The following is a 72,089-nucleotide window of genomic DNA, read 5'->3' as shown; positions in this document are numbered from 1 at the left end:
ACAAAGTTTGACACATTTGGTAGAGAATTCAATTCACGTTAACCTCCTAAGACCCAAACTCTTCCACGGAATGCATTTTTAATTTCTCTTTGATATTTGGGCTGATTGGGACCTGATGAATGTAAAAACAAAGAATTACTAAAAAAAAATTTTTATCTAATTTTTGTGTCTGAGAAAAATGAGTGCCACTTATGAGGATATTCATTTAAAATTTCGATAGAACAGTAGCAGTATAATGTCCTCGTAAGTCGATATCAGGCCCTTGTAGAACAAAATTGAGTATTTTGATCTAAATAACCCAAAATGTGACGCCTGGTCTGAAAACATATTACATCTCAGAGGAAGTTCAATTCTTTATTTCAGGCTACTTCAACATTGGGTTCTCACAGTTCAGTCTGGGTCACTGAAGAGAAGCAATTTAGCTTTTTGCACAGTCCGTACTGACTTTTGGGTACCTGCATTCTTCCATACCTGACTTCCCGTTTCAAATAAAGGAGTCATACTGGATTCTTTGCGATACAGAGCTTTTAACAAACTTACTCTCACACTTATCCTGTAAATCTGACTAAGGTTTAAAGTTGTATATCTCAACTTATGTCCATAACTACAAATGAGAGTAATTAAACTTTGAGCTTAGGTTAATGTTTGTAAAGTTTTTGTTGCTGTAATCAGTGTTAGCTAGATCAAAAGACATCATATGTATATTTTAATTACCTGACTTTGTATTTAGTAATGAGTCTACTGTTTGAAATGCACATGCTTTACAAAAAAAGAATACCACACTATAAATGTACTTTGTCTTGCAGTGAAGATATTTGGAATATTTGGTATTTAATTTCATCGGTAACCTGTCTGATAGGAAAATAAGGTAGTAACACAAAGTTGATGATGTCCTCTTAATTTGCTTCAGTTTGTAGATAGGCAGGTGAGTTGTGTCTGAGCCAGACTTAATGAAAATCTGACTCTATTACTTAAACTGCAGGTAACTATAGCAACAGTACCTCTACTTAAAATGAAACCATATGGTGTATAGGTTAAATTCGTAGCTGATCATTTGAATGTATCTTCTACATTTGCCCTTGTTAAACGGACACAGTAAGAGCTACAAACCACTCTGTGCTCTTATTCAGAACATGATCTCTTCACAGAAGCATTTCTTTAGTGGAAAAGTATTTGTGATAATGGAATACAAATGTTCTACATCTTTTTAAAAACGTCACATAATATCCCCTATTGCTATGCATGCTTTTCCTCATTCTACTATTAGTTATTTTTTAAATCTTTTGCTTTAAGCCTATGTTTGATGATGATTTTACGTTGTCTTCACGTTGATCCTTTACTTGCTTATTCACATTTGGTTAATTTATATAAATCTTTTTAAGCCTTCATCACTAAAGAGTGTGTCATATAAAATATAACAAATAAGTAAGAGTAATATGCAAGAAAACAACTACCACTAAGTTATCCATTAACTACTGTGAGGAGGCTATTCACTTCACTAAAGACAACAGCCATTAACCCACAAAGAAGCATATTACATGTTAACAGATGTGTTCTTGTGAAGATTATCCTTTTTTGTATGTTTGACAGTGTGGGTGGAAGAGGGGTTGTGTTGAAGCTTCAAATAAAGCTAACAAATGACAAAACAAGCACAGGCAATCATGGTTCAGGCCCCTGATACAGTGCTGCACAGACATGTCCTCCAGCTACAGCCTTATGATGCATCTCCCTGGCTGTTTTCTGTTAACTCGGCTCTTTCAAGGCTATCCATTCTACCGTGCTCGCTGATGTCACTGCAAAGTCTTCTGAGTGAGCCACCCCCGCCCCCACCTACCTTTACAATCTGTCAGCTGTGTACTGCAGGTATACTGTGTTCTTTGTGTTTGTATGTGTGAAGCTAGGGAAGAAGAGCTGTCTAATATGCATTCTAAAAAAAATCCACTTTTTGTTGTTGTTGGTATTTTTCACCTAAAAAAGACAATGCCTTCCATTGTCTCGCGTTCATGATTTTGTCTTGATTGCATGTGAGAAGTACATTGCAAATGCTGACCAACCACTATCCCTTTCACGGTGATTCCTTTTTATTGCCCATTCACTAACCTCTGGCAATGAAGACTGCACTATGGCAAGATGGTGTGTATCCTAGCCTATTCAGTGGCTGTCAGGTCACTTTATCATTGTGATACTATGGTCAGGAGTAGTCTGGTGGACACTAAAAGCTTTCGTTCTGACCATCAAGCCAAACTCTCAGATAAAAAGGCAGAGATTTTATAGACAAAAAAGAAAGCTATACCATACCAAATAGGGTACGGAGTAAGGATTTTTTACCCATATTATCGTCATCCATCACTGACAGCCTTTTTTCCTGCATTCAGCTTTAATCTAAACATTCACTGTTGTAACTAGTAGGATGTCTGTGTCCATGTATTTTTATATTTAGTCAATCAGCATAGACAGCACAAGGTTAAAGTTGTTCAGCAACTGAACTCCCTCTTGGCTGAAGTAGTGTTTTAATTAAGAGAAAAACATAATAGCTCACGAGACAATACCCCTGCAGATCTCAGATTACTGCACCGGAAAACTCATCCATAATCTTTTATTTCTTTTATGTCTCACGCAGGTCACATGGTGCCATAATCTCAGAGACACTTAAGGGAAAGTAAACAACTCTCTTGAGATGAAGAGGAAGTGGTTAAAAACTGTCAAAACCACGTATAATCCCATTATTTTCTTTAGTGTATTTTTTCTTCTAGATTTTTCCCTTCTGTTTTGGACATGTGTGTATTTGTGTCTGGTTCAGTTGTTAGTTCAATCATTAGTTCTGAAGCATTTCAAGTTTCAAAGAAAAGAGGTTTAAAAATACAGACATAATTAAAAAGAAAGTTTACTGTTTACATAAAGATTTTACATAATAAATCTGTTTATTCCTTACTAAGTCTTAAAATAATACACCCTTAGAAAAACAACCACGCCATTAATTATTTCATAAAAAGTAAGCCAGAATACAAAAGCAGTGTGTGAAAAACGAAATATACCCTCTGACTCAGTAGCTTTTAGAACCACTTTTAGCAGCCATAACCTAAAGTAATCATTTTCTGAGAGACTGTCTGTCTCTCACATCATTGTGGAGGAATTTTGGCTCATTCTTCTTTACAATCCTACTTCAGTTTTGATTCAGACTGTCAGAGAGAAGTTCTCACCTTTGACTCAGAAAATGGTAAACTCAATGACTGCAATGTGCACATGTCCTGTGGCTGCAAAACTGACATCATCTCTATAAGGAGACATTTGTACTGCTATATTGTTTTTGGTATTTGCCAAACAATGTGTTGAGCATTATGGCAAGACATCTGCACTTTGGTTTCGTCTATCCAAACACTGTTCCATTGTTGTGTGACATCCAGACATCTTGTGGTTGGTTCTAATACAATTTATGAAACCTAAACCATGATGCCACGCCTATTCTAGAAAGAACTGGCTTTCTACTGGTAACTTTTCCAAACAAGAGTGTCTAATTATATTTTGTGAATTTGAGCATTTAACATTGTAACTGAAATGCAGCTCTTTGGCTTTCAGCAGTTTCCCTGAACATTGCATGGTTTGACCTTAGGGTGAATTTGCTGGGATGTCTACTCCAGCAAAGACTGGCAAATATCTGAAATATATTATGAATATCTCCAAAAGTTGATTCTGCTCATCTCGACGTAGCGTTTTCAGTGGGAAAATTGTTTCATCACTCATCCAACTGAGTTCCTCAGCCTCAGCTGACTGCGGGTTTCCCCAATCTTATAAACAGCCCACTGAAGGAACAAAGGGCTGGGGGGTCAGTTCCTTAATCATAGTTATGCAAATTCTCATGACTATTGATCAACAACCACTGATCAAAGCCCACTGATCAATTGCCATGGTACCAGTGGCGTGTCTAGAAAATTTTTGTTGGGGGGGGGGGCAGGTAGGGGCACAGATTTGGAGAAGGGTGGCAGATGTAATTGGCAGATAATGTTAAAAACAATTCTACCAACCGTTAACCATAATTCAATAACCCTGTAAACCTAATAACCGAATGCGCTTTTAACTCTTATTAGAATGAGATTTTAACCACTACGGTGCAAAGTTTTTAGATACTGCGTTGATAAAGTACAAGAGATACAATCAGTCAGTGTTTATTTAGCAGTCAAGGACATTAATATTTGCATAGTACTTTTACTGACATGTAGTGTACATATGTTTTGGGCAAAAACATTTTTGAATATTAAAATATGAACATTTTTAACATACAATTGGCAAATTAGCCAATGCCAATGCAAAACCAATGCCTGTTAAAAAAGAAGATAATCTTCTCACAAACTGGTGTTTGATTTTGAAACAGGAAAAAAGTGGGGAAACAAATGAAAAGACTAACATTTGAATAAAACCTGAAAGCAAGTACAGCCCGTTCTCACTCCTGAGGCGTAACATGTCAACGTTTTGTCATGTCCCGCAGCGTTCCTGAGGAACGCGAAAGGAGACCTTCGGCGTTCTTATGGTACGCGACGGGTTATGGCTGGAATCCAGTGCAATGACGCTCCCGCGGTAATGGACGTTCCAGCCCTGTATTCCAGCCCTAAACCTAACCTTATCCCTAGCCCTAACCATAACCATCTTAACCAGGACTATAATGATGTTAAATAGCGTGTTTCTAAGCGATTTGAAGAAAAAGAGCGAACATGTGTAGATGGAGTCCAGACGGTTCTCATATTTCCTCTTTTTTCCGAGGTCGTCATTTAGGAACGTGGTGGGTAGCCAAAAACGTAATATGTTTACGATTTGTCACCTAGCGTAAAATGTTACGCTTTGGGAGTGAGAACGTGTTGGCAAGTAAATACTTTATATGCTGCCTTATGGTAAACTTTGGTAATATTGATGTATAAAGAACAACACTGGCTGATGATGAAATACAGTCAGCTGGCATGGTGAGATAACTTTTAAAAGCATCAGTATAGGCCCTGAGGCCCTGATGGTAAAAAAAAACTACATTTCCGCGAAAATGACATCACTTCCGGTTTCGGGCAGGTAATGGCGGACATGCAAAAGTTCGCGCTGACTTCTATTCCAACGTAGGAAGTGTTATGAACAGCTGATCGGATCGGCAAAGCGTGTTTCTGGAATATTATGTTTTTGTTGCTGCAAGTGCTTTTTATGCAGTTTTTGCAAAGCTATGTGTGGAAGGAAACTGTGACCTAGGACAAGCTGATGGCATAACATGTAAGTACAATTCCTCCGGTTTCATATGCAAAAAAAATGATTGCATTAGCTTACGTGGTTGCAGAGCTACCGGGATTTAAAAATAGTTACGCAAAACAGAGCGTGCTCGCTCCGATCGGCTCTAAAGGGTTAATGCCCTACCTGGCCCCCCGTTACAAAAAAAAAAAGTCATCAGCCCACCATGCAAATGTACAATGGCTAGTCCAGCTATGTTAACTTGTTAATCTTTTGCAGAAAAAATGTTTTCTGCGGTTGGTGCTTGGCTCTCCTACCTTTGCTAACATGATGCTCATAGTGCAGAAGCTGGTGCTGCATTCACTTACCTCGGATATCTGAGCTTCACTGTGAAACCATAATCGTACATTTGATATTTCATTAAATTATATTGTTTTAGCTTCGGGGTGGCACCTGGGGTGGCCAGTCTGGTTGGGCCACCCCGCTGGACACGCCACTGCATGGTACACATCAAAGCTGATGTATACCGTAAACCTTCGCATATGGATCAGTATTTAAGGTTTGACTCGCATCATCCACTGGAGCGTAAACTGGGTGTCATCAGGACGCTACGATACAGAGCGAACACCATCCCCACTGACACAGCGGCCAGGGAGGCAGAAGAACAGCACATCGAGAAGGCCCTGAGTAAATGTGGTTATCCCAGCTGGACTTTTGTCAAAGCTGGGAAGGCGCTAAAAGAAAGCTCCAGCCAATCCAGGAGAGAAGGACAACCGCTGACTAAGCGAAAACCTGTAGCGGTCCCGTATGTGTCAGGAGTATCGGAGCAGCTCAGACGCATTTTTTCTAAACACAGTGTCTCTGTGGCTTTTAAACTCCAAAACACGCTGCGCCAAAACAATTGGTCCACCCCAAGGATCGGGTCCCCTGGCACAAACAGAGTAACATAGTGTACGCACTTAACAGCATACACCGCTGTTAAGTGCCAGGAGGACTGCCAGGATTTATACATCGGAGAAACCAAACAACCTCTGGTGAAGCGGATGGCACAACACAGAAGAGCTACTTCGTCAGGCCAGGACTCAGCAGTCTATTTACGCCTACAGGCCAGTGGACACTCTTTCAATGATGAGGATGTACACATCCTGAACAGGGAGGAACACTGGCTGCAGTCTAAGGAGCTTCAAGGAGTCTTAAAGCAACTTAAAGAAGTCCAGACCCTTTTTTTCCCAAGCTCCTTAGACTACGATGACCTGGATGACTGAGAACCTTCACAGACAGCTGATTACAGGTTTCCCCAACCTTATAAACAGTACATTTGCACAATAACTGAAACCAGCCCACTGAAAGAACAATGGGCTGTGAGGTCGGTTCCTTGATCATTAATATGTAAATTGTCATACGTCTTTCCCATTGAAACCACTACATCCAGATGAATAGAATCAACCTTATTGTAATTATATGACCCTTCACAAACTGATAGTCAGCAAAACCTGAGTCTTGAAGATTTCCTTGGCATTTTGTTAAGACAAACCTATATGCTCCAGACCAGCAAACTGCCCAAACTTTGGATTTTATTGAGGTGATCATACTCGGTAATTATCATGTTTTTGTAGTTCAACTGGGGTTGTATTTACCTAAATTTAACACCAGCTAAGGACCAGATGATTTTTTAAAAGTATGCCCTGATATGCAAAATTCTAGCATTCATAGATAGATGCCTTATTTATTTTTTTTATTTTTTCAAAGACAACAGATATCCAGGATGCACTTAGATTTGTTCTTGTTCCACTATTTGCCTTTTCCAGTGATTTTTCTTCCTTCCACAGATAGAACTGTCACATTATACCTACAGCACTGGGATAAAATGTTAGTTAAGGTCATCTAATGAGTCGCTGGAGTCTCCCAGTGCATTTAAGATGGGAGCTATTGTAGCATTAATGAACAGATGGCAAATTGATTATTATGAAACTTTCGGAGTGCTTTGACCTACACTAAGGAGTCTTTTACTTACTGCATGGCAGGTTGTATTAAATTACCCTTTTCACTACAACGTGTTTTATTTACATAATTAATATTTAAGAAAAGCTGTTCATGTTTAGAAAAAAATGGAATACAGGCAGAACAATAATGATAAAATAATGTGGAACATGAACCTTTTTACATACAAAAAGAAAAAAGATTCACCTCACTGTATGCAGCTCTCATTATGCATTGTCCCAGCAGTTTGGAATTTATGTTCTAACATTGATAAAATTATGAGATTTCAGTTGTATTCCCTGAATGGAAGCAACAACTTGATCAAAGGAAAACACGATGCTAGGGGTGTGTGGCAAGTCCTGAGAGGGTACTGACATAAATTATTTGGCAGACATCTGACAAAGTAGTTTGAGTAAGTTTTAGGTTTGATTGTTGATTTAATTTATGGGTGTCATGGTGGTGCAGTGGTTAACAGTGGCCACCTCACAGCAAGATGGTACTGAGCTTGAATTTGCTGGTTAGCTTTGACCTTTCTGTTTGGAGTTTTCTTGTTTTCCTTGTGACTACATGAGTTTTGTCTCGCGGCACTCAGTTGAAAGCAATGCATTTTAGGTTAACTGATGATTCTAAGTTGGCTGTAGGTAGGTATGAATGTGAATGAATGGCTGTCTGTGTCTTTTTGGTGGCCCTGTGATTTAGTATAAACCTGCACTGAACAGGTTGCTAGTCCGTCCAAGCTATCCCAAGCTATCACTCTGTGATGACCGAAATAGGTTCCAGCAACCTTGCAATCCTAAATCAGATTAAAAAAATGAATGGATTTTATTTATTTACTTTCATGGAAAGTTTAACTTGGCCTCTACTCCCTCTTCACCCACGACTGCAGACCTGCCGATGGTTCTAACACCATCATTAAGTTTGCAGATGACACCACGGTGATTGGCCTCATCAGTGACAACGATGAGGCCGCCTATAGGGAGGAGGTAGATCGTCTGGCTGAGTAGTGCGACACAAACAACCCGCTGCTTAACACTGAGAAGACCAAGGAGCTCATCGTGGACTACAGGAGGAATGCTGACTCACACCAGCGCCTCTTCTTGAGGACATAGAGGGGGCGACACACTGTCTTACAGACTACCTCAACTTTTGTGTGGACACGGTCGCCCCTGCTAAGACGGTACGGTGTTATCCTAATAACAAACCGTGGGTAACACAGGAAGTCAAAGCTGTCCTCAACATGAAGAAGAAGGCTTTCAGGAGCAAAGTGAAGGAGGAGATGAAAGCAGCACAGCGGGAGGTGAAACGCTGCCTGAGGGAAGCAAAGGACACCTACAGGAAGAAGGTGGAGCAGAAGTTGTAGAGGAACAATATGAGGGAGGTCTGGAATGGTGTGAAAACCATCACAGGCCACAACACCAAGAAAAGCACAGTGGGGGGGACTGTGGAGAAGGCAAACGAACTCAACAACTTCTTCAACAGGTTTGACCAGCCCACAACGCCCCCACCCTCACCCTCACCTTCACTACAGAGTCCAATCCCCACTCTCCTACCTCCCTCGCTTCCCCCCCTTCCTGACACCATGACACCCCCCTCCTCCAATCCCTCTCTCAGCAGCAAGACATCTCCCCCCCTCCCCTCCTCCCAAACATCTCCCAGTGTCACAGTGGATCAGGTCAGGAGACAACTGAGGAAGCTTCGCCCCAGAAACGCAGCAGGCCCAGACAAGGTGTGTCTTAGGATGCTAAAGGCGTGTGCTGCTGAACTTGGGGAGCCGCTACAACGAGTCTTCAACCTCAGTCTGCGACTGGGGAGAGTGCCCGCCCTATGGAAGACATCCTGCATCGCCCCAAAAAGAACCGGCCCAATGAGCTGAATGACTTCCGACCGGTGGCACTGACGTCACATCTTATGAAGACTCTAGAGCGGCTCTTCCTCAACCTCCTCCGACCACAGGTACAACATGCCCAGGACCCACTACAGTTTGCATACAAGGCGGGTGTCGGAGTGGAGGATGCCATCCTGTACCTCCTACACAGAGCCCACTCACACCTGGATGGGGGAAAAGGCACGGTCAGGATCCTGTTTCTTGACTTTTCCAGTGCCTTTAATACCATCCGGCCCTGTATGCTTCAGGAAAAACTGAACAGGATGGAGGTGGACCCCTGCCTGGTCGCTTGGATCTCCGACTACCTCACCGACAGACCACAGTACGTCAGGCTGAAGGACATCACATCTGACACAGTGGTCAGCAGCACAGGAGCACCACAGGGAACTGTGCTGTCCCCTCTTCTCTTCACCCTGTACACCTCTGACTTCTGCTACAACTCTGAATTATGCCACATTCAGAAGTTTGCAGACGACACAGCCATCATGGGGTGTATCTGGGATGATCAGGAAGAGGAGTACAGAAGTCTGGTGAGGAACTTTGTCGCATGGAGTCACACAAACCACCTGCAACTCAACACCTCAAAGACTAAGGAACTGGTTGTGGACTTCGGGAGGTCTAGAGCAGGTCCACTGCCGGTTCAGATAGAGGGGGAGGAGGTGGAGGTGGTCAACAAGTACAAGTACCTCGGGCTGTGGGTGGACAATAAACTGGACTGGTCATGCAACACAGAGCACCTGTATAAAAAAGCCCAAAGCCGACTGTACTTCCTCAGGAGGCTGAGGTCTTTTAACATCTGCAGGAAGCTCCTGAGGATGTTTTACCAGTCGGTGGTTGCTGGAGTACTTTTCTATGCTGTGGTGTGCTGGGGGAGCAGCACAGCAAAGAAGGACTGATGCAGGCTGGAGAAACTGATCAGGAAGGCTGGCTCTGTGGTCGGCATGAAGCTGGACACTCTGGTGACAGTGGCAGAGAAAAGGACATTAAAGAAACTGATGGACATTATGGACAATGCCAGGCACCCTCTGCACACGGCCATTAACAACCAGAAGAGTCTGTTCAGTGACAGGTTGCTTCTCCCAAAGACAAGAACTAACAGACTTAAAAACTCCTTTGTCCCACACGCCATCAGACTGTTTAACTCCTCTCTGGAGGGGAGAGGGAGGGGAAACAGGAGGACAAAGGAGGGGGGGACAACTAAGCTGTAGTGCCTCTTCACCTCACTGTGCAATACCTTTTGTGCAATACCTTTGTAAATAGTCAACAGTGCAATAGACCTCAATACTTGAAATGTGCAATTCACTTGTATTTTTATTTTTTATTCCTATTGATTCTATTTATCCCCTTCGTATATTTTATTTATATTGTCTCTGTATTTATATATATGTGTGTGTGTATATATATATATAATATTCTGTAACTCTGTAACTTCTGTCGGTGCTGTGCTTTTTTGGAAATCGAATTTCCCAGAGGAACCCACCCGAGGGATTAATAAAGTTCTATCTAATCTAATCTAATCTTCTTGAGGACTCTGAGGAAGAACCACCTGTCCTCAGACATCCTGGTGAACTTCTATCTCTGCACCATTGAGAGCATCCTGACCAACTGTATAACAGTCTGGTACGGGAACTGCTCTGCCTCGGACCGGAAGGCGTTGCAGAGGGTCGTGAAAACTACCCAGCGCATCGCCAGAGCACCACTTCCTGCCATAAATGACATCTACAGGAAGCGGTGTCTGAAAAGGGCTGGGAAAATCATCAAAGACCCCAGTCACCCATCACATGGACTCTTCACCCTCCTGCCCTCTGGGAGGCGCTACAGGAGCCTCCGGACTAAGACCACCAGGTACCGGAACAGCTTCTTCCCCACAGCTGTCAGACTCCTGAACTCTGCCTCCTGACATCTGACCCACGTTAACTCATGGACTGAACATACACACACCCACAACCACCTACACACACACACACACACACACACACACACACACACACACACACACACACAATGGACAACTGTACCCTCATACACACAATAATAACATGGGCTGAACCACCACTCTCAACCACTAGCACTTTATATAGCCTCTTAACTGCACTACTGTATAGTTCTGTGTAAATAATCATTCTGTACAATACGATGATTTTCTACAACTGTTTACAACTTGCATAGTTCCCATTTCTGTATAGCTGTATATCTCATATTTCTGTATAGTTTTTTTTTTCATATTTATATCCTGTTCATAGCCTGTACATAGCTTATACTCACTACAGCCTGTACATACTTATAGTTATAGCATATTCATAACATACTTCATCCCGTGTACATATTACATACCATAATAGACCCATTTCTGTAATATACTTACATATCTATATTATTGCTAATATATATTGCAATATATCTATATCATGGCTAAAGCACTTCTGGATGGATGCAAACTGCATTTTGTTGCCCTGTACCTGTGACATATGCAATGACAATAAAGTTGAATTCTATTCTACTCTATTCTATTCTATTATCTGTGTCCGAGTAAAACTTCCAGTTTCCAGAAAACTGTAACGTTTTTATTGCCAAAGGGGTATTCATTATCACTTTAAAGTGAATCCTCCCAACAAATAATATGCATAATACAGTATACATTACAGAATGAATTATGCCAGTCATTATGCAGTAAGCTATTTTCCGAGTCCATTCATCAAAGCTTCTGGAAAAAACCTCACAATACTTAAAAATGCATTGCAGACAATACATACAGTCCTGAATAGTAAAAAGGTGCAAATTATTACTCTGCAATAAACAGCAGGTGCAGCTGTTTTCAATTGTGCAGCTGACTCATTGAAGCTTTCATGCAAATTAAGTCAGCATTGTCTTTTCATCTAGTCTACCAGATGGGAGAATCAGGTTGAAAGGAAAATAAACTTTTGCAGGTGTATTAAAACCAGGCATACTTAATAAAATACACAATGTGACAGTAACACAAAAGCTTTCTTTTTTTATATTTTGGAATATTCCAAGTTACAGCAATGCTTTTTCTTTACTATTCATGTAATAGAGAGATTCTGAGAGTTTATAGGCTTTAGTAGCAATGCCAAAAACTTTTATATAAATATACATGTAGGACTGTGACTCTTTTTTTGGCTTGTAAAATATTTTTTTTCTTTCGAAAAAAGAACATGCCCATTGCCCCTGCTGTGCAGAATAAATGATTTACATCTTGTCTGAATTACATTTTAACATAGAAATATGTGATGCAGAATACAAAAAGCTGGTCAAACATACAGATTGAGAATCACATCTGCATAAAAACAAAAAGCAAAAACAAACAAACAAAAAAGACCCGGCAATGAAATCAAACTCAACAAAGAACAACAAGTATTTCCAATATTTATCTTAATTTCACTGCAAATATCTCTTAAAGCCATGGAAGAAATAAATGTCATTTATTGAGCCACTTCTGAAGCATAAATTGCTAATAATCAGAACAGTATTTTGCTCCAATCCTCATCCATCATGACACCCACATAGACCTGGCTGAGGGGAAATCCCTCCTTAGCGCAGCCACACATGGCTAGGGGTGCAGCCTGGCTGATCAACCAGCGAATGTTGCACCCTTAATGATGCTGGCAGCTTTTTTCTCATTAGAATGTGGCAATAATGCTGTGTGAAACCTATTATAGTCTTTATGAGAATAATTTAAACATGTGCCACAAGTGACTATTTCTATGCATTATTACTAAACCATAAAAATCCAAATAATGGACACATTTTGACAAAGGCTACTTTTACTCTACTGCAGCAGGCCTATGTACTTCATTTGACAGCTTCAACCTTTATAGAAAAGTCTATTTTTTTAACAAATATATGAAAACATTGTTTTTCATATTCAGAAACTTTAAGCACAAATACATATATATGTATACATAAAAATATTTATACATAAAAAATAGTGTTTATGCTACTAGGACCATATTAAACTGGACATGACATGTGCTGACATCTCCTCTCCATCATTAAGGCTTTCCTTGAATATAATCAATTATTCAAATGTTTCTTACATGTTAGAAAAGGTGGTTAGCTGATAAAACCTGTGTGTTTAGAGAATAAAGGACCTATTGTTTATTTACTTGCTAATGCTGCCTTTGATCTCACACATGTATATCATAACTGATCTCAGAGCAGTGGGAGCAGAGTCAGCAGCAGCTTGTCTAACATGCCAACTACAGGTATGCTCACAATGTGCATGTACAAACAATGAGAAGAAGCTGCTGGCCTCAAGCTACTGTTAACATGCCCATGTCTATCAAATTGACAGGTGCTAAAGATTTTGGTGGATTTGGAGGCAAGTGGTTAGGGCTGCTTCCAAAGAAAATGGCCAACTGCAGCCACAAGATAGCAGTAATCTAAATAATCATGCAAACAGGCAATGAGAGAAGCTTTTGGGAAAGAATGTTAAGTTACAAGGAGAAAGACAGCTTTTAGTTTGGTCTTAATTGATGTTTATTTTTAAATTTGGAATACTACTGGTATATGTGGCCATATGGAGCTACTGAATCATTAGAACATGACCACTCTCCAGTAAACAGTGTTGTGATTTTAGCTCCTTCTTAGCTTGAGATCCTTGGGTGACAAGTAAAAAAAAAAAAAAAAAAAAAAAGGACATAATTTAGGAAGATTAGAAATAAAGAAAAGAAGAAAAGAGCAGAAATATTTACCACTTTTACATTTAAATTAGGAGACTGCGGTTTTGGCCACAAAGGCTACTTTTACTCTACTGCAGCAGGCCTATGTACTTCATCCAATGAGGGAATCTCTCTCTTTCTCTGCAAGCTCCATCTGTCACTGAGGCACACCACTGTGTTTGTGACCCAGACCATGTGGGTGAGCTTTGGTGAGACTGTTTTGAGTTCTCAACCCCAAAGTCTGGGAGATAGAATGAGCTGAAGACCTTGGCACAAAAACCTTCATGGCTGAGAGAGAAGGAAGAGAAACAGATCCCTGGGAAATATCCGTGTCATCTTGAATATTCAGACCTCCGCTTCATGACCCTGAATCTACCAGCGTCATGAATGAGACACTGGTAGATTAGGATTAAACACTTTTTCGGGTGATAATACTAGACTGATTTAAACCTATTTTATGTGTCAGCTGCTGTCAGTTAGCTATACTGTGCTAATGAACACATTTTGCAAATGTTGTCTATATAATGAAATGAGAAGCCAGAGCTAAACTAGTCCCTTTCAGTAAATTCTGAATTTTATTATTGTACATATTTATTATATCACCAGATCTCTGTGTATTATGGAAACTTATTTTAGATTATTTTAGGTGTGTTGATATGAAAATGATATATGATTACTATCTTAATTGCTATGTAACACCAATGCCTACATATACTGTATGCCTACAATGTAAAAAAAAAACACTCAATAATCCTAACTGTAGGTTACTACATAAAAGTTTAACACAATTCTATAAACAAGGAAAACACTAGGTTTGTACCAGCTCACCATTGTCTCTTGATCATGATCCACCATCATCAGTTTTTGACACATTTACAGATATTGGGAAAATGTATGAAGCACTAGACAAAGCATTGAATTAAGATTGAATGAAATTTGCCCATAATTTCCAATAAAAGTTTAAATTTCTTGCAAACAAAAAAAACCTCTGACTTGCTATTGCATATCAGCATTTATTACTGGAACAAGACAAAAGCTGCCTAGGAAGCAAATACCCTCTCCCCACAGTACAAAAGAAGCCTCCAATTGCAGATTTATATCATCACAAAACATTTCAAAAAAATTTCTTGTCATCTCTCATGCCTGCATTGTGTAAAGTACATCTCTGTTTAATTTTTGATCTGGTGCATTTGCTTTGCTTTCCACAATGTGCTGGAATTAGCTCTCCAAACCAAAATACATGCCAGACTGTCAAATCTGTGCACAAGTAACACCATATATGTACCTCTATTGGCATTTCCTCTGCAGTATGAGCAACCCACTAAATTTGCTTGTCAGGTTTGGCTGCCCATAGGAAAACTTTGATGAGCCTTTCCACACAGTAATGCTGAATCAACAGCAGAGAGAGTATAACTTCAGGCCTTGTGAACTGGTAATCATGAAGTTGTAACAAGACTGATCTTTTAGTGCATTATAGGAAAGCAAACCATCCCCTTGTGTGTTCAGTTCTATTAAACTACAGCTTTAGATTTTAGGTTTTAGCCTGGAGTGAACAAGAAAACACAGCAGGGGCTTAGACCATCATCTCCTTCTTCATTGATCTCCATTTCTCTATTAAGATTTCAGTATTTTGTGTGCAAAGCCTGTTGTATAACTAATACTCTGTATATGGATAAAAATAATGATGTGAGAAGGTACAGTGAGGATAAAGTAAAATATATTTTATAACACTCTGATTTGCTCAGAGAAAGACAATGAAGTCACTTTTCACAAGTTTCTTATTAAGTAGGACCGTTTTTCACATTTCCAGGCATAATTAAAAAATTGTCTTATTTTTCATTTGACCTCTCCTATTTAAATAGAATAATAAATCTACCATTAAATGTTGGCTTTCATTCTTTATGCCCCCCCTCTCATTGTCCCACATGTCTGTTCAGACTAGTGCCCCGGCGACCTAGATAGGAAATAAAAAAAGATTGTAGTGCATTTATGGCTGTATGTTTTTCCCCAACCTTCTTCTAGACAACTGGTTCAATCTTGATGAAAAAATAGTCAATACACTGCATATATTTACTTATTATTTTCTGTGTATTTGTTTGGAGAAACTATGTGATCACGGAAAATTCATGAACGTATGCTGTTTCTCCACACTTAAACGCAAATCATTTGCATGTACGTTTGAATGGTGACTGGAAGTTTTAACATTTCCAAGTTTTTAATGTAGCAAAAGCAGTCCCAACATAGAAAGGAATGTTTGCATGCTACATCCAAACAACATGATTAACATAAAAGGCCAGAAGTGGTCTGTGTGAACGGTGGGTGTGACTGTTCATTCCCTTGTCTTGCCTATTCAGTCATTTCTATCTTGTAATATAAAGCCCCTATTATTAAAATTAATGTGAGGGTTAAAGTGGCTGACCTGTAGCATACCCTTTGCTTTCTTGGTAGACGTGTGACTCTGTAGTTTTAAACAGTGTAGTGACTGTGTAGTTTTAAAAATAGAAATAGAACAGAATTTAAGGCCCTGAGATTGCATTCATAAACATTCATTTAGTGGTCAGCATATCCCTTACAGTACCATATCTCACAGGTCAGTGACTTTCCTTCAAGAAAATGCAAACTTTCTTTGTGATAATGTCCTGTGTGTGCCCTAAGGTGAAAAATTTAAATTACCAAGTGCATTTTTATTTCACTTTGAAAAACTGACTCCAGAGCTTTGAGTGTGTGAACAATCAATGAGAACATAACCCGTGTGAAGCAAGTTTTCAGGGTCGCATTGGAGGGCTACTGACATTGAGTGCAATGTTTACATTTGCATATAAGAGATAAATGAAACACAATTTACAATGTAAATTAGTTATATTTGACACTTTGGGCTGTGAGAAAAACTGTGTATCATGAATCAATACGTAGGTTAAGAACTAATATAGTAGGCAGGTCAAAAGTTCACCTGAATTAAGTGGATATGTTCAAATAAGAACAGTATTAAAGAAAATAAAACTCCCTCCTTCATGTTTGAAATACTTCCAAACACTATTTGCTTTCTTTATTTTCTTCCACTGTAGTTTCATGTTATGTTTCTTCTTTGGAGAGTGTTTCTGTTAATTTCTTGTCCAGCTTCTGTGACTTGGGTGGGTCACACACGGGTAAAAGTCCTGTATTACACTGTTACCCAAACTTGTCGTAGTAGTAAGGTTTTGCCTATAGCCACCTTTCTTTAAATCAAGCCTTTACACAAATCTGCAGTAGTTTTATTAGTCATGTTGACTTCATTTGACCCCCTCATTGCCTACCACTTGTAAATAATTACTTAATGAAACCCAAGAGTCAAATAGTGCACCCTGCCATAATTTCAGTGTACCCAGGAAATGCTGTAAACCATGCTGTTGTAAAACACATCTTAATACCTTTCAAGTATGTTCTGACTGTCTAAAATGTCACTTGAACTAACAAAAACCCAAGTGCTCCCCATGATGTATTATTCAGCACAAAGAACAAATTATCTACAGGTACAAATAAAGTAACCTGAACTTGAACCTGAGGTCACACGCATTAACAAGGTCCAAAAATATAACACAACAAATATGCTAAGTAACTAAGGTATCAGTGTGAACTTCCTGGCTCTTTGATAAATACATGTATTTATCAAAGCAGGCTTACTTTGTCAAAACAGATATCAACACAGATGTTAACACGGACTAGTATTAAATCATCCTCATTTTCATCATAACAAACACTTAATCAGCTTTCCTCTCTGACAAACATTTTGAAATTGTGTATTAACCTCTCAGTTTACTTAAAATGCTAGCTAACTAAAAGAGAAATGTTGTTTCACCTGATTCTGAAAAAGCATCTTTTGAGGTTGACTATTTGATCATTGAGTTTAAAAATAATGTAAAAGCTCTCATAGTGACGAAAATCACACCAGAAGAGTTTAGAGCTTTTTGAGAGTGCATTATATCCACGGGAAGAGGCGCTGCTTAGACATGAAATTGACTCCTGCTGTTTGCAACTTCTTCCACTCAGCTGGGGTCCTTCAATCTAAAGAGCCCGGGGTTCCAAAGCCCTCTCTCTTTATACTGTTGGAAATGCACCCTAAACAAACAGCGGCATTGCCCTGAGTACAGTGATGCCAGTGAAAACGGAAAAAAAAGCAATTGCTTTTGAAGTAAAATCTACATGTTGATGTTTATGTTTTTCTTGTAAATAAATAAAAAGATGCAGCATTTTATGTTTAGCTGAAAATGCAAGGCTTGTTCATATCACAGTACCATCTATGTCCTGATTAGTGAACGTACACCACTCAATAAATATAGTAAAATAGGAAAAATCCTATAAGACCTAATAAGGGCCTACCTAGTTTGAAAGCTAGCATTGCTATTACAATTATCAACTATGAACAGATATTTTATTGGTCCTGTAATAAAATTAAATGCTAAAAGACAAGGATTTTTGTTGTTAGAACTTAAGCTTCCAGGCTGCAATTATTTATCAAAAGTCTATTTTTTTTTTTCCAGGAGATCAGCCCTTGGTATTTCTCAGGCTTCTCATATTTCTTCTTCCTGATGTTGCTATCACTTGGTCTAGCTACATCTATCCTCTACTTACTGTAGTTTGGTCATTCTCAACCACCCTGGGGTGCATATCCTTTTATGACCTCAGGACTTTCCAGCCATACTTGGCACAGATGCTGCTGTACATACTGGCTACTTGGGTATGACATCTATTGCGGTTGTGTGCAGAACTTGCTCCTGTGCTGCCATGATTAGTGGTTCTTTGCTATCTTTCAATCCAGCTTTGTCTGGCTGGTTTGGTAGGATTTCTCGATGCATCAGCAAGATGGCTAAAACTGATCGTGTGGTTAGTGAATACTTCAGGCAGCAGAAATACAAGAAAGTAGTTAAGCAAGAACAGGAACCACCATGGAAGATCAGGCACCTGCATGACATGCACCTCCGGCAGATAGAAGAAGTGGCTGACATTGAAAAATCCCACCAATGGGAAAGAGATAAGAAAAGAGAAACAGCAGAGAAGAGAAAAAGATACTTTTGTTTTTGCTTTGATCTTTACTGGTCCAGAAGTTAACAATGAGCATTATATTTATGTTAGATATTATTGCCTCTTTTGAAGCATGGGGCCCTTCTCATGTTAAAATTTATAAACAAGGTTCAGGTCTGCACTCGAGCAAAATTTAAGTGTAAACAATTGTCACTATGAGAATCTTAGATTATTCTGAATAATGGGTCTGGAAAGGACTGAATCTGAACAACTCTTGATAGATCCACATTTAAGTATACTTGAATGCTTGCAACAGACGCAATTTTAAGCCTACGAGACACTTCAAACGCAGTAATTAAGGTATTTAATCAAGCAAACAAGCCACTAGTGTGAAGACTTTGCAGTAAGAAATTCTCAAATACATATTGTAAGTTTTTGTCTTGCCATGAGGTCCTTTGGTTAAAGGCAGAGTTTCAGAAGTGTGTGGCTGAACTGCCTGGCAGCATCTTATTTTAGTTCCTCACAGAGGATCTTTTCTCTCTCTTTTCTTTCATGGTGTTATGCCGGTAATCCAAAACCCACCACACTTATGCACATCTAAGGCAAACTTTCATTTGTGAAGATGTGGGACTAGAAAGTTGTGAGTGTAAAAAACATAATAGATGGTATGATGTTGAACTAGGAACTCGTTAGCTGTCGTGAAAATTAAAGCTTAAAAATAAGAGATCAAAACTAAGTTTGCTTTGAGGAACAGAGTTCATAGACAGTCACGGTAACAGCTGCTATTTTATTTGATGTAACTGTTTGGACATATCCTGTGTCTTTTAATCTATTATTCATGATTAGTATTTCTCTTTTACATAAAAAGATGAAACTAACCATTTAGTACTCCACAGATCATATTCATATTCATATTCAGTATATCTTCTTGCAAGATCTTCATGCCTAGCTTTTACTTTAATCATTAAAGTGAAAGCGTGATTTGGAAACTATGTAGTTCATGGCATCAGACTTCCAGCACACATTTACTGAACGTGGTATATAAGAGAAGCAGCTGTGTTTTATAATGCAGTTTGCATTCTCTGTTGCCCATTAAATCCATTCCTCGGGTCAGACTTCAACTTCTGACCCCTCTATTAGCCCTTGTGCACAAGGCCTGGTGATTAGAGGAACATTAGGAAATTAAAGGCAAATTGTATTACCAGAGAAACAGATGGAGGTGCTGCTGAGGACCTAACATGCAGGACATGGAACCTGCTGATGCTTAGACTTTCCATCCCTTTATTGGCCAGTGTATAATGCTAAATGTCACCCTCAGGAAGTAGTTTCTCATGTGGCACATTCTGACAGAGCATAAAGCCTGTTAATTATGCCACTGTTTTAATCTTCAAGTTTCATTAGATGTATAGAATCAGTGCCATTTCAGCCCTGGGACTACAGAGAATATTCACCTCATATAAGTAGCTTTACAACACACAACCATGTTTACACACAGGGATTTTAAGGACTCATGTTCCCCAACACTCATTAGCCAAAACATTAAAAACCACCTGCATGATGTTGTGTACAATCCTCTTGAGCAGCTAAAGCAGCGATGTTGAGTCAGGGCATGGAAGCAGGATTTCTGAAGGTTGTTTTGCCCTCTTTATTGTGTTCCTCATGCTGTTCTTGAGCAGTTTTTGCAGCATGACGGGGCATTCTTATCAGGAAGGGCTGTTGCACTGGTATGTGTTTCTGTTTTTCAGCAGGTGATACAAACCATAATAACAGAACATTGTCTAAGGCATATACATTACAATATGTCATTTTCTGCGTGTAAATAAAGTGGATGAGACAACGCGCAGGCTGATTTGTAAATTATTTATCTTCCTCTGCCTTGATCTGTTACCTACACTTCATCCTGGAGAAAATAAACTGTTCATCTATTATTCAATAGATGGAAACTTTTAAGATGCATTGAGTACATGATGTTTTGGACCTTATAATTTTACTTGAATGGTGGTATCACAAGAAAAATAGGTGTAATTAGCATCATAAAGAGAATTCAAGTAATTACATAGAATCTAAAATCTATAATATAATCTATTTGACAATAAATCCTTAAACCTTTTAACCACCGTGATTAATTAGAAAATAAAAGAACATACAGGGTTAGCCTGTATAATTTATTCCCAACTTCATCTTATATCTGCCCATTCCTATTTTGAGATTTTGAGCTTACAAAACATGTTTGTATTTTAAATGTTGCCAGAGTAAAGCTCAGGCTCATTGTTCATCTTTAAATGGCATAGGCATGGCAATGAAAGGTGGCTTTGCGCTTTGGAGATAAGAGTAGCTCATCCATCTTTATTTAAGTTGCTTTTTCAAAAATAATTTGACACAGGCATTCCCACTGCACAATTTAATTTAGTCAGATCAAATGTATTTACCTAGTATAGCATGTGTCCATTTATCCTGGAAGTTCTCATGGTGTCTAGTACCTAGCTTCCACAGACTCAAGTACAAAAAAAGTCATGTATAGTTAACTTTAAAAAAACTATTTTCTTTGCCAAATATTGTCTTAACTATCTATTAACACAGGGGTCCCCAACTCCAGGCCTCGAGGGCCGGTGTCCTGCAGGTTTTAGATATCACCCTGGGTCTACACACCTGAATCAAATGATTAGTTCATTACCGGGCCTCAGGAGAACTGCAAGACATGTTGAGGAGGTAATTTAGCCATTTGAATCAGCTGTGTTGGATCAAAGACATCTAAAAACTGCAGGACACCAGCCCTCGAGGCCTGGAGTTGGGGACCCCGCCCTGTATTAACAGATTCCAGCTGAGCCAAGATGTATTCACAAATACAGGCCCTAAATCAGTGCATCACCAATTTGTACACAAACACCAAGCCTTAATATAATTATGGCCTTCATTGTATTATCTCAGTGCATACCTGTGTATGTATATTTAAATGCAGTATATGCCAATGATAGTGAAAACTTTGTGGTGCCTTTAAAGATAATATTTGAAGCAAGATCTTTCCTATTACTGTATCTAAATGCACAAGGAAGTCACCTTCAAATTACAACACCAGACATTTCCCTCTTTAAGCCAGATTTCAAGTTTCTGTCAAAGTTTTGGAGTCATTGCCAATTTAGCAAAAACCTGACTTCTTTTAAGAGCTATACTTAAGATTTGATGTGAGTGTAGTACATGTCACAGTCTGTTAAGAAAAGGTTTAAAACTCAGCTGGGGTCAAGGACATTTAATGAGCAATCACTTTAGACCTTTAAACTGAGGTAAAGATGTTTTCAAAAATAGCTTGGTATAGAATTTTATCTTCTTTTTCTATTTCTCAGTTACCTCGACAGAGCGTATTAGACAGAATAAAAACTCTTAATTGTATTTTATGAGTCCATTTGCCTTCAATAAAACACTAATTTTCACTGTTGCATACCTATGAGTGCTCTTCTGCACTTTGCGCAGTGTTGGATGCACTGTCTGTGTAACATGCAATTCTGCAATAACAAAATTAATGACAGACTTAAAGCTATATGTTTTTAGTAGTGCTGTCAGAGTTAATCTTGTTAAAACTACGTTAACGCCATAACTGCGTGCAATGGTTACACAGCGTCAGTGCGTTAATGAGCAGCCATCGCAAGGGGCGATCTGCGTTAACTCGCTAACAGAGATTTGCCATGTTAATGCGGTTATGGCATTAGCGTCATTTTAGCGAGATTAATGCTGACAGCACTAGTTTATAGTTTATATATATAACAGTCATGGTCTCAGTTAGCTAAAATGTCAATTACATATTTTGACCACAACAAGGTCATGATATAGCATCTCATCACCATTTCAGAAAAGAGCAAACACTTTATACATATCCAGATAACATCAACTTTAGTCTTCATTTGGAGTTATTTTATATATTCATACCCAGAAAAACCTTGAAAATCTATGAAGAAAGACCTGAAACTAATAGTAGCATGTTTGTACTTGTCAGCAAAGGAAGTCCAGGGAGCAAACTAAAAATAGTAAGTCTTGAAAACAATTCAAAAATGCACAATGAGATGGCCTTGAAAATTCTTTTGATTGCTCTTTATATTTTGGGAAGTTGAATACCTACTTGAATGACATTTTTAAGTAATTTTCTCAGCAGCTACTTATGAATTGTCCCTATCAGGTTTTTTTTCCACAAAATTGCAATTCAATTCAAAATTGCAACATAGTTGCTATGAAAATAGATGTCAGGAATAAGTTACTTTGTTAAAATACATACACATAAATGAAAATAAATGCTTATATGAATGTAACAATGTCATTTTGTCACAGTCTATATGTTACTAAATAATAATTTTGCTTTGATGCAACTGAAAGAAGGGATTTATAGCCATTTTTGTACCTTTGCTAAGGTATATTAAGATTCTCTATATTAGTTTTAATAGTCTTCATCTTCATTCATCAACTTTTCCTTTTATAATTCCTGATGAGCCAAGAAAGACAGGCTTTGATGAACAATGATTGACCCAGTATGTGGGTTTCAAGCAGCCAAGTTCTCAGAGATAATTCTTCGTCTTTTTCTTTGTTCATGATTAGGTAGTTGGCACGTGGCAACTACAACAGTGCCCAGAAATTTGATTGTGTTAACACGATTGGTGTGAGGTTGGGGACTGCAAAGACCCATGGTAATCACCACACAAGGATAAGTGATGGCTTCAAAGTAAATCAAACTCAAAAGACACGGCTCTACTTAACATGTCCCTATAGTGTTTTGAAGCTTTTTTATGGGTTTTAAGACACATCACAGAACGGTTGTTTACTGGTCTGTGTTTCCTTCTCCCAGTTCTTTATTCCGTGTGTGTATGTGTGTGTTTATGCATGAATCTTCTTGGTCAGGAATTTTGATACTTGGGCATTTATATTTTCAGCATTTTCTCAGCACATATTCACAGAGCATGGGCCCACTGTATTAAAGTATTACACCTCTATCTGTCCCAGAGAACCATCTAATAGCCAATTTCATGCAAGAATGATGAAGACAAAAGTGGAGGGTTATTAGCGGAAAAGAGAATAGTTTGGTGTCACACATCAAGGATCTTTGATAAGAAGTGAACAGGGATAACTATGGACAGTTGTAGAGCTGTAAGACTGTGGCAGGGGCTGCTTGTAATGTAGTGATAAAATAAACAAACTCATAACAAGGCAGAGGCATGTCTCACAGTTTAATAAATGCACACAAAGAAAGAGGATTGACAGTCTTATTTGTGCTGGAGCTTACTCACAAAAAGCTATGGACTCGGTTGACATTTCAAATGTTTACATCAAAGCATAAAGCATTGTGCCTGCTTGGATGACTGGTACACCCATTAGCCTCTTAACACATGTCAACATTTTCTGGAAGAGCACACAGAACAAAGAAAAATACTGTTGAGTGTACTTAAAAAGGAGGTTCTTCTTCAAAATAGACAAATTAAAGGAGAAGGAGAATAAGCATTTAACATTTTGGGATTTCCTTAACTGAATGATTGAACATGCACACTTTGGATCAGATTCTCACTTAGCAAATATAAAATATAAAAAACAACAAACATGTTTGGCTGCATTTGGACTCATGAAAAAAGTAGGACTCCTGTTCCAATTATTATGAGTGTGCTTACACGGATACAGAAAATAAGCCTATGTCATTTTTAATGTGTTGTATAATTTGGAGTTCAGCTTGGGATGCTCAATGATGTGAAAGAAAAGAATTAGCTATAAACTTAAAGTCAGTTTGTGTCTGCCTATCTTCTGTTCACGTTCCAAACAAACTAAATTTAAGAAGACAAAGAGAATACATTAGGGGTCTTTAGGGTCAGCCTGTCATGATTCGTTGTGTGGCAGGCAGGAGAAGGACCCAAGATGCAGACTCACAGACACGGGGATAAACTTAAAGATCAGTTTTAATGCTGGCTTAAAGGTGAAACACAAAACAGTACTGAACTAAACTGGAAAAATTAAACATGAGATGTACCAGGAACCACGGGGAGAGTAACACACAACGCCGAACAGAGGAAGACGCAGACAGAAATACACAGAGGGTTAACGAGGAAAGTGGGAACACACGGGGAACACAGCTGACACAGATAACCATAACGAGACAGGGCGGGGTGAACATAACACTGACGGGAGACGGGCAGAGTCAAACAGGAAGTACACAGAGGTTCAGACAGGAGGAGAGAGCACGGGGAGAACACAGACATAACAGGCTGGGGAAAACATGGAATAAAACACGAAAGGGGACAAGGGCTCATGAATACATAGAGGGGCACACAGGGGGTGAGAGTCACAAAGGGAAAGCACACAGGGAACAACACAACAGGGCAACTCAGGAAACAGAACCTAAACAGGGAACTGAATACAAAAATACAAGAGAACTAAGAATACTGGGCCAACACGGCCCAGGACCATGACATCACCCCCCCCCACAAGGGCTGGCTCCAGACAGCCCAAACACAGGAAAACAAAAACCAAACAGAAAACGACCCAGGGCGGGCGGCGGGGGTCCAGGACGGAGGGCTCGGAACAAAAAACAAAAACGAACAACAGAAAACACAGGAGCACAAGACCATAGTTCAAATAAAGTTCAGGGGGCCGACCCAGAGCCCACCGGCACAAAAGTTCACGGGTCACATGGTCGGGGGGCCGACCGGGCGGGTGGCACAGGTGACAGAGCTGGTCCGGAGGCTGGCCGCGCGGAAGGCAACGGCGGCGACGAAGGAGACGACGGAGCAGTTCAGGGGGCCGGCCGCGCGGAAGGCAGCGGCGGCGGCGAAGGAGACGACTGAGCAGTTCAGGGGGCCGGCCGCGCGGAAGGCAGCGGCGGCGGCGAAGGAGACGACTGAGCAGTTCAGGGGGCCGGCCGCGCGGAAGGCAGCGGCAGCGGCGGCGAAGGAGACGACTGAGCAGTTCAGGGGGCCGGCCGCGCGGAAGGCAGCGGCGGCTCTCCAGTGTCAGGCGTACTGGCCGAGGCCCGGTGGGCACAGGACCAGTCGAGGCGGGAGACTCTGAGGCTGGGCCAGACGAGGACGAAGACTCTGAGGCTGCTGAGGCTGAGGCTGGACCAGGCGGAGCTGCAGAGGCTGATGGAGCTGATGGAGCCTCGGACCCTCCAGCGGAGACAGGAGGCTGAACGGGCCCCTCGGACCCTCCAGCGGAGACAAGAGGCTGAACGGGCCCCTCGGACCCTCCAGCTGACGTGACGCGAAGCGGTGGCGTCGCCGCAGGGTGCCGGATAGGCACACCTGGGAGTCCAACAGCAGACGCAGGACAAACAGTTATGAAGGCCCCTGGCTGGACTAGGAGCTGAGGAAACACAGGCTGCTGAGGCACAAACCCAGAGAGAGAGAGAGAGCAGGTAAAAAACAGTCTATACGGGTTAACATCTTAACACAAGAAACCATGAAGTGGACAGTGGTAGGGACCACCAGTTCTGAGCCAGCAATCATTAGGTTCCCAAAGTCCACACCGGCTCAGAGGTTACTAGCCCAGTCGGTGTAGTCCTAGGAGAGGTCAACATAAGCTGGTTGGACTCAACCGGTGGTAGTGTGCGGCTCAGAGGAGCTGGTTCGACCATACGGAAAACAAGAACCACCACTCGATCCACAAAAACAAAGCTTAGATCATTAGGAGCTGACTCCTGGAAAAACAGTAAATACACAGATATGGACCTAACCAATGGCACCGTGGTAGCATGACTGTGGTGTGTTGGATGGATGTGTTTGTTGGAACCCGTACCCGCAGTGATCTGTGGCTTCAGAGTGCTAACCCTATTGAGTGGAGAGACAGATACAGGTGAAACGGTACGTGAACCATTAACTGAAGCAGGTGACACTTCAGGCTGAGAGAGGGTGGTTACGACATTGTCCGGGGCCAAAACCCTATCTAGTGACGAGTTCATAGAGGCAGGAGAAAATGGTGTCACATAAAGCCTGACCCCAGCTTCCATCTCCTGAGTGGTGGTTATGGTGCTGGAGCAAAACAGTTCAGAACCACCTGGTTTATTACCTATGGGGAGACAGGAGACGTGTTGTGACATTACAGTGTCCTGGTCACCATGATCTGCTGTTATGTGTGCATCTTGGTAACATGCTAGGGGTTCATGACCAGTGTTCACAGTCTCTGGTTCGTGAAAAGCAAGTGTAGCTGGGCACACCGGAGCACTAGCTATGCTTTCGTTGCCTTCATTCAGTGACCGATGGAGGAGCAGGGCCGGCTCAGGAGGGAAGAGAGAAACCACAGGCAACTCAGATTTAGTTGGAACTGCAGACACGGAAAGAGACACCAAAGGAAACACCTCCCTACCGTTATTAAAACCAAAGGCAGTGGGAAACCTTGTCAGTCTGTGAATCGAGTCTGTGGTCCCTGCCGGGTTGAGTGAAGCGGGAGCGGAACTGTCTCTGGCCTGCGGCTCGGTGAATGGCTCATTGCTAGCCACCTCACCGGCTAAGTCCGTAGCCTCCTCACATGCCTTCCGCTCAGAGGTAACTTGGAGCGACTGGACAGTTTCACTCACCTCCGAGCGTCGGGCGATGCGGTGGCGACGCGAACGCCGTTTTCTTTTGGCCGTGGGCCCCGTAGACGTGGGAGATGGAGGCTCCTGAGGCGTCGCAGCGGCTGAGGAGGCGGTAGTAAGCGGAGTGGCAGGCGGGAGTCCCAGGCAACTCCGGGGGCCCCCAAGGGCTAGCCGTGTCCCGCGGAAAACCTCATCGTAGGGAGCCATGGCTCCTCTCGTAGCTCTTCCTCCAGTTGCGCGCATACGGCGCGCTGCCGCTCCTCGAGGTCGGAATCCGCGCCCCCCACAGCCACCTCGTGTTGCTCAGTGGAGGGCAGAGCGGGCCGTGGCGGTGCGCGACAGCGGCGGGAACGCCGTTTCCTCTTAGGGGCGGCCGTGGGCTCAGCCTGGCCTTCCGTGGCGACCGGCTCCTCGCCCTCAGACCACATCCGTGCCAGGCAGGAAGCAGGAGACGAGTAGCCCGATCGCGGCGGCGAGGGTGGGTGGTCGGTCTGTGGTGGGACAGCTGACGAGAGCTCCTCCTCGGTGATAAGCCAGGGCTTCCAACGGAGCTCGTCCTCCCGATACGCCCGTAACACCTGCTGCCGCTCCTCTTCACCGAAGTCGCTGGCCTCTGGCATCTCCGTGCGCCACGTAGTGTAGACAGGCGGTGGCGAAGATGTAGAAGCCGATGAGAAGCGAACAGGCGGCGTAACGGTGGTGAGCCCCATGGTCCCGATCCTGACCGTTTCCGGTTCTTTCTGGGACAGCTGCCCCGGGCGGATGCCCACGGCGGACACAAGAAAGTCCCGGATGTGGGGGCGCAGCGCGCCGAATAGCCACGGGAGCCCGGACACCATCCGCTGAAGACGGACGGCTACGGTCTCCCGGTATTCGCCTCTAGGCAGCGTCGCCCATTCCTCACAGTGGTATTCCACCGTGTAGACCAAGTCTTCCTGGAGGTCCGCGGAGGGGTTGTGAGCTGCTGGGTCCAGTTCGGGGTCGCGTTCTTCTGTCATGATTCGTTGTGTGGCAGGCAGGAGAAGGACCCAAGATGCAGACTCACAGACACGGGGATAAACTTAAAGATCACAGTTTTAATGCTGGCTTAAAGGTGAAACACAAAACAGTACTGAACTAAACTGGAAAAACTAAACATGAGATGTACCAGGAACCACGGGGAGAGTAACACACAACATGAGGGAGAACACGACGCCGAACAGAGGAAGACGCAGACAGAAATACACAGAGGGTTAACGAGGAAAGTGGGAACACACGGGGAACACAGCTGACACAGATAACCATAACGAGACAGGGCGGGGTGAACATAACACTGACGGGAGACGGGCAGAGTCAAACAGGAAGTACACAGAGGTTCAGACAGGAGGAGAGAGCACGGGGAGAACACAGACATAACAGGCTGGGGAAAACATGGAATAAAACACGAAAGGGGACAAGGGCTCATGAATACATAGAGGGGCACACAGGGGGTGAGAGTCACAAAGGGAAAGCACACAGGGAACAACATAACAGGGCAACTCAGGAAACAGAACCTAAACAGGGAACTGAATACAAAAATACAAGAGAACTAAGAATACTGGGCCAACACGGCCCAGGACCATGACACAGCCGAACTTTATGAACCCACGTAATAAGGATGATTGACCAGGAGACTTTAACATTACATTTAAAAGTACTGGGTCCCGTTAAGTACCATTTTGTTCTGTGCAGGGTTAATGCTGTTAATGCTGCATGTATTTCAACAAACCAACATCAAATTAATCCTAACAAAATAGGTTTGGTACCTAAAGCTAACCAAGTCATAGAAAAAACTAGCAGCAAAAGAAAGCAAAAGAAAAGTAAGATTAGGTCATTGATGTCTGTCTTCTCTGTGATATGAAGCTATTCTCTCTGTCTTTTCAGAAGCCATTAGCCATCAATGCAACAATGCAGTGATTTAACAGTCTGATATATGGTAATATCTCTCTGTTGCACCATCTCTGTGTTGAGATCCATGATTTTGTGTGTCTCAGTGCATGAGGACGTTGTATAGTCATAAATTACAGTTTCTAGTGTTATTCAATCAGAAGGAAAGAGAACATAATGCAAAAAAAAAAAAAAAAAAAAAAGATAATGAAAGGCACCGGATTAACACTGTGGTGCTCAGTATTATGCCACAGTTTGTTTTAACCAAACCTTTTTATAATTTCAATGTTTCTGCATGCAGAAAGGTATATCATAAGACATAACGGTTTGGTGAAAATGGTAGCCCCCTTAAGTGTTTTAAAAGCAAAATTAATGAGCGGTAGAGGGTGTTTATTTTTTACTGTAATTTCATTCATGCAACGCTAATCAATGCATGGAAACAATCTTATTCCTTATTGCTACAAAGAAGAATCCCACACCTACTGGGGGGGCGGGGCAGGATGGACGAATGATGCCTGCCGCCAGTACTTTTTCATAGCCTCCCTCTCAGGCCACGATAGGTTGTAAAGGCGGCAAGATGGCACAGTTGTAGGAGTCTAAGTGGAGAATGCAGCACAGGGAGACAAAACATTAACATTTAGAAAAACAGACTGAAGTTCACACATGAAGGCTGATTTACCACCAAGAGTAGCATATGATCTGGCAAAGAGTAGAAATCCGTGCTGGCCTTAAATGCAAGACCTCTGATGGGTACTGATGGCTTGCAGATGACGCTGAGCTGGCGCCTGAGGCAGACTCCACCCAAAATGGGCGAGGCCAAGGCACAGGGGCTGTGTGGAAAATAGAATAGAACACTCACACCGAAATTGTGGGTGTTCCAGACCAACTGTGCTGGAATAAATTATAAGCAGTAGACAGCAGGAATAAATAGTAAAGAAGAAAAATATATACAATCAAGAAAGAGATATACAAAACAAGAAAAATATATATAAAAAATAAGAAAAAGGCACACATTAGAGAAAAAATTGCAAAGTGCTTGGAAGAAGTGCAAAGAAAAGACTTCTAAAAAGAATCTGTGTGTGAATGGAATGAGTGACAGGGGTTATTCAGACCATGGCTCAGATTGGTGAGATCGGTGGGCAGGGGAGGGGTGTGGCAGGATAATGTTTGTTGACAATACAAATTGCCCAGGGGAAGAAGCTGTTTGTGAGTCTAGAAGTGTGGGACCTGATTGACCTGAGGCACCGACCAGAGGGCAGAAGCTCAAACAGGTGGTGGGCAGGGTGTAAGGGGTCACCTGTGATGGCCCTGGATTTCCAGAGACAGGAGGACCTGGTGATGGCCTCCAGGGCTGGCAGTCAATGATTTTTTTAGGGTGGTGTTAATCATCCTCTGCGCAGCCATCCTGTTCTGGCCCCTGCGTACCAAACACCCGGCAGTAGGAGAACGTGCTATCCAATGAGGAGTGGTAGAAGGCCAGCAGCAGCTTCTGGTCTATGTTATTCTTCTTCAGGACATGGAAGAGGTGTGAGCGAGAAGGAGTCTGTTCCCAGCAGGCTATCTTGGTGTGCTAGCCGTTGTCGTTGACAATTCACATTGAACCAGTCACACATGAACTGGCGGCTTTGATTGTGAGTTGGGCATGTTCCAGGTTGAGGCAACATGAGCAGCCCTGGTGTGCGTCCTTTCTTGAGATTTTGTTGCTACAAATGCAGCGTCAAGTCCCGGAGTCTCTGCTTCCTCTGGTGTGAAGAAACAATGGCATCTTCGCTAGCTGGGATGCTAACGACAAGGCACATGAGTAAGCTGCTTTGCTAGCATTGGCCGAAGGTATCAGCTGGTGTGCTAAACCATGCAGATAAGACTGCCTTAAGGGAGTGTAAGGCAAGGCAAGGCAAGTTTATTTGTATAGCACAATTCAACAACAAGGTGATTCAAAGTGCTTTACAGAGACATTAGAAACAAAAACAAATAAAAAGTATGATTTAAAATTGATTAAAACAAGCAAACTAACTAACTAACTAACAAACAAACAAACAACAAACAAAACAGTATATAAAATCAAAAATCAAAACAGATAAAATCAGCAGTTAAAATGTAAGTTTTGAAATTTAAGCTTAAGTGCGGATTTGGTGCTTTATTTAAATGCAGCTGAGAACAGGTGAGTCTTCAACTTGGAGTGTTTCAGCTGATCTCAGGCTTTCTGGGAGTTTGTTCCAGATATAAGGAGGATAAAAGCTGAATGTAGCTTCTCCGTGTGTGGTTCTGACTCTGGGAAGTGATAAAAGACCGGATCCAGATGACCTGAGGGATCTGGAAGGTTCATATTGGGTCAGGAGGTCACTGATGTATTTTGGTCCTAAACCATTCAGAGCTTTATAGACCAGCATCAGAACTTTAAAGTCTATCCTCTGACAGACAGGCAGCCAGTGTAAAGACCTCAGAGCTGGACTGATGTGGTCCACTTTTTTGGTCTTAGTGAGGACTCGAGCAGCAGAGTTCTGAATGAGCTGTAGTTGTCTGTCTGATTTTTTTAGGTAGACCTGTAAAGATGCTGTTACAGTAATCAAGCCTGTAGTTGTTCATTTGTGTCTTGTCAAGATTGTCCTTTTTCAGTATAGGTTTTATTACAGCAGTTTTTAGTGGTTCTGGAAACACGCCTGATATTAAAGAAAAGTTGACGATCTGTAACAGGTCTGACTCTAAAGTCTTTGAGACCTTTTTGAAAGAACTTGTTGGCAGAACATCCAAACAGCAAGAGGAGGAGTTCAGTTGACCTAAGATGTCCTCCAGGTCTTTGCTGTTAATAGGTTGAAACTGTTTGATGGTGTTTAAACAGTTTTTCGGTGGACACAGTACATACAGTATTCTGGAGCTGCTGTTGATGTACCAATTGCTTGTCTAATCTTTTGGATTTTTTCTGTGAAGAATTTGGCAAAGTCATTGCAGGCCATGGTCGAATGAAGTTCAGCTGCCACTGACACAGGAGGGTTTGTAGCCTGTCAACTGTAGAAAATAAGACCCGAGCATTATGACTGTTTTTAGTGATGATGTCAGAGAAGTAGGACCTCCTTGCACTCCTCAGTTGTAAATTATAATTGTGAAGTTTCTCTTTATAGATGTCATAATGAACCTGGAGGTTTGTTTGTGGGTAAATAGCATGAGGTGGCCAATTATCCCTGTCTGTCTAACAACACAGAATAAATATCAGAAAAACATTATTCCTTCTTCATGTGGGAGTTTGATTAGCGTCCCTGCAATTGAATTTATATTTATACATTATAAGTAGGTAGGTGTGCTATGAGTGCAAATCAGTCATAACTGTTGTTCATCCATTGTAACTAACATATTCGTGGACTTAAAAATCCTGTAAACTTAGTGATTATAAACAAAAAAACAAATACACAATTCCAGACAAAAACAGAAGTAGTCATAAATTGCTAGTCTAAAAAAAATGTTTAACCAAATGTCTTATTCTGGTTTTATATTCAAAGTCCACCATTACCTCCAATGCCTTTATCAAAAATGGCACACCTAAAGCCATTTACAAGCAATAATTACGAAATAGTCCATAGCTATAATTTCTCTTTGAAATGCTGCATGCAGGTAGAAACTAAATTACCCTAGCCATAACGGGAAAATAAGATACTTTAAAGCAAATTATACACAGTGTCTATATTGGACAGGAAGCATTTAGTTTAATGTGTAATTGTTGAATTGCTCAAGGATCTAATTTGGAACATTTTTATTCTTTCTTTATTTTTTCTTTAGTGTTAATGTTGTATGGTTTATAGAGTAAACGGTCATACACGCTCGTCAATTATAATTTGGACAAATTATTATTGGTCAAGATAAAAAGCTCAAAATTCAGAATATCTTTCTAATCTGGGTACATGTTTGCAAATACTATTACTTGTTGTCAGTGAATGTCATCATTTTTTAAGGATAGTCAGGACACAAGATATTCCTCTGAATGTTGAGCTTTTATATGTGTACTAAATTGGTGGGTGAGTACAAAGCCAATAGCACCACTGGTGTGCCAGAAAAGTTAAATGAGAGTGAAGCAGTGGTCATGCCAGCACTAAATCAAAGAGAATCAAAGCAAAAGTGGAATTTGTAAAGCTTACTTGATAAAAGGGCAGAAATGAAGCACAAATATATAGAGATATGTTTTCAGTATTACAAATTAAAAAAAAAAACTTTAAACTTATTTAAAAGAAAGCTGAATTATGAATATATATTTTAATACCATACCATGTATATACCAACTACCATTACCCTGAATTAAATAATTATAATTTCTGGCTCTTTAATAAGAGATTTAAAAAAATATGGGATACATAAAATTTCTTATGTTATAAGAAAAACCTGAAATCAGAAGCCTATGGCTTATCATTGTTATGTTCTATAGAAACTGAGTGGGCAACTAAGTTATACAAACAATTATATGAAATGCAGAAGTTGTCTATTAGTGATGGGAATTCCGGCTGTTTTTAGAGAACCGGCTCTTTTGGCTCCCAACCGGCTCTTCAGGTTGTTTTGTTGCTTTAATTAATTTATTATCAACAACAATATAAAATTGTGCAAAAAAGGAATTACTAATGTAAAAAAGACGTGGTTTTATTTATATATGTTTATATATTCATATATTTATATATAAATATATGCGGTGGTCCCTAGAGACAAAGCAGAGGGAGAAAGAGAGCCAGGGACAACAACAAGAGACAACATCGTCACATTAGAAAGGTATAGTAATCATCCACAATATTTTCAGTTGCGAGTGATAAAGGATTCAGAAAGTTTATCTGTGCAGTGAATCCTATGTATGCAATTCCAAGCAGGAAATCATCCCAGACTTATATCACAGAGAACGTGCAGCTTCCTTTTATTTTGCATATTTTAATTTATATTTTAGTGTGTTGTGGTTTGCAGTGTTTTGTGTTGTTTCACTTTAAATTTGTTTAAAAGGAAAAAGCTGAAAATTTTTAATAGTTAAAAGTTGAAATTTGAGTAGTTGGTTTTTGTATTTATAATTTATTCATTACATTTTATGTGGAGTGAATAAATAAAAGTATATTTACAGTGGCCCCTAGAGACAAACACGTAGAAACTACAAAACAAGTACAAACTCCAAAACATGTACAAACTCCGAAACAACACAAAACACTGCAAACCACAACACAATAAAATTTAAATGAAAATATGCAAAACAAAAAGAAGATGTCATATAGACCTGGGATGATTTTTTGGGAGAGTGTTTTCCTGCTTGGAATTGCATACATAGGATTCACTGCATGAATAAACTTTCTTAATCCTTTATCATCCGCAACTGAAAATAATTGTAGATGACTTCTATACCTTTCTAACGATGATGATGGTGATAGTGACGATATTGTTCCTTGTTGTTGTCCCTGGCTCTATTTCCCTCCGCTCTGTTCCTGTGCTACTGCGAGTGTAACTACTGCCCCTCCCCCCTCTGCTCAGCGCAAGCACAAGGCTCACATGCGGAGTGAAGCGAAAAAAAGTGCGAGAGAGAGGGTGAGAGAAAGGGGGAAAAAAAAAAAAAAAACAACGGCTCGCGTCGTTCACTTCAAAGATTCGGCTCTAAGAGCCATATCGTTCGCGACCGACACATCACTATTGTCTATCTGTGTGAGATATGAAAGGGTTTCAGTACATGAAAAATAGAAATAATTGGAAGTATCCACTGTAGTGCATGGAAGTATCTTTGTTTATCTGGAAGTATCTGAGGCATAATGGATGTCTACTGTCTACCTCTGACTACTGTGCAAAAACAATTTCCACAATCAATGTGTAATTACGCCCAATTTTTATTTAAATGTGTATAAACAACAAGGGCAGTGGTGCAGTGGTTAGCAATGTTGCATCACTGCAAGAAGGGTCCTGAGCTCAACTCCACCATTATGGCCAGGGCCTTTCTGTGCGGAGTTTGCAGGTTCTCACCTTCTTTGCATGGGTTCTCCCCAAGCCCTCCGGGTTCCTCCCACAGTTCAAAGACATGCAATTAGTGGGGTCAAGTTAAGTGGTGATTCTAAATTGCCCATATTGGTGAATGTGAGTGCTAATGGTTATCTGTCTGTACTGTGTGTCAGATCGGCAACCTGTTCAGGGTGTACCATGCCGCTTACCCTATGGAAGCTGGGATAGACCCCAGCCCCCCTGCGAGATAAGATACGCGGAAAGAAATGGATGCAGGTATAAGCAAGTATACTGAACCATGTGTCCAATCATGTTTTTAATGTATACAGTAATCAGAGATGTTGTCAAGTTGTCTTTGTGCTGTAATAAATCTGTGTTGTCTTCTGTTTCTGTGAGTGAGTGAGTGTTCCTGGGTGTGGCCACTTTCTCCCTCTGGAGGTCTTGCAACGTCTACGTTATCCACTCACCACCCTCAGCTGTTTATCAACCCTGGGCTCCCTCTCAGCCTTCCACCAAATTAGTTCCAAGGTTAGTTCTTTGCTCTCTTCCTTCTTTCAATGTTATCTATCACCGCACTTCAGATTCATCTTCATCTGACTGCCTGCCTGCTCAATTGTCATTTCATCATCTGCCTGCCACGTTCTGAGTTGTGCTTCTGACCAAGTCATTTAGCCGCAGTGTTCATCTTTCCGCCATACTCACTGCACTCTTTGTCTGCTCAGACTACATCTTTTCAGCCAACAATCCAGTCTGTAATTTTGTTCTCCCCACAAAATATTGCTCACTGCCCATCTTCAGTCTCCAGAAGTACATCTCTTAGTCCTACCAGTAATATTACACATTTGGTTTTCTGTTTTGAAATAAATTCTTAAAAACATCTCTCTCATCTACACGAAAAACACTGACTCTACTTAAAAAGCGATCTTTCCTTATGGTAGCCTCTTGGGAAAACTTAATGAGATACTCCTTAGCCTTCAGGGAACCCAACAGCTTGCGTGAGGGAAGGTGATATAAAATGTCAAGACTGTAGAGTCAACAACACTCTCTTCAGACCTCTTTGTCCACACCTTTTTCTGAATCTTTTTGGATCATGGGGTATCCACTGATACTATATTAGCTCTTGGACAAAAAACTGGTTGATCTGATGCTAATTATTTGAAATTTGGTGGCAGGTTTTATTTCAGTATTTGCAATAAACCTTTGAGGTTTGTTTAACCTCCTGGGTTACTCCAGATACTCTGGTTTCCTCCCACAGTTCAAATACATGCAAGTTACAGCAGATTAATCGGTATTTCTAAACTTGCTGTCACCCCTGTGTTGGAGTAAGGGTTGGATGCAATAAACCTTTGAAAGCATCTTTCTAGTATTTGTGTCACATCTGGGTCCAAGTTGTTGGTAAAGCTTTACAGAAGCAGCGCCACTTTTAATAAAGCTCTAGAACACAACTCCAAAAATATAGTTGTTAAGCAAAGTCCTTTGAATCCTTAAAAATTCAAGATGTACAACACATGGCTTAAGCAGGTTTGCTGTATGCTTAACCTCTGAAGCTCAAAGATTACAGTAAAGTTCAGCATTGACTGTTTGGCCTGGATGAATTCATGATGCACGGTCCTGTAAATGTCGAAGAAAGTGACATGCATGTTTGTTTTTTGGTGATCATAACTAGGTTTCAAGGATACAGCTAGGTTCAGGTATTTGTACAACATTAAAATGTAATAATTGTGCCTCTGCGCAACACCACAAGTGATTTTATATGAATATGTAATTGAAGTGCAGACTCTCAGCTTTAATTCAAAGGGTTTAACAGCAAGTGTTGCCTTAAAGGTCTAAGAATTAAAACCACATTTTTTTAGAGGCTCTAAATTAATTGTATAAAGTAATATCATTTAGAATATAAGCATTGCTTGCATTATTTGAATAAAACTCATTTGCTCACTGCTCACATTTGACTGCCTTAAGTCTACGAAGCATGGATGTCACCAAATGCTGTATTTCCTCCCTCTCAATCACACCACCACACAGTATTGACCCACACTTTTAGTTCTTACACACACACTGGACATTCTGGACATTGTTTTCACTTCATCACTTAAACCACTTTAAGCATATTTGCACTGCACAAGACATAATGTGGATTGCACAACACTGGTCACTATATTCTTCATTTCCAGTTAATATTTGTACAGCTGCTGTTATTGTGTGTGTATATATATATATTTATTTATTTATATTTCTTCATACATTCTTATATAGTTCTATACTGTGTATTGTGTATTTTGTTGTACAGTTATTTTATTTTCAACTTTAATTTATATATTTTATCTTATTCTTTCCCAGTTAAATTTACACTTTTTAATTTTTCATATTTATTTCCTATCTTATTCATAGCCTTTTCCTTTTTTTTTTTCTTTAGGTCACGAGCAGTTGTCTAAGCATTTCAATGCATATCGTACTGTGTATGACTGTGTACGTGACAAATAAAATTTGAATTTGAATTTGAGATCCTCTGAGAAGCCTTTATTCCGGTCATCTTCAGTTGTTGTTTGTTTGTTTTGTCTTCAGCAACTGATGAGCATGCTCTGCTGGATTGAGATCAGGTGAATTATTTCTCCATTGAACAATATATTTGTTGTGAGAAAGTCTTGTGCCACCTTTTACGGGATATTTTGAGTCATTAACCATTTGCACTGTGAAGCACTGTTTAATCAGTTTTACAGCATTTGGCTGAGTCAACCCATGTACATTGCAGAGTTCAGCTGGTCTGGTCTGCTAAGCATGTTGGTGTTGCTGAGCTGGCCATTGCATTTCTGCTTTTCTGCAATGTTTATTTTGGCTTTTTGGCCTAATGACGGCCTCCTTCGGTTGTATGAACATCTCTTTGGACCTCACATTGAGAATTCAAGTGAATAGCTACCAAGTTCAACATTTAGAATCAACTCCAATTTTAACTGCTTCTTAATCAAATGTACAATTACTTTTGAGCCTCTGAAAATGGGGAATTATTCATGTGGGGTTTTAATTCCTAAACAGTTAATCTAATACTTTTTCTTAAGCTCCTAGATTTAAAGTTGAAAAGCTGCTCTTCAGTCACACCTTGATAGATTAATTTATCATCCACTTTGGTGGTGTACATAGGCAGAAATACAAAAAGTATCAAAAAACTTATAGACCTAAATCTATCAGTTTGTATCATATGAGCCAGAGAAACAACTATAATTACCACTGATGGTCCTTGACACGAGAGTGTTTGTTCTCTGTGTTAGTTCTAGTTCTTCTTCTTCTTCTTATTATTATTATTATTATTATTATTATTATTATTAAGCCGCCATGTGAAATATGTTTCAAGTCCAAATTAAAAAATAACTCTTAAGGTGATAAATGAATTCAACAAATTGTATCATGCTCAAAATAATGAACAATTACAAAACAAAATAGTGAGCAAACTTGTCTTTGATTCCAGATGGTTTTATGTCTCTGTCTGATTGGGATAGATAGATCGCTTAGAATGTTAATATAATTTTAATATAATTTGCAATATCATCTTCTCATACTTCTCTGTCTCCAAGGTTCATCCATAATTTCATATATTTCGCATATTAAACCGGGACAGCGATAAGGCAGGACACAAGACTAGTTGGGCAGATGATGTGAAAACTTTGCTCTACATTTCACACTAGACGTTGTATGAGACAGGAATCTTACAGTCAATTATTTTCATGAATTTTTCATCTCTCACATAAGCACCACACTTCAAAAAGCAAAAAAAGCTTCACTAGAACTATGCAGCCCACAGGCAACCATCAACCGTGAAACAACTTTCTAACTCTGTGGATCTCTCTTAAAGCAGTAAATATACATCATTCAAGAAGAATTTCAGGGTCACTTCAAAGATGGGGGAATATGTAGGAATATAGATATTCTAATGCTGTTAATTACAAACCTCATGCCTTTTAATTATGCAGATTTGTTCTATAGTAACTCAATACAACTCCCAACAGCTTAAACTTTGAATAAATTAGGTGGAAAAAATCACCCTTCAGTTGAGTCATTAGCTGTTGGGGTATTTGTTGAAAATGAGATGATCTTATCTTTTACTGACAGATGCTACTAGTCATTCTTATCAATGTTCTGGGTATTTTGTATCCCTTGTCTTTGGCTGACATGCGATTTCCCTTAAACATCAAGACATTAGAGAGGCACAATGGCTTTAGGTAAAAAACAAACAAGAAAAAATATATTCAATTTGCAGTTGGAAAGGGTCAAGCTAGCCTCCCAGGGTTTCTTTCCACGGGTTGCTTTAACAGATGAAGTCAACCATATACTTTTCCTCACTGTCAGAATTCAACAGAAACCCCTAAAGGAAAGAACAGGTGAAAGGAGTCCCAGGGGAATAGCCTCACTGGCCAAAAAGAATGATCAATTTGACCACTTCATTAGCATGTGTATCTATCCATTTGAGAAAATGTAGTTTTTATGTTCCCAATATTCAGTATAAGCACAGTGTAACATGTGAGTAAACGTGCAGCAATTCTTCATCTCCTGTGCTACAGCTAAACTATTTTAACATGAACAAAAAATTGCATATATCATCAGAAAACATTTCATATGATTCAGTCTAAAATTTGACTTTTTGTAAATCTGTTGATTAAAAGATGAAGAAAATAATTTGAGACTGGAGCTCTAGCTTTAGTAAAATTTTCAACATAGATAAGAATTTTTTAGGGTCTTTGAGATTTCAGTCTTGGAAAAATCTAATAAAGTCCAAAAGGCCTACTTACACCATGGATACAAAGGCCCAGGGAACACATTTTAAAGAGGATGAATATATTTGTCAAACAAACTGACATAAGAATGCTAGCAAAGAGGAACAATAATGTCCACAATTTTCCAGAATGCCACAAACCTAAATTGTATTTGTGACCTTTTAATTGCCTCACCACCTTTACGGGTACACCTTCTATTCTGTTGGCTCAGCAATCATACTATTACTAAGAGACTCACTGCAGCTTTATATTGCTTATAAAGGGAAAATTGCAAGCACTGTGACAGTTTTGTACTCTTCTCCTTGGATTTACATTATCGTTGTCAAGTTCTCAAAAAATAAGTGAGTTTACCTGATGTCTGTTTGTATCACTAAGGCTCCGACTGACTAGTGAGTTAAAGTGGAAATCTTGTCATGTTAATGCGTGTTTTGCTTTTTTTTAATTAATAGTGTTTTCTAAATAATTATAAGAGATATAATATAAGCAGTGTTGGGTAAGTTACTTTAAATTAGTAACTTAGTTATGTGAGTGCGTGTGTAAAAGCAGCAGGATTTATATTTCAGTTCTGCTGAGCCAAATAAGACAGGTCAGGGTGAAGAAGTGACAGCCAAAGAAAAGCTTACCGCAAAACGGAAAAGTTATGACAAATCAGACTATAAGGCAAAAAGAAAGTGCAGCTTTATGGTTTCATGGACAAAATAATTTCTGTGGCTGCGATATGATGAGCTAAATAACCAGGGGTGCACATAAGTGGTCCGCAGGTGCGCATTCGCTGTCAAAATAAAAAACACGCACAAGGGTTAGGGTTAAATTTAAAAACTGTACTTTTGAGTTAAAATATATATTTATAATTTTAATAAATGACAAATTAAAAAGGCATGAACATTTTATTTTGTATCGAAAAAAATATCGAACCGTGACACCAAAGTATCGAACCGAACCGAACCATGAATTTTGTGTATCGTTGCACCCCTAATATATACATATATGTTCGTGTGTGTGTGTGTGTGTGTGTGTGTGAGCTTGCTGGCCCCAAAAGATATCCGATGCAGAATGCAAAGTTAACAAGACAAGTTAACAGGACTTCTAAGTATTAATGTAGTGAAGTCAGAGGTTAAAAAAAAACTGTGTGCTTAGACTGTGGGGAGCAGATTGCTGTGATTAACGATTACAATTTGAATCACCATTAGGAGACTGAACATGCAGGGAAATACAAGAACTTGACTGATGCAGAACAGGAATAGACATCTGAACCTTTGCTAGCAGAACTGCAAAAACAACAAAGGCACGCTTTACATATCCAGGAATGCATAAGAAGTTTTATGATTTCCCACAAAATCACTAAACACAGTAAGCCATTCTCTGATGCAGAATTCATCAAAGACTGTTTGGTGGTCTCTGCCAAAATAGGCATTAAAAAAGAAGTAGCAAATGAAAATGTGACCATTTCCAGGCAAAATTTTAAGAAGATGGATCGAGGACATTGCAGGAAATCTGAAGTCTACAGTTGGGGTACAGAGTCTTTTTGTCTGTAGCACTAAGTCTACGTGGAGTCTTTTAAAAACAGTTAAAAACATTAATCATTGATCAGGATTTCTGTTGACATTTTATTGTTATTTATGTTTTATTTATTTATTTTTTTGTTTTAAAATGGTTCTCTATTAACATTGTGTTTTAATTGTTGTAACTGCTATGTAAATACATTTTACTCAGTTACTTTACTTAGTAAATGTGAAGCCTCACTTGAAAAACGTTTTAGACAACTTTAACTTTCTGTCCTTTGCTCTCTGCAATAGCTGTGATGTTTGTGACACAAGTAATTACATGCTTACATAGGTTGGGGTTGAAATGGGATAAATTGGCATGTATTATAACCAATGCCTGTCCAAATTGGTAGTTTTGCATTGTATCTATAGTTTCAGTCACTTGACTGACTTGCTACACTGCTGTTCAAAACATTATTCCATCATGACGGCCAGCAGTGGACAGTTGGTAGTACTGCAGAACAAAAGGGGTGTTTTTTTTCTATGAGTGTGGCCCTAATACTGCTTCATAGTCTTGAGTCAAAACTACTTTGATCATCTGTCCATGGAGGAAAACTGAAGATATGAAGAGAAACTACACATTTTGGGGACTTGTGATCCATATTCCACCCCAGCTGATTTATTTAAATCCCTTAAAGTGGTCACATCTGTCGAAAAGCTCCAGTTCAGTGACATTTCTGTATATCTTGTAGAGCTTATACTGCTTATGCTGACCTTCCACTGTTGCCAGGATAAAAGCTTTCAAAGCGAGTACATTTACAGTGTAGAGTATATGTAAAAATGTCTGACAGTGTTGATTTGTCACATTAATGTTGTATCATAAAAGTAAAGTTCACTGAGTATTTTTCCAGTGTCAGGTAAATCATTCCTAACTGAATGAGCTGCTACTGACCGCCTGGGTTGCTGTGGAGAAGCAGAGATTGGTGCGATCAGAGGCGTAATTTCCAGGGGGTTAGGGGGGTTATGACCACCCCCCCAATAATCAGACCCAACCAATATAACCACCCAATAAAATTATGAATTATTTTGCATAAATAGGCTATCGATTTTCTTTACTCATTTAAGGTATTACCAGCAAAATGGTTGCATGTTTAATCATCGGGGAATTTAGCCAGATTTATTTATTTATTTAGACAGAGATGTTGACCCCTCACATATTGGTGCCATACTCTACCCTCTTCTGGCACCTGTAAATAAATGTAGATTGGTGCATCCAATAGCACAGCAGCTATACAACATTCGCATAGTTGCTTTTAAACTCAAAGACGTTCAAAGGATGGCTGGAGGGCAAAGGACCGGAGTACTGTTTTCCTCTCCAGGTGGGCATGTCCCAGTAGCTATGGATTAAACACCAGGATGTGTAAGTCAACCCTGTGTTGTTGATGTTGTAACTAAAGTGATAAATTTCATTGGGCCAAGAGTAAAAAATGACAGTTGTTTGTTTTTTTTTGCACAGTTGATTTACTACTGGCAGAGGATTTTAAGTCAGTTTCACATCAGACAGTAAGCCTGGCTTTAATGCAATTGTTCAAGCCCAAAACAGAATGGATTTCTCTGACTGGACAAGAAAAACCCCAGAAACACTGTAGACAAAGTCATTAATCTACAAGCAAAAATGGCAATAGCACTTTGTATGAAGTTAAAAGTCTTTGAAATATTACAGTTATTTTCAGGAATTTCGATTAACTAGTGACAAAATGTTAGCATTTTTACTATATGTATTTCACATAGCCTAAGACTGACTTTTACCAGCGCAGTTGATGAAGAGGTCAAATTAATTCAGAGCAGAATTTAGTTCAGTTTATTGTCACAACCCTCTGCACAACAGTACGGATTTCTCATGTGAAGTGTAGAACTGCAGGCTTATGTAAAATAATTTCTATGATCAAGTGTTAAAATGTTTTTTATAGTCCCTGAAAGCTTATTCTGAAAATACTTCACTTTGCTTTAAAAACTGTTTGAATCATTTTTAGTATTTAATATTAAAATGGAAGGCAGAATGAAACGTAATTAAAAAAGAAAATGGGATGCTAATGGGATAATTTAATTAGATCGTAACACTGGTGCAATAGTACATTGTGGTCTTTATGTAAAATTTCACTATTTTTTAAGCTGACAGTTGACCAGAAACTGTACTGAGACACAATATAAAACACTCTCGAGCCTATAATTTGGCAACATAAAGGAAAACAAGAAAATAAAACAAAATATTGAGGCCAAGTTAAGCTATCTCCTTCTCACAACCTGTAGAAGACAGCTCTGAATGACTAATTCCCAATTTGACATTTTTTAATGCATGTTTTTATTAAACTGTGTGCACAAGATAAGTGTATATACACTATTACAGACATATCTCTGTGTGTTGCAACTTAAACATTCAAACCATGTCTTTCCTCCTCACTGTGAAAAATGTGGGTCTGGAATATGAAAAATAGCTGATGTTCAGGCTGGAACTTGAATGAAGAAAATATGTTTTTGATCCATATTATGCATTCCACATGGGTGGATGGGTAGGCGCATGGGACTTTTGGTCATCCTTTTATTTGGTTTTGTGATTTGTTTGGACAACATAGGTTTGCTCATGCCATGATGCATCGGTTATATGTATCTCTTTACGAGAGCAGGCCGTGTTAGAGTGCAGGCTGTAATGTGGCCCAGGCATTGTATAATTGTCTATTTATTTTTGATGCAGAATATTTCCAAGGATATCTCCCTCTCTGTATCACAGGAACCTTGAGCATAAAAAAATATTAAGTGTAAAAAAAAAAACAGGTCAAAAGAAGCCAACACTGGACAGCAAAACATGTTAACAGAGAAATAAAGATGTTGCTTATTTACGGTATTTGCAGGACTTCTTTCCTGATACAATAAAAAAGCTGATTAAAAAAGCACTTCATTGTCAATAAGTTTATCATGTTTTGAAAGATACAAATGTCTTATTAGGAGGACAAAAGCTGCCTCTGGTTTTCCCCAACTTTGCTCTCTTGTTTATATATTATATACACAAATAGGTAATTTGTTCACATATTGGGTAAAATATTTTCTTCCATATTTGTCCAGTGTTATGTTCTGTAACATATTTCATATTAAAGTCAGCATCAACAAAAGCAGCTGTCTCACTGACTTCTTTAATATAGATGATTTTTAATATGGGTTAAACTGTACCTGTATTATCCACTTTCTATTCTCTCTAAGTTTACCATGTGTTTGGTGAGATTCAAATTCAAACCTTATGATACAAAGCTTTTGTTCTTTTCTTCAACACATACATATAAAATACATATATAATACAGTATGGGTGAGCTAATCACACTTAAGCCATTATCACACATCCACTGCAGCAGTGAACTTTTCAAGGCATTACCCGCCAGAGAACACAAATGTCAAACACAGAAATATCTGACTTTACTCTGCCAAAAATAGTGCGAAGCCCTCGTGATGTTTGATTCTTCCTGTGTGAGAATAGCACAGGTAATTGTCTGGTCAATTCACAGTCCACAAGTGATTGTCCAGCATTCTGCCTCATAGCTTTACCTGGCCAGACCTCTCAGCTCAACAAAATGGAATATAAGAGAAATCTGAAGTAGGCTATATCCTCTAGTGTTCAATGGGAAAGAAAGAAACACTTTGGATTTTCACAACATTTTCTGAAATTCATGTGTGAAAATAGCCTTTGAATACAACCTTCCAGTTGTGATCTGTCTATAACCTGCACCATGGTGAGTGACTTATACTGAACACAAAGTTGTGGTTCTCAATTCATTCTGTGGATTATCCCTTCTTTCTAATGTCCATAGAATTACAGAGGTATTTCTGGATTTTAATCTCCATCCTCAGAGTTTTTCAGCCAAATGAATAGATTAAGTAATTAATAAATAAAACAGCATCAAACCTCTATTGATTGCTCAATGTTTTAAATTCTGATAAAGACACCAGCACATAAATCGCACAGGTAGTTATCTATTGCAGTTATCTATCTGTTCTTCTTCTTGTTTTATTTTTGTTTCCTCATTAAGCCACTGGCTAATTTGTGTTGTGGGTTAGCAACACTATAAACCCCAAAATAACTTGAAATCGAATGCTTTTCTTAGTTATATCACAGATTTATGAGTAATATATTTGACATATCTGCAGTCTAACTTTAAAACATACTGTAATTCAATCTGCTGAGGTTTGGTTTAGTCATCTAACATCTGAAAGTCACAGTATGACCATGCTTAGTCATAAGCATCTTTGAAAAAAAATGTTTAAAGCCATGCTTTTAATTACTGGTGTATTTTACTGTGTGGCCCGTCATTAAACAGTCAGCTCATAAGAATATAAATCAACTCTTTCTAGTGTATCAGCAAACAAATATAACCCACCTGTTATATAAAGACTGCTTTTGTGATGGAATACTGAATGAGAACTACGTCTCAGCTTGACTGCAGGGTCTCCTGACCAGATTTGCTGACTGGTAAGCCCTGGAGAGAAACACTGGTTAATTAGCCTTGTGGTTAGCTCTGAGGTCAATTGTAGGCCATTTCTTCAGGTCATCAGAGAAACCAGTGCTGAACACAGACCTGTGGTTATACTCCCCAGGGTGCAGTGGTTTCCATCACACTACTTCAGAGATTAGTGGACTTTAGCTAATGGTAGAAATTCACCCTTTATAAGGGAATCATAATCCACAAGTTAACTGGTACAAAAGAAAATCTACAGTAATTTCATTTGTCCCTATTTCCTTAAATTACCTTATGTTCTTTTCTTCTCTTTTTAAAAAACAAAAAAACAAACATAACATCCCACTGAAACTGGAATTATTAGTCCTACAACCATTGAGGCTTTCAATATATCAGCTTTAAAATGTAGTTCTTTGCTATTTCCCAGCAATTGAACCATTTTCATGCTATTTTCCCAGCTTCCACTATTCTGCAGTATTCCTTTATGAATGTCTGAAAGTCATTGTATGTAAATGTGTTCATACAGATAGAGAGCTATCTAATATCCCTTGTAGTGTGTATCTAAACAGTTAGACAGATACAGCATTTATTTGAGGACAACAATACCCTTAAACAGCAATGATAGAAGCCATCTACATCAAGTGGGAGCAACATTTAAACAGAGGAGGTGGTCTACAAAACCAATTGCCTCCCACTTGCAAACCAGTCCTGACATTCCCTCCAGACAAACACCCTACTGCACCTGTGACCCTAACGATTCACATCATGGGTGGGTGGGTCAATGACTCACATGTGACCTCAGCAATTCTTGGGAGCTAATGACCTTACAGACATGTATTATCTAGCTTTCCCCTTGCAGCAGGGCAAAACTAAAGATTTCTTCTTCATGTGAGCTGATGTCCACTAGTGTTCATTTTAACACAGAGATATACAGCGAAGTACAAGAACTGGAATCCATGCAGACATGTTTAGTGAAATAATCTTCATCTAAAGGAGGAATTATTGTAAAAGGTGAGATTTAAAAAAAACAAACATTTTTAAATGTTGTCATCCCATTAAAAACTTGGTATCATAAAAATATTATGAGACTATTCACATAGAAGTAATCTTTCTGGAGATGCCAAAATAAATTGATTGTGCAAATACCTGGTATGCAGAAGAAAACGAAAGATAAGCATATATGGTCATCCAGACTGTCTTTTCTCATGGAATATTAATATAATTCAGTAGTTTCAGAAAAGGTGATTTCTATTTCTTCATCTCCAACTTGTCTGATTGACCTTCAGGCATCTAACAGCATTAAACGATGCCAGAAAAGAAACTCCAGATCAGAGGTCTTAAGACTGTGATAACTGCCATTTAAAGGGTTTAAAATGACAAACAAGTTAAAATGTTGTACCTCAAGGCTGGTTTGACATTGGCTGAAAGCTTTAAATCACTGAAATTTGAATGACTGGTCAAAACTGTTTTCCCACATTTCTGTCCGTTTCCTTTTTTTGTGTTACCCGTTTTCTCTTTTCCTTGTTTGTTTGTGGTTGTATTTGTCTCTGGCATAGACATATCAAAGATGGATGTAACAACCATTTTACCCACTGGTTTGGTGACCTAGAGCTCAACCTTTTGACCTTCAAAGTATTATTTTTAAGAAACAACATGTGTTGAAAGAGAGGGGATCTGTTGAAGAAACCAAGGACACTACAAGGTAAGGCTGTGCGATATGACCAAAATCTCATATCCCGATATTAAGACATCTATCGTCTAAAGTCTCAATAGGATGTTGAGCTTTATTGTGAAAAGTTTATGTGGAACAAGCGGTTTTACCATCGTTGTTGCTAACGACAACGCATAAAAACAAACGCTTGTCTGTCTGTAGTGTGGTTATATTAAATGTAAGAGAAAGAGAGAACTTTAAGAAATTAATATAGCCACTACAGTGACCATCAAAATAATGAAAAAAATATTGCCGTAAGGAGTTTATTTTGCGACACCATGAAACAAACGATAGCGTAAAATGAAACGATAGACGTTTTTATATCGTCATCCGATATATATCGTTATATCGAACGGCCCTACTACAAGGCCATAAATTAGGTAAGTACCATCGTCATTTAGACTTCTACACAATCATTATTCTTCTTCAACCATAAGCGTTTCCCCCTGCTGGCTATTAAAATGAATGAAAAGTTTATACAATCACACACTGGCTCAAGTTTTCACGTCCAAAGGCTACATCCATCTACATACCACCCGTGTCCAACTTGTATAGAGAATTTATCATGACTCACTGCACAAATCCTCCAGATTGCATCAGCCTGGCTGTCATCATCACATCACCATGTAACCTTTAATCCCTCAAACCTTTAATCCATCAATCATTCTACCAGTTTGGTACTAGCCACATTGGTAGACTGGCCCTCCAGTGTTTAGTTCTCAGTTCTTGGTTTCCTCGGGCTTTTTTACTTTTTAGAAACAATCCCCTTTGCTGCTTTTTCAACTCAAATTTTACCTTTATACCTCTCTGCTATTCAGCTTCAGCAGCGATGTCAGACTCACTGCAGATTCTGAGTCACCTTTGCATGATGAGGATTTCTTATCGGATGTGTTTCCTCCATGGTCCATCTGCTAGGGCTCACAGAGTGCTTTAACAAGTATAATAATGATATACCTAGTCACAGAAGATTCATATCTGGTGAGAACTGCACAAAAAGTATAAGAACAAGGATTAGGAACCATGTACACTATTAACATTTGTTATAATCAGTAACATTATTTTTTGACAAAGCCTTTAAAAAGTTGAGGTTATGATATTAATAATGCAAATCTGGTGTTTTCATTATTTTCAGCTTAAACGACCACTGAATTCAGAAAAAAACCCACATTGTTTTCATGGTTTATATTATATTAACATTTTTGTTGAAGATGGAACAAATGTTTGATGAAAGAGAAAATGATAATTACAAGGATACGCTTAATATTACTGCAGATCCACAGATGACAAAATTATGCATTTTTCCTGCAGAAGTGAAACCAAAAATGTCAAAACAAAAACCTAAATTCACTTTCATTTTAGGCTGATATGTCATCAAGAGTTTATTGGTATTACTGATGTCAAATCCTGTAATTAAATGTCAAACTGACCTTTTTGGTTTGCCCCTTCATAGTTTTATCAAACATGTTTAGACATGCTCTAAAGCAGGGGTGCTCAATACGTCGATCGCGATCGACCAGTCGATCGCAAAGGTAATATTGGTAGATCGCATGGCATTAAAAAAAATAGATGCCAGCCTATCATCCATCCCGTCACTTGATTGATACAGGGAAGCCAGTCAGATGACAGCAGATTTTTTCTGACGCTTAGGTCGCTGCGCATGCGCAAACAGCGGCGCGAAGTGTAGTAAAACTGACAAGCTAGTCAGCGAGTTAACTCCAATTTTTAGCTCTCGGTTTTTTCTCTTAAACCTGGCCGTCAGCAGCTACTGTCCGGACTATGCATCCCTGGCTGATTCAATTCAGTGCAAGTCATCAGAGTAAACTCAGGTAATGACAAAAAATTTACATAGTTAATTGTGTTGTGAAATATTGGATATTGCGGTTATGCATGTATATACATTGTAGATATAAAGAATCCTCAATATATTTATAAATAAGTATATGTTTTGGATTTTTGTAGTGGGTAGATCATTTTGACTTGGTCATTTTATAAGTAGCTCACATGCGGAAAAAGTGTGAGCACCCCTGCTCTAAAGCATAGCCTGCATATTACTCTGTAAATGGGAAAGTAATTAAAACTTAGCATCACCCTGTATTAAATAACATCTGAAGAAAACTAAGGATGTGAGAACACAAACTCATTAGAATAAAAGTAGTTGTTGAAGTGTTGGGGAGAATTTGTATCATGAAGTCATGTTTCCAACTAGACTGCTTTTTCCTGCTTAAAGACTTATAAAAATTATACAAAATGATACCAGTGTGAAGAAGAATTGGAACATTTAGAAAAAGTGTTTTCTGCAGCGTCACTGCTTGGATCCCCAAATGGATAAACCTTTAGTTAAATCTACTTTCAACTGACTTTTAACAGTCATAGAGAGAGATTAAACCAAAATACAATGTTTGCTCCTGAGAATTTAAAACTGAAAATTTTTTTTTCATTTCTCAGAGAAGCGCTGCTGTGGCAAGATATGTGCCTTATCATTCCAGAGTGAGGTATTGGTAATAAAATGTCCCTGTCATTGTCTTTGTTCTTCTTGTTTCGGCTTCATAATGTAGCCACTCAGTTCCACTATTTAATCACGTCACTGCTGCAATTAAAATTCTCCTTTTTTAAAAAACTGGTGTGAACTACAAGTTTTTGACAAGACAAATAGAGCATTTTATACACTAAAATATTTAAAAAAATAAATGAATATTTTAAGGCTCCTAATATGATACAAAAGTATGCTGTGATTACTGATGCAATGTGATAGTTAACAGAGCCAAGGGAGGGAACACATACGAGCCTTTGGGAGCCTCGTTAATATTTGCAAGACAAAACAGTCTAATTCCATGAGCCAGTAAGAAACCATAATATTTTAATGGTGAAGGATGATTTTGGCATGCTTATAGACTATAACATTTAAATGAAAAACAAGAGATGAAGGAAAAAATGTAGGAAGAAAGCAGATATTGCAAAGAGCCCTTGCACTTCAAAATGGCGTGGGTTATCAGAAGTGCTACTTAAAACCAATTTAGCACAGTTTGGAACTTAAGTGGAGTTTTATTGAAAACTCCACTAAAGCCTTTAATTCCACTTGAAAACCAGGATGCGTGTTGTGAAGTGTCACTATCCTGTTGATTTGTGATACAATTAGTGCAGTAAGAGTTTAGGGTATAAGCTCTTCCACATACAGTTCAGTTTTCTATTTTATTTATACAGCGCCAAATTACAACAACAATAGCCTCAAGGAGACTTTATGTCAACATAATGACATAAGATATTGGGACACCTCTTACCTCCATTATATCATGTAATATATAGATATTATATTATCTATTCACACATTACCTGTATGTGTATAAAAAAAAAAAAGTAAGGATTTAAATTAAAGTAAAACAACTGGGAAATCAATAAATAGCATAAAATATGTTGTCCTTCCACTGCCTTATTAACCCCACTGTACAGTAAAAATGTGGAGTGATTACACATAGGCTTGTAATGAATTTGATTTAGCCCTTTTGACAAATAGCAATGAAAACCTTAAGAACACACACCCAAATTGACTCACTATTTGCACTATTGTAAATACCAGCTCCAGGTAAAGAGTATATGGAAGTTTCTTGCATTTAGATCCTGAACACAAAACATGAGTTGCTATTTGTCAGAAATTCAAAAGTGGTTAAATAATTTCAACTGGGATTAATAAAATATTCAGATTTTGATTCTAGTATTATGTTGTATCAACAGTGTTGAACAGTTTTCAGCTTTCCAGAATCAAATATGAAATTTGAATTAAATCTACTCTGATCTACATAAAATCTGAGTTCTGCAGCTGAACTCTCACAGGATTTGCAACGTCACTGTTACAGAAGGAAAATGAATCTTGCCATGGTCTTCTGGGCCAAAACACAGTGGGTTTCAACCAATCAATGTCCTATGGGACACTATACTGGCCAGATCACAGCTACAGGCAGGTTTGCTTTGTGACAGGGAGAAGATGTTCATCCAATATAGTGCCAAACATCTTGTAAAAATGACTGGTGGCATTTTTTTTTAATAAGCAAATTTTCCTTACAATGATCAGAACTAGAATCACTGACTGCTTGCTATATTTAAAGTTCTTTAAACTATGGCTTGTTTCTCTTCTTTGGAGGTCTCTCTTTCCTATGCTTCACTGGTCTGACTGGTGAAAGGTGATGGACAGATGGTTCATCAAATCACCTTCCAAGTAGTTTTTGAAAGTGGAAGTCCTTTTCCAAATAGTTTACAAGGACGACTTCCCAGATGGTTCTGTGTAACAAACCATCTGGTGTGTCAGGTTCATTTAAACTGCATGTGAATAGTTTGCATCTTGGCCATAAAATTAATTTTAAGAGCTTAATTATATGTTGAATATATATCAAAACATTATATACTGAATCCCTTTAGCTTATAGATTTATTTATTCTTTCTTTTTCTATTGGACATTCACCAATGAATAAGTAAATGAAAACACACTATTTATGAGCTATCCTAATGTAAAGTACATACATATTGTTGTTCAGGACATTAAAAAATGCATCATTGACTGACATATAATAAAATAAGTCTGCTAAATGTAATTCTGGAGCTTTGTACAAGGTTGTTTTTACATTAAATTCTCAGTTAATTTGCACAAAAACCACTCTAGACAATGCACAGTAACACATATAGGGGTCCCTATTTCAGCTGCTCACTTCAGTATATTGTTGCAAAACAACACCACTAACACGTCCTCCTTCTTTTAAATCCTTTTGCTACTTTGCTGTAATGTACAGAAATGAGGTGTTAGGAAAAAGTATGCTTAAAGAGCCTGTGTGCTCTTCGTTTGAAGTTTTGCCAAGCACCCATTTCTCCCGTAAAACATTTAGTCATCTTTTCAGGTTTAAAAGCAGAGGGTACTTTAATAGTTGGCAGTAAACCTGATAACCCACTGAGCTTTGTAGTCAAAAAGAATTCAATCTTTTAGCCACATGTTTGCAGTGGTACATGAATAAATGGTACGATTATATAAAAAAATAAAATAAATAAGACATATTCCACGGTGAATTAAACTTCTATCAGAAGCCTCAGTCCGCAGCTTTTTATTGAAGCACACATTATGGTCATCATATCTCTGGGATTACAGCCATTATTTATTTATTTACGTTCATAAAAAGTAGTCATCTATCCTCTGTGGCAAACATACAGTGTAGTCAGCTCCCCTAAGGCTCCATGTCTAATGAAATATACCATATACCTGTACTCAGCTGCTTTTTCCATAGCTCTGACAGCCACTGGCCATTTGCAAATGCTTTGGGTATAGCAGAATCATTTAAAAATATACTTGAGCCATTTAGTAATGTTTTCATGGGCCAAGTTTTTTCTCTCCTCTGTGTGTATGACTCAAAACGCTAGCATATTTACTGTCAGGCTTGAGATTAATCAGCTTTAGTGGTTTATAAATGCCAACATCCTGTTATCACTGTGCAGCTGATGGAAAACCATAGAGTGACAGTTGCTGTGTGGGCAGTTCAAATGTTAACTTACCTTGTAATACAATACTCAGTCAGTGAATCAAGACTTACTGGTGATTCATATTTAGGTCAAAAGGAACAAATCCTCATGTTTAATGGAAACACTTAAAATCCTGCTGAGACAATATTGCTACCGTGGAGTGTGATGCAGACTGCTGAAGTGCCTCACTTCCTTACAGGATGCAGCTTCTGACTATTACATGCTCCTTTTCAGATCCCAAAGCCAGAAAGAGTCTGAGATCCAGATGGCCTGTTAGTACAGTGTCCTCTAACATTTTAAAATAAGCTATTTTCCAATATTATACAAGTAAAAATACATTTAAATATGACAATTTGGCTTGAAGACTTTCATAGATATTTATATTTTCAAGATTCAGGGAACTACTGAAACTATTAAAAGTTATAATCTGTAGGTGAATCTGCACTTTAGTCAGTTATAATATTATTACTATACAAGATTTTATATGGTCTGTGCATAATAACTAATTATTCTATAGACAGACTGTGCTTCAGGTTATTGGTATACCATTAATTGTTTCTTTATATGTTCCGGTAAAAGAAATGGGGCAGAAAATGCTGCATATGGCATTACTGTAGAACAAAACAGTGCCAAAAATAACTAAAATTGTACAATGACACTCAAATAACTTTATGCAACCACCTTTTAAAAATATTTCTCAGAAGCACTTTACAGTGACAGACAATGCAATGCATGAATGGAACAGAGATTGGTGCATAGTTATAAGTAGTATATGACTAAATAGTACAAACTGAGATGCCTTTAGGAAAAGATTGACAGTTTGGACAGTGTAGGACTGCCTGCAGGTATTTTTGGGTTATGTGTCATGAATATGAGATGGTCTTCAAAGATCAGCCAAAACAATACCTGGGATTGCTTATGTTTTCTGATAGCAGACGTCTCTGGAGTCACTTCACTGTGAATTTTCCTTATTTTGCTCACTAATACTCTGCAGGCTCGCTGTTATTTTTAGCAATATAGTTCTGCAGCCTATCAAGAAAATATACAGGACATGATGTAAATCCTGTCAAAACATATTTCTCTTTGCAAAGCAGGCTTACTTTTAACTTAGATACTCTATAGTGCAAATGCAGGTTTTAATTGTTCGGCTGTTAGCCTGTCATAATTCTGCAGATATCAGTTCTTCATATAGAGTTAAATGCTGGGTAAATTAACCCTTCATGCAAAGAAAACACAGGCCTAACCTATATATAGGTTATCACACACATACACACAAAATCAGTTAATTTTCATTTGTTCAAAAACACAAGATATTATACATTTTGTTTCTTAACAAGGATTTACGTAATGCCAGTTAATCTTCTTAGGTATACCCACACACCAAACAATATTTTGTTCATTTTACTGTTTCAGTATTTAAGTCAGGCAAATCATGTTTAGAATGACTGATTAATTAAAGCAAGACTACAGTTAGAGTTTCATGTCTACAAAGTTATCACTACATAAAAAAATGTTTAAAAAATCAAGGTGACAAATAAATGTTTGTAATACAAGGCATTGTGCAAATTTTCACATTAGCAGGTCAAAAACGAGCAGACCTAATGAGGGTGTCTGGTATACTAACCAAAATAACACACTGTAAGTACTGGTGTTACAGAGTTTCTCTGTGGAAACAGCAAAGTGGTTCAGATCAATGAAAGCCAACTGAAAGAGACTCAATGCTTACTTCATGTAAAGGTAATTTCTTACACGAGTTAGAAATTACTAAGGCTTTGGATTTATCCAGAGAGGTGCTTAATGCAAGTATTCCACTGTCAACCTTAAATCTGTGTGTAACAGCTGACATGGACAATGTGTAGAAGAGCACAAGACACTGTTTACTGTCAGAGCCTGACCTACCTGTGTGTTAATGAAGTTACAGTTACTGGGCCATGTACACAAATCAGTGTATAGCTCTCTCTCTCTCATATATATATATATATATATATATATTAGTGCTGTCAATAGATTAAAAAAATTAACTAACTAATCTCACAATTTTCTGTTATTAATTGCGATTAATCTCAATTACTTTATTAATAGCCTGGCTCCAATTACATTTTTTTATTCTTTATATTTTAAGTAATTATCGTTGTTCACCGAAGTCCAGTGGTCTCCGGTGAGAGCGACATTCCTTACTTGCACAAGCTTGCTGGACTGCTGAGCCCTCTGGTCCCCATACAAAGTGTGCAGTCTCGACACAATGGTTCCTCTCGAGGGCAGATTGTAACACTCATCTCCTGATGCAGCACGAATGACTTCTCTCAGTCCATCATCTTCTACTATGCTAACTGGTCGGCAGTTTTTAGCTATCCAAACAACCAAGGAATTGGTTACCTTTTCTCTCACATTTTTTGTTATTCGTCCACAAGCACCATACTCCTGAAGCGTAGACTGGCGAGGTCCCGTAGAGGTGGATTCAGTTGGGTGTTTTGCTCTCAGGTGATACGCCAGTGATGAACTGCTTCTGTGGTACTTGAATTCAGCGTTGCAAATTGTGCATCTTACTCTCGTTTTGTCCAACAAGCCATCAGGCAACTTCTTAAAGAGAAACTTTCCACCCAAAAGTCCGCCCTCGTCCATGCTTGCGTGTGTTAGCTAGTGTTAGCTAGATAGTAGCATGGTGTCACTTCTTCTTCTTCTTCTAATCATTTCTGTCAGGCCAAACGCCAGCATAGCACACTGTTGCCCCCTCCTCCAGAGGTGCTCATGAATTTAAAGGTCTTAGATTACAGGAAATTAATAAAAAAAACAAAATCAGCGTTAAATTTTTTTAATGCATTAAACATTTCGCGTTGATCTTAACAATTAACGCGATAATTTTGACAGCACTAATATATATATATATATATATATATATATATATATATATATATAAAAGATGGCCCCAACTGACCGAGTGCTCAGTGAATACCTCAGGCAGCAGAAACCCAAGAAAGAGGAGGGAGACGAGGAACCATCATGGAAGGACAGGCCCCTGCACGGTATGTACCACCAGCAGATAGAGGAGGTGGCTGGACAAAGCTGGACTGAAAGACAGCACAGAGGCACTAATCATGGCAGCACAAGAACAAGCTCTGAGTACAAGATCCATAGAGGCTGGGGTCTATCACACCAGGCAAGACCCCAGGTGCAATCCAGCACATAACAGCAGGGTGCAAGATGCTAGCAGGCAAGGCATACATGGAACGCCATAACCAAGTGGCTGGCATAGTGTACAGGAACATCTGTGCCGAGTATAACCTGGAAGTCCCGAGGTCAAAATGGGAGATGCCCCCAAGGGTGGTGGAGAATGACCGAGCTAAGATCCTGTGGGACTTCCAGATACAGACGGACAAAATGGTGGTGGCTAACCAACCGGACATAGTGGTGGTAGACAAACAGAAGAAGACGGTTCCGAATGACAGCAATATCAGGAAGAAGGAACACGAGAAGCTGGAGAAATACCAAGGGCTCAGAGAAGAGCTCGAGAGGATGTGGAGGGTGAAGGTAACGGTGGTCCCCATGGTAATCAGAGCACTAGGTGCGGTGACTTCCAAGCTAGGCGAGTGGCTCCAGCAGATCCTGGGAATAACATCGGAGATCTCTGTCCAGAAGAGCGCAGTCCTGGGAACAGCTAAGATACTGTGCAGTACCCTCAAGCTCCCTGGCCTCTGGTAGAGGACCCGAGCTTGAAGGATAAACCGCCTGCAGCGGCGTGCTGGGTGTTTTATATATATATACAGGGAGTGCAGAATTATTAGGCAAGTTGTATTTTTGAGGAATAATTTTATTATTGAACAACAGTGTTGGGACTAACGCATTATTAAGTAACGCGTTACAGTAACTACGTTATTATTGTGGTAACGAGCACGGTAACTAGTTATTATGCCAAAACCGGGAACGCGTTACTCGTTACTGGGATTTAAATAGGCTCGTTATTCGTTACTTCATGTGGTGGCTATTGCGGAGCTTCCACAGATTCAGTAACATTAGCAAGTGGTGGATGCCAGCAGGTGGATGAAGGAAAAGGGGGGCAAGAGGAGAGACCCGAAGCGGCCGCTGGTCCGAGTGTCAGGTGAACTGAACTTCAGGTAAGAAGTTATGACCTGCAGTCCATCTGGGTCAGATATGAACCAAGTTTAGGTGCAGTTTATTTTCGTTATGCTGACTTTTTTGTACTGCGTGCTAGCTAGCATGACGGAGTTTCTATACAGCTGGGTGGGTGCTATGTTACTGATGTTGAACTTTATTTTGTTCATAAGGTTAATTATTTGAGTTGCCAACCGTCCCGTAAAAAATGGAATCGTCTCGTATTCAGAGAAAATATTACGCGTTTCGTATTGAGGTGAAAAGGAACACAGTTTGTCCCAGATTTCAGGTAGAATGGAAAAAGACACAAAGCTGGAGTTTTTCTGCATCTTTACACTGTCAGCTGCCTCTTCTCCTCTCATTCTCTCACCCTCCCTCTCCTGTTTCTACTTCAATCATGAAACTGATCAGTGATCAGCTGATTGGCTTTTCTCTCTCGTTTATTTATCGCCCACTTTGTGCCAGAAAGAGGAAACCAGCGGATGTCGCGCTAAACAACAGCAGCACTTTTAAGCTTGATCAGCTGTTGTTAGAATTTATTTAATATTACTTTCTACTATCAGCTGATGTTGGCTGGAGCCACAGCTGTAAACCTGCTGGTCCAACAGCTGGTCATGATGTCGGTTTGGTTATGTGGTGAGAGGGAAACATGAAGATGAAACCAGGAGATGTCCTTACTGAATCATCAGAGCTGTGATGGAGAAACAGGTTTACCTTTTAGGTGACATGAATGAGTTGAAGGTAAGTTATGAACTGTTTCTGAGAGACAGATAACACCAGGATCCTTTTCTAAGTAGCTGACAGCTGGTAACTGTGCAGGGGCGGATCTAGAAAAGTGTTGCCAGGGGTCCATGTAGGGCATTAAAAGGGAGAGGGGGGCACAAGGAAATACTTTCTTATTCTCATTTAAAATGTCTCACTTTTAAAAAAATAATTATCTGAGTCTTACAACAAACAATTGATAGATTGATGCATATATACCATCAGAACAGTGTACATCACTGTCACAACAGCGTTTGTTTTCATTCAAAGGCTTTATGATTTTTCCTATAATGGTGGGCCGGTCTCTAGTCAAAATGCCCGGGACGATTTTTTGGTCCCAGTCCAGCTCTGTATGCAGCTCATCTGCAGTCTGGTGTTACCTACATCTTCCTATTCAGAAGGCAGAATTTCCGAGTTCTGAGTACAATCGAAAGCACCACGACTGCAGTTTTTGTGTTTGATGTAAAAAGCAGGCTAGGATAGAATCAGGCGTGGGATTTCTCTCGTGGAAATGTGCACATTATTTTTTCCTTTCTATAGGTGGCACAATGCACTTGTGGCAAGTAAGCAAGCTAGAAGACTGGCAATCTTGCTGGGTATCCAGTTACGGAAGCAAAACATTAACAAGAGAATTCTGAGTAAAACCAAAGTTACTTTCCAAAGTAACTAGTTACTCTGAAAGTAACGAGTAACTTGAAGTAACTGAGTTACTTTTGATAGAAGTAGTAATGTAACTAAGTTACTAATTTAAAGTAACTTACCCAACACTGTTGAACAACAACCATGTTCTCAATGAACCCAAAACACTCATTAATATCAAAGCTGAATGTTTTTGGAAGTAGTTTTTAGTTTGTTTTTAGTTTTAGCTATTTTAGGGGAATATCTGTGTGTGAACGTGACTATTACTGTGCATAATTATTAGGCAACTTAACAAAAAACAAATATATACCCATTTCAATTATTTATTTTTACCAGTGAAAATAAATTAACATCTCCACATTCACAAATATACATATACATTATATATATATATATATATATATATATTTATTTATTAGGGTCAGAAAAGGATGGGCAAGAACACCAGAGGCGCAAAACAACAGCTACTGGCAGACCAAGCAGTCAGCCGAGACTGCAGGACCAGACTGACCAACCTGTGCACTACCTGGATTGATTACAAGAAGGCCTACGACTCAATGCCCCACACCTATATAAGATCAACAGGACCCTGAGAGCCTTCATCAGGAACTCAATGGGGATGTGGCGGACAACACTGGAGGCCAACCTCAAGCCCATAGCACAAGTCACCATCAAGTGCGGGATCTACCAAGGAGACAGCAACATCAGGAAGAAGGAACACGAGAAGCTCGAGAAATACCAAGGGCTCAGAGAAGAGCTCGAGAAGATGTGGAGGGTAAAGGTGACGGTGGTCCCAGTGGTAATCGGAGCACTAGGTGCAGTGACTCCCAAGCTAGGCGAGTGGCTCCAGCAGATCCTGGGAACAACAGTGGAGATCTCTGTCCAGAAGAGCGCAGTCCTGGGAACAGCTAAGATACTGCGCAAGACCTTCAAGCTCCCAGGCCTCTGGTAGAGGACCCGAGCTTGAAGGATTGACCACCCACAGGGGCGAGTAGGGAATTTCTTTTTTTTTTATATATATATAGGGAGAGAGAGAGAGAGATTCAGATATTAAACTTACACACTTCAGCTCTTGCTAAATCTCCTTAATTGCTGCGTTTTGGCAGTTTTGTTTTCTATCAGATTAAATACAGTGTGTGTGCACTGCAATAACACATGAAATATTTTCAATGTACGATAAAGTATACCATCTATTCCTGTAGAGATGGATCATGGCTGCATGTAAAACAGTAACATGCAGGAACTATCACAAGTACACTGAGTAAAATAACACATTTTTGACACTATATTGAAGGAAAGTTGCAGCAACTGTTGTGCTGCAAATATGAGTAAACCATGTGTATATGGTTAATTTAAATACACTGCTGTTGCCCTGTGAACACGAAATCCCTACAACTATGAATGCAATAAGGCCTGCCTCAAAATTACCTCTGTCTTGCAATAATATAACTAACACTGCACCATTTTAGTAAATAGTACTGAAATACTTCTATACTGTTAGTATTACTAAGGCTAGCAATCTGGCCATGTGTATCTATAGCAATCCTCCTTGCTTTCTTTGTTCTGAATCACAGTTCAAGAAACTGTGATGCACAGCAATCTTGTTTGATTTATGTAACAACTTGATGCAAACATTAATACAAAGCACTTTTAGTAGATCAAGCAGGGCATTTTTGGCATCTTATAAGATGTGGAGTGTTTTTATGTGTTGAATATTCATACATACCTTACCCAGCTAACTTTTCTCGGGTCAGTGTTGAAGGTTTTTGGCCCCATTCATGATCAAAGCGACAGCTGCCATAACTTCAATTCATTTGTGGGATTCAGGGAGCCGGGCACAGTAATTGAGTTTGAGGAATGAGGGCTATAACCATTCCCCATGTTCCCTTGTCCACCTCATCACCTGCCATCTATGTAACTGTCCATCTATCGTCCTCATGGGAATCCATTCCATCATTGCTGTTAATGGCTCTCATGTTGTCCAGATAATGGGCATGAGTTTCGGTTTGAACTTCCTGGCAAGTGAGGATGAAAAATAGGTCTTAAATTATGTGTACATCAATTTGTTTTCTTTGTATAGATGATTTAATTGTAGTAAGCTAAAAGCCAATACGTCATTTCATTTTCATAGTTTTGTTTTTAAATGTGAAGTTTGATTTAAAAAAATATCAAAATTTGTGAGCCAACCATTCATGACAAGACAAATGTGGAGTTTTGATTTGAAGACTGAAAAAAACAGCCTCAGTCTTGGTTAAACTTGGCTAAACAAATCAATAGAGCAACCACATAATAGGATAGGACAGATCATGAATAGACTGGCAGCATCAACTAAGGGCTTCTTTCTTTCTTTCGTTTTAGCTTTCTTATTAGTTCAGCTACAATTGATGTGTGTTTGCAATCACGAAAAAAAAAATCATTTACAAAGCACTTAACCAGAAAAACAAAACAAAACAAAACAAAAAAAAGTCAGACCAGTTAATGATATTAGCTACTATGTTGGTCGTCTATTTAAAACATCATTTGTGTAAGAGACACACAGGCATGTGCCCTCTGATATCAAAGACACTATATCCACTATATGCTGAAGGACAGGACTCACATCAAATGGCATAAAACCCAATTAACGTTTCCTGCATGCCTGTGATTTAATTTTCCTAAAAGGGTCCAGACAGGGTGTATATAGTGCACTAGCTTTGTTGACGCAGGACACAAGAAACGGAGGCAAGAGAAAAATATTATATATACAAGTTTCTAGTTATCAAATTCGCTTCCTCGTCCATAACAGTATGTGGTCAGTATTAAAGTGTCTTTTCCCTCATGTAAGAGAATGAAACTAATGTAAAAGTTTCATTCTGCTATACTGAGCGACAAAGAGCCTTTTACTTTAAAGTTGTAGGAAAAATGGTGCTGTGGTACACTACAAATGCCAGACACAGAAGCCAGAAAGGTGGAGAAAATGTGATTAAGCACACTTGCATTGGGTTAAAGGATTACAGTTTCTTTTTCTTTAATTGAATCTTGTAGAACTTATGTTGCTAGAGTAAACAATAATGAGTCTACAGAAGAAAAAACCCCCAAAGCAAAACAAGAACAATAAAAACAAACAAACATAGAATCAGTGTGAGTGGATGTTTCTAGAATATTTGTAACAATTTATTATTGTCTACCAGAATTGTTTTTATTTAACAACCAGATATAGATGCTAAGTTCAAAGTACTAGAAAGGGCTCATTAGGCAGTACAATTTGCAAAAACAGCTATATTTATTTTACTGTGCCATCATTTTATCATTCTGCAGAGTTTCACACATAAAACTCTAACGCTATCAAGCTAAAAAAAAAAAAAAAAAGGCTTTTTACATTGTAAAACATGTTACAGTGGTTTTGATTCCAGGATGTCAAGTTCCACTCCATCACAAGGTGATAACACCGGTGCACATTTTACAAACACTTATTCTCACTCCAGCTAGAGTTTTCTAAAACTTTCAAATGCAATTATAGGTCACAAATGGTAAATGGTAAATGGCCTGTATTTGCATAGCGCTTTTACTAGTCCCCCCCTAGGGACCCCAAAGCGCTTTATACACCCAGTCATCCACCCATTCACACACACATTCACACACTGGTGGAGGCAAGCTACAGTTGTAGCCACAGCTGCCCTGGGGCAGACTGACAGAAGCGAGGCTGCCATATCGCGCCATCGGCCCTTCTGGCCAACACCAGTAGGCGGTGGGTGAAGTGTCTTGCCCAAGGACACAACGACCGAGACTGTCCGAGCCGGGGCTCGAACCGGCAACCTTCCGATTACAAGGCGAACTCCCAACTCTTGAATATTAGGTTGTTTACATATTGTACCATATCACTTATCGTATAATGATTTGGCACGTCCAGTAAAAAGCTATATTTTTAGCTAATGTGAGACTAAAAAGGTCAGTTTTGATGTATTAAAACAACTTCAGGTGTCTGTCTTGTATTGATATTTGTCTGGTGACTGTCATGTCAGTGAAGACAATGGGCATATTTACAATTACAATTTATAATTATAACAATAGTTATACTAATTCTTTTAAGCTGGTTTTATATGTGCAGTAGCAGTTATAAGAGATGGTGCAGGGAGATGCTTTTGTCTTCTAGTGACAGCGGTTTATCGCTTCATTTGCAGTGGTTACTGTCAGGACTGGAAAGACTAAATCCACAATTATGTCCAAAAATAAGCAGGTAATAGGCTTAATATTTACAGAACAGAGATGTCCTGCTGTAATCTTTGTGGATATTTATACTGTCTACTCACATATTCCTGGATTCAAGCTTGAACATGTGCCAGAGGATTTTAACATTTTCATTTCCAATCAATAACAAGAAATTGTGTTTTTTACTGGTTCACAGTCCCTTTTTTGAACCTGTGCTGGCAAGATAAGAAGGCAGTGCCCATAAGCACAAGGTTCTGTTTGAGGATGCCAAATAGAGGGTAGGAACATAGGGTATTAGGGAAAGGCACGGTGAAGTGACAAGAGCTAAAATTACTTGCTTTGGACAGTTGATAACTTCAGGGGCACATCAAGGTCCAGTTGAAGCTAAATAATCTTTTGAGGTGCTCCCTTATTCATAAGTTGTATGTTTTATTTAGCAGATATTTTCTTTTCCTTTCATTTTTGAAGATTAGATTCCATTCCTCACACAACCCCAAAGGGATTTGTGTCCTGGGAAAAAAAAACATGGATCTTTCACTTGTTTCCACGAAATGATGGAGCCACAGGTTCATCTTAAGATAAAGAAGAATATTTTTTTAACTGTATGTCAAAAGCGCTTGCAATAGTTCAAGAAAAACATGCCAAAATATGGTAAAATGACCTTATGATTTTCCCTTTAAGGTATTAAACCTTTTTCATAGAGATAATATCAGTAAAATAATAATTATCGCTAAATTAATAAATCAATAAAACACATCACAAAGTCATTAGCTGTGTTGGGTATAATAACCACAATTCAGAAAACCTGCCTCAATTAAGATTAACAGAGCAACACACAATACAATGTTTTTTTTACCTTTTAAAAAGAATAGTTTTTAAATACAGTACTAAAGTAATGCCAGACCAAAGATCAAAGCCTTTGGTACCATTAAGGAATATCCCTATGTATTTTCCAAAAGGGAAAAAAAATACTGTATGGCTTGGGAGAAAAGGCTCAGTACTATATTAAAAAAATAGAAACTGCACTTTTTTTCTCAGTTATATAACATATTAGTTTAAAACTTTAAACCAACCACAGTGCAACAATTTTTGGTCACTTGATCGTTGATCAAGACAGCTGAACCGGTATTGACGGTTACGATTATTCATGACATCCTATTGAGGTTTTACACTGTTTTGAATCACTTTCTGATCACTCGGCTGACTACTGCCATCAGCTTGCACAATGAGCACACCAGAAAATGTAGCATAAATCAGCTTAGAATAACTGCATGGTGTGGTTGTAGCAATGAGAACTGGATTTAGAATTAACTTTCAGAGGAAATAATAGAGACTGCATCTGCCTCTTTTGTGTATCAGCAGTGTGTATGTGTGTGTGTTTGTGGGGAAGAGGAAATAGACACAAGTAGCATAAAGCGATAAGGAGCAGCTTAAACTAAGAGATAGGGCAACTATAGTGGACCAAGAAAAGGGGGTTTTGTACTGCAGGGGAATTGGTGTGGAGCAAAATGATTTGATAAGAAAGATGACAGAATGAGGATAGAGAAACGTGAAGCAGATACAGTGCAACAACATCAAGTCATTGGGAAGAATCGTCTTATTTTCTCACTGTTAAGTAGGGGTGTGTGTGTCTGTACAGATTGGAAGCCTGATTGGATGCGGGGAAATTGTATAAAAATAAGACTTCAGGACTGCCCTCACATTTGAATCTCTTCTTCCACTTAGATTCAGCCTGCATGGTGAGGCCGCTGCGAATGGCGTAAAATACTTTCATTTATTTCCCTCTTCCTGTCTGTCCCACTTATGGCTAAAGATTAATAGGTTGTTACATAGTGTTACTTTTGTGCGAGAGCTTATATGCTACATAGAAGATTATAGGGAATGTGTATAAGTAGCAGATTTATGATAATATATGGGAGGATGATGTTTATTTTATGTGCCCCTTCCATTCTTTTAACCTTTGTGGGAGTGTGAATGCCAAATATAACGGAATCTTCAATTTTGAGCAGAACCCATAGATGATGTGCAAAACACATTATTTCACAGTAAAAAGGAAACAAAGAATGTAGTGCTGTGTTTTCCTCGTCCAGAAGAGGGCAATGAGGTTATACAAGCTATAGTTTTTGATGTTTGGTAAACAGAAAAGTTACATTTTGTCTGGCAGAGATGTATTGTATTGATCAGTTTTTGTAGTGTCTTTTATTAGATGCTGTCAAATTCATAGCATGTATTACACAAGCATACTGAGTGTGTGAGGAAGTATGCGCTGTAGAGGAACAATTCTGTCTTTTACCTTTGTCCTCGAGTCTACAGCAACATAGGAAAAATACATTTTAGGGGATCTTTCTTAAACCAGGAATGCAAAACTGGATATTTACTGCATAAACAAAATGACCTACTCCACCTCATGTTTACTACAATCTAATCATGCATCCAAACATAATTAGTTGGGATTAGAGGAAGCCCTTTTCTCATTATCTCCTGTGAGTGTCTCAGGTTCACAGAGGTTTTAATTGTGCTTCACTGGCAGGACCTTAACGCCCCTCATAAACATTTGATCTTCAAAGAGTTCCTCTTATGTCACACCATGAAAAGCTCTCCATAAGCTTCACTTACCTTTCTGTATTGGGGCTTAGTTACACACATCCATGTATCTAGTTGTGCTAGCTTCAAGGTTACACAAGATCATTATGCTCAGAAACCATACTGTACACAATACTTGTGGGTACCGACACAGAGCACGACAGTCAACCAAATTGTACCGAACTGTTCTGTGTGGGTAGGTATTGGTTCAAAAACACTGTGTAGAAAGCATTGTTCTTAGACCACCAGGAAAATGATGATCAAATCTGATGTATCCTCCAGTAGAAGCTCACATGAGCATTAAACAGCATCAGAACCAAAAACCTTAGACAAATATCTGACAAAATGGTATTAGACAAACCAAGCAGAGATAAAACAGCATCAGGACAACTGGCCTCAGACCAAACAGCCTCAGGCAGAACCCAATGAATGTCCCAGCTTCCCAGCGTAAGTGAAGCAACACTTTTGCTTTCTTATTTGGAATTTGTCCGTTAAAAACACGTTATAGCATAGTAATAACAGTTTTTTCTTCTTTTGTAAATGCCCTGCAAAAGTAATCTAATGTGTTGTAGATTTTAAATAATTGTTAGTAACAATTATTGGCTCTGCATCTTCTACTCAATAAGTTAGCCTATACATTTTAGTCAGTCATTTAGTCTTTTAGCCATTAGTCATAATTATAAGAATACCAAAGCCACTTTATCTATGGAAGACATATTCTATATTCAACACAATACAACACACACATCAAATAGAACAGAGATGGCTTAGTAGAGGATTCTACTTAGAGGTATTTACTGACCATCAACAACTAACTTATTGTTAAATCCACCAACTATTTCCCATATAACACATCCTCCAACACTAACCAAAACTAGGCAGCTCCCTCATCACACACATACACCAAGGGCACATGTCTCACTAACAAAGAGACTGAACTGGAATCCTAGTTGACACAATATGGAATTAATGATATAGAATAAATATTGACTAAATACAGAATGATGAGGACTCTGCTTACCTGACACTTTTTTTTCCAGTACTGCTTTTTCAGAGGGTATTTAGCCTGATGTTCAGTGGTATAGTATTTTACAGTTTCACAGAGAATTTTAACCTGTGGCCAGAAGGGTTCTGACATGAAGATTAATGCTGTTTTACAGTTGGTCATCTACAATTAATGGTGGTGGATGGTCTATAATATCTGCACTTAGCATTTCTGTTTAGTTTGTGTACATTTATAATTATTGAAGGGGGAATTTTTTCCTCTCATACGTCTGTTATTTGATTCTTTGCTACCCCCATCCACTTCAGTATGTTGGCATCTTTGTTTTTTTGTTTTTTTTTAATTGCCATTTTGCTGGGCATTCCCTGTCTCAAAATAATGTACAAGCACGAGTGACAGCTTAATTGTGAACAAGAGAATGAACTGTGCAAGGAAATTTCAGTGCCAGACCTCCAGGTTCTCATGTGGAGTGGTGTGACATCTCTCCCGTGAAAAGAGACTTTGTCTTTGCATTATTGCGGCTTTGCAGTACAATCCACACGCATACACAAGAGAGTAGTGAGCAAAGTTCAAGTCTGGGATGTTTCTATAATCATAATTAAACAGAAAAATCCTATTCATAGTTCAGGGTGTCATTTTTCCTTTTTTATGCTTAGTGGTCTGCTACATTGTATAACATTGTGTAAGAAATAGCTTTAACCTTGGGTGGTTAAAAAGACTGCATTTTGCTCTCCTCTCTCCTTTATCACTTTCCATCGCCATGGGTTCTACAAGGATGGTGCTGAACTGAATAAATCATTTTGCATATCCATCCTCAGTGAACTGTATAGTGTTGACATAAAAAAAAAGATCTTGGAATATTACACCGTTCTCGCGTGTGGCGCACCAAGAAAATTGCCTAAGGTGGAGATAGAATCGTTAGAAAGAAGCAAACAATTTGCTTGGACAGGGCTGTGCAGAATTCATGATTTCAGGGAAGAATCATGCATAATGTTGAAATATATTATTGATCGGCTTACATTGTCGTATTAGGTTGAGGGACAATGTCAAGCACATATTTGCTATAGGCATTGTAACCTTCAAGTTAAGGGGCAATATTTTTAAACTGGTTTACACACACACACTGGCCCTAAACAATTCCAAATTGGCCCTAGGTGTGAATATGAGAATGAATGGTTAGCCCTACTACAGACTGGCGACCAGTCCAGGGTGTACACCACCTCTTGTCCTTTGACAACTGGGCTTCAGCTTGCTCCAGCCCCACTACAACTGAACTGGATGAAGCAGAAGAAAATGGATGGTTTAATTGTCTGTGCAGTATATCCAAATATATGCTGTATACTGTAGCTTGTGTGTCTGCTGATTTATTAGTGAGTTGCCAATGAGTCATTGACTCATTTGAGTCATTCAAGCAGACCTCAAGCCAGATTCTCTGGGCACTCTCACACGATGGGAATCTAGTACATCTCTTCTAGAAACACTGTAAACCAGTAAAGAAAAATGTTGCAGATTCACCAGGAAAACTTTAAAGAAATACAATAGTAAGCATCTGCTGTTGACCATTAGTCTTACATAGAGACATATGGATTAAATGAGTGAAAATAATGGACAGCGGAGAGAGTTGATTTGTTTCATACAAGCATTACTGTCTTAAAAGATCACAGCTAAATACACTGCTCGCTTCTTGGAACTAACTGGCCAAATCCTGTTTCACAAATTAAGTGGCTTTTTTGTTTCCAGTACATCAGTGAGTTATGCAAATAAAAACGGGCCAAAAAAGAAGAGCAAAAACAACATAGAGCCAGACTCTTAATGACTCTGAGCTATATTTTTATTTTGGTGTATGCTATATGAAATGATATTGTAAATATAACTTGCAGATGGTTAAAGAGAGCACATTTGATGGCAAGTAAATTTTCTGGGATTAAGTGATCCAAAAAGCAACATACTTTGTAGAGCAACAGGACAAATCTGGATCTGCTACTACTTTATAGACTCGTCTTATTTTCATTTGAATTCACTCAGTTCTGATTTTAGTCATTTGGACTGGATAACATACTGACCACAGAGCAGGATATTGATCACAACGGCAACTGTCAGCAGTGTGTTTGATATCAATACACTGATGGCACCGTGGATCAGTAAATTATACTTGTATGAGCCAAAATAAAATAATAAAATATCAATAAAAGGTTTTTGAGGAAAAATATGCTTTTCTTACATCAAACAAAATGTTTGTTCTGAAATGATTATGGGAAAATTAACAGGTTGAGTTTTACCTTCTAGTCATTGGATTGCATTGAATTATATGGATTCTAGTGCTTTGGGCGCTCTTTAACCCACATTATTTATTGATCACTACAAAGTAGCTTGTCATCTCTCAGTGCACTGCCATGCATTACAACCTATCCTGGGTTCTATATGTTGTATATATGAATATGATTAATACTTACATTTGAATGCTCTATTTTTGTGAAACAGGAAATAGCTGACCACAGATTCTACAGTTTATCTGAGTTAGTATTTGCTTATCCAGTGCCTAATTAAAACAGGAAGTACTTCCCTTGCGACTTGTGCACTTGAAAAACAACCTAGGAGTAGCTGGTTGCTGGGAGCCATAGCAATGCATCACCAAATGTTTGTAAGCCAATACTTCCATTAATTCTCACAGCAACATTAACATCTCCCTTGCTGACTTAGGCAGAAATGTGTTAGTCTGTGCCACGATGAATTCTCTGTGACTCCGTGTATCTTTTTCTCACCGTTCACTGCGAACGGCTAGGTGTATATTTACATATTAAGTGCTTGTGATTATGTGAGTAATGTGAACTTTAGTGTTTGCACCCTAGAGAGTAGCCTGTCCCACACAATAACAAAAAGGACCACAGAAATCACAGGGAAAGCACGAGGTAGAGCTGGTCTTGACTTACAATAAGTGAAATGACAATACTTTAGTGATACCTTGGTGGCTGGGGTTACAAACATGGAGAGGGTGTTATGCAAAGGCAATAGAGCATAGCCCTGTATTACAGGTCGGATTAGATAAGTGTTGCGCTTCAGTTTGACTGGCAGATTCAATTTGTTCAGCTGTAATGCAGACGAGGCCTGTCACCAGAAAAAGGGTGTAGAGGAGGTGAGTAGTGACTACATTTGCAGCAACATTGAGGTAACACCTATTTTGCATTACTATACTACTAGTCAAAGAGAGATTACAGGTCACAAAACCATAAGCAAAGACATCAATTTCACTGATCAGAAATACTGACATTTCGTGGGGTTTTATACTCTAATACTTTAAAATGTGAAGCTCACTACTCGCTAGCATGACGCCAGTTAACATGGTGACATTTGAAAAGCTGAATTTAAAGCTCTTGCTCAGGAGGGAAATGTTAATATTGGAAAAATCAGCATGCGGTCTGATTTCAGACACCATTCTTGTGTTGTGTGTGCACTCTGATTTTGCAGTCCCTCAGTGAAATGCAGTGGAACAGCTTTACATGGAAGCACATGTACATGCACACTCTTAAAGATGAAACAAGTAATCAAATGATTACACAGTCTGTCTTGACTCCCTGAGTGCTATCAAGAGAAAACTTGAGAATGTCCTTTCAAGAGATTGACAGTGAAGGAAAACATTCCCCCCATGGCCAAAGTACTTAGCTGTTTTATGAATATGAAGCAGGAGAATGAACAACAGATTCAGTGACAGCAGTCTAAGTCATACATAGCATATTCTGAAGAAATGGGTCAACAGTTATCTTGCTAAAACCAGTTATGTATATTATGTAAATTACTACAACATATATTTATATTGCATTTTTGCAGAGTGTATTCACAAACAATTGTGCTGGTTCATTTATGTCATTGCCAAAAAAGATTTGCCAAATTAACAGCTTTGCTCACAGGATGATGATAGGTCACTATAGTGCATTTTGTCTGACTGCAAGAAAATGCAATGCTCTGAATATTTTATACAGATGGGTATGTGAGTGTGTACAGATTTGCTTTTTATTGGATGATTTATATTTATTACTCCACAAAACAATCCGGTTCTGCTGTGTGAGCTTTGCAATGAGTGCAACAGGCTTTTTGTTATTGTACCAGAGAACATCAGCATAAAACTGAGCATTTCTCAAATTTCCCTGTAATGTCAGTGTGTTCCTTTGCAGTTTCTATAGCTCAGCATGCAGCACCAAACTGAAATATGGGGTCCCATTCACAATGAATAAGAGCTGTCCTAGATATTGTCTGTGTATGTCCCAAAGTGTCTTACAATGTGTTCTGCTATGAGACACCATTGGAACATTGCATAAAAAGGGCCTTTATTTTCTTTCCTGAAGCAGCAAACACAGTGCACACTCTTGGATAACTGTTATACTGATGCTTGATCCTACTGAGACACTTTATGGCTGTCTTCAATAACTTAACTATAGTTACAACTTCACATTTACTTCACAGTACCTGTAGTTACATGCCAATATTGTTACTTCTCACATGTGCATGTTACATTCTCCACTGATCGCTACTCTGTGGGTATTGAGGGATCCATTTCACACATAGGTTACCAACAAGGCCACCTTCCTAAGGATGAAAGCTCAGATCTTTGTTAACATAAATCTTATGTTTTGATACTTTGTAAAAATGCTTAAGTGAACAAAGCATGCAAACATAATTTCGTGGCTTCCTATTTCTAAGCACTTTTATCTTAGAACTACAGCATCTGCAGCAAAGTCTAGTTTCTGTAGGAGCTCTGTGCAGTGTAAATAATTATCTATTCTAGACCATTACAGTAGAAAGTAAACAACCACACACTAAAATGCATCACATTACTTCAGGCATTGGCCCCAGGTGGTGTCCAATCATTTAAAAGAATTCTGAAAAAAAAGACCTGGTAACCAAACAGATCATTATGGACAGATGCGGGGTAAAAGGTCTGTGGGAGCTCAGGGCATGGCCTGTGGCAAAGACTGGATATAATTGTTTCACCCTGAATTGAGATATCTGAACTCTGACATACCTGTGTATAGGAGAGGAACACCGTCGAGTAGGGTGAAAGAAAACAGGAGGAAAGAGGAGAGGGAACAAATTACGGACTTGCACAACAATGTTTAGTGCAGTGAACTCTAAAAAGACAACTAATGGCAAATAATCAGGCCATATTACAAAGACACGATCGAAATGTACAGAGGAAATTACAAAAATGAAGCAAGATGCAGTTTAAATGTATTGTTGAAAATAAAAGGACGTATGAGAAATAAAATAAGTAATTATCTAATACTTTGAGGTGTTTAGGAGTCAGAGTAGATTTGGATTTGGAACAGTCATTAGCTACGTGAAGTAAATGTGGGTCAGAGAATAACAAAAACCAAGGCATGAGCATACAGAATCTCCATAGGCATGCATTATACAGCCATCTGTATCTGTACATCAATCTAGTAGAATGACATACAGGGCGTCTGCGAAGGAGACATTTAATGCCTTGTCAAAACATTACCCCTGTGACTGTTCTCCCTAACTTTGACAGACTACCTTGTCAAGGCATGGAGCGTTTTATGTCTCCCATCTGCCTCGTCCTGCTGACAGGCGGCTGAGTCAGACGGTCTGGCCTGAGAATGGATGCATAGCACCATACTCAAACACACACACTCCCCGGCCCATTTATCTTTTATTTGTTCGCTTACGCAATGTGCAGCTGATGTGATATATGACTTTTGTGTGTTATCAAT

At 39.1% G+C, this 72,089-nt stretch overlaps 1 protein-coding gene across 1 annotated transcript; it reads right to left on the bottom strand.

The window, feature by feature from the left end:
* Positions 1-23,946: 23,946 nt before the first annotated feature.
* LOC146569455 (uncharacterized) lies at positions 23,947-55,700 on the bottom strand. Its single transcript, XM_085281364.1, has 6 exons — positions 55,257-55,700; positions 30,608-30,752; positions 30,419-30,533; positions 29,862-30,012; positions 29,666-29,725; positions 23,947-26,082 (listed from the first exon to the last, which is right to left on the bottom strand). Exons 1-6 carry the CDS (start codon positions 55,698-55,700, stop codon positions 25,105-25,107), a joined length of 1,893 nt encoding a protein of 630 aa, XP_085137490.1. The 3' UTR covers positions 23,947-25,104.
* Between the last annotated feature and the right edge of the window lie 16,389 nt (positions 55,701-72,089).

This window comes from Mchenga conophoros, linkage group LG7 (genome assembly GCF_057382185.1).
Source record: "Mchenga conophoros isolate Kocher_MC1m ecotype Shallow Benthic linkage group LG7, M_conophoros_male_GT1.1, whole genome shotgun sequence".
Classification (NCBI taxonomy): Eukaryota; Metazoa; Chordata; class Actinopteri; order Cichliformes; family Cichlidae; genus Mchenga; species Mchenga conophoros.
The sequence above is the reverse complement of the archived record's forward strand: the minus strand, read 5'-3'. Positions and strand labels throughout refer to the sequence as shown.

What these genes read in the sequence shown, in the direction of transcription:
- LOC146569455 (XM_085281364.1), bottom strand. Translation starts at nt 55,700, where the DNA reads ATGGACGAGGGCGGACTTTTGGGTGGAAAGTTTCTCTTTAAGAAGTTG. An exon ending in AGTCCAGCAAGCTTGTGCAA is followed by an intron (nt 30,753 to 55,256) that starts GTAAGGAATGTC and finishes GACAACGGCTAG; the next exon opens with CACACCAAGATAGCCTGCTG. An exon ending in CATCCTGCCCCGCCCCCCCA is followed by an intron (nt 26,083 to 29,665) that starts GTAGGTGTGGGA and finishes GTGCCTCAGCAG; the next exon opens with CCTGTGTTTCCTCAGCTCCT.